Raw genomic sequence first — 72,089 nt, 5'->3', positions numbered from 1 at the left:
CCCACCTCCTCACTGGATTCCGTTGCGTTGGCCTCCTTTAGGGCCTATTTGGATTCGTTTATTAGCAGGCATTGTATGGTATTAAGGGTCCTGATTTGACTTGTATGCTGTTTGGTTTGGAATTGAAATGCTAAGAATACAATGTGCGCAAATACATACAAAATCTAAAATTTTCAAATGGTGGTAGAGCGTTGTCATTAGACTCTATTGCTAGGCGTACTCTCTCTTCAATGCACTGTAATATCGTGCGAGAGAATTCTGAGAAACGTAGAAGCTTTATCTCCAGGGGGAGAACGACGAGTATTCTACACCAGCAGCTCCTACGCTCATCACCATCATTGTGCATGCCGCCATCCAGTGACTGTTTCTTCCCTTCCGATGGTACTGTTACAGTAACAGCGGCCAGGATAACCTCCTTGAGGATGTTGCTGGTTGGAAATCGGTCATTCACACCACCTACCTCTAAGACAGAAGGGCGATCATACAGGTATGATCATCTCTCTTCCGGTGGGATCTGTGCTCGTTTGGAAGTGTAACTATTTGTCGATTTATGTTTCAATGTTGCATCACCCTCTTCGTTTGCAAAAGCCCCTTTTGTGCTGATGGCATTTTTATGGTCAGCCGTATACACCTCTATGTTGTCAACCCCCTATTCCCTATCCAGCCATGCCTATACCACTGAGGGGGAGAAATTGAGGAAAATATCAAGTCGTCAAATCCAACTAAGGATTTTGCAAAATCCGTCTTGGAGGGGTGGAGTATTGGAAAGGATGGATACATGCCACCCAGAATCAGATAGTGGATTCTGTCTGTAGCTTGCAGAAATTTTAAAATTTGGAATGCTTCTGTTTATAAATACCCACAGTCGTATAATCTTTGCAAAACATTCTGTATTTGGAAATATTTATGTTCTCCTAAGGCTCTCCATCTACCAGCTTGATCTCTCTTTAAGGTATTACACTTCTAAAACCCCTTTTCTATTAAAATGCACGCTTTCGTATATGTCTACCATTTTCAGCACTAAAGTCTTTGTAAACTGTTATGCGAGACCAGTGTAGGATTTCCTCTGATAACATTGTTATATGCCTAGTTATAATTTCAGCTGTAAGGTTATATGCGGTTGTACTGAGATTTTCAGTGGTAGCTTCATGCTATCAGAGCACGCATTTTTAATTGTCATCTCTTTAATCAAATGTTTTAATTGTCAAAACAAACCCTAACCCTTACAACTAATCATGCGCCAATACAGACATTAGAAGTCTTGCAACTCTCAGTGCAATATTTTCAAGTCTCTACAATCTCTAATTCAGAGAACAGGTATGTGAATACTGATTTTGATATTCCCATGTTTATCAGAATGTATGATGTTCATTGAGAGGTACTTAAATCAAAATAATTATGTGTATATCAGAAACTTTATAAGATACATGTAGACAGTAAATCAAGTGCTTCAAGTAATCGATGATGATCAACTGGTTGGATAAACAACTATAAACGCATAATCATGATTGTATAAATAAATGTAAATAGATATTCTGATTTGCTTAAATAACTGAAAACACATATTCATGTATGGTGACATAACTGTAAACAGATAGTGAATCCAAAGCTTAAATATTTGTAAACAAATATTCATGCATCAAAAAAATTATACAAGTGTTGTGATTCATGCTTGTAGACCCTGAACTTGGAAGTTCATGATTGGATGTGTAAGTGTAAGTAGATTCATTTCTATTGTAAACAGATTCATTTCTGTTTATATAACTATAAACAGATATTCATGATTCAATATGTCTATTGTATGTTTGATTCATGTTTCATTCAACTACATTCAGAGATGCATGCTTCGTTCAACTGTAAGAAGAGATTCATGCTTCATTCAACTGTAAAAAGAGATCATGCTTCATTCAATTGAAAAAAAAAATGTAAATAGATAATGATTTGGTTTGCATAAAAACAGATGCACCACATACTTTCCAGCTTCTCTGTTTTGACTGTTAAATATCATTTGCATATTTTTCTATAATTTTTATAGTTCATTGTAATTTCCATTTAGATAAGTTTTATCTACAATAATCTTATGGCTTCCGATAGTGGGGAAAATAGTGATGAAAAGTCCTCTGCTAGTGAATGAACTGAGAGTGAAGTAGCTGCAGCATTAACAGCCATTGCAACCTCTGCATGTATAATGGGCGCTGCTGAATATTATCGTCATTACTGTATTAAGGCAAAGCAGAAGGATTGTCACATTGATAGGGATAGATTTATCAATGGCATAATAAGAAAAAGCGATGTTGATTGTCTTGTGCAGCTGATAATGTGCAGGGACAATTTTTTCAAATTATGTTCATTGTTGAGAGATCGCAAACTCCTATCCAATACGAGGAGGTGTAGTATGAAAGAGCAGGTTGTAATGTTCTTATATACTATTGGACACAATGTACGTAATCGTGTGATTGGTCATCGATTTACAAGATCTGGTGAGACTGTGAGCAGATACTTTACTAGGGTGTTGGATGCTATTATCGGTCTATATCCAAAATATGTGTTCCCTGGATTACACACACCCAAAGAAATATCCAATAATCCTCTATGGAGTGCATATTTTCAGGTAATATTATACAAGTGTTAGATGTCGTAGGTGAGAATTATACGTGGTAAAAGGAAATAACTGATCATGTGGCACACCTTTGATTGTAGGGCTGTATCGGTGCCCTAGATGTCACCCATATCCCGGCTTATTTGTCAATAGAAACGAACTCAACTTTCAGAAATAGGAAAGGATTTCTGTCTCAAAATGTTCTTGCTGCATGTACTTTCGATATGAAATTTGTGTACGTGCTTGCTGGCTGGGTTGGTTCCGCATCTGATGCACGTGTCTTACAAAATGCATTAATCCATCGCCCAGAATGTTTTCTGATTCCTCATGGTAATCATATATAGGGGGTGTTTCTTTACATTTTAAGAGTTTATTTATGAAACATAATGATAAAATGTCTTGTAATGTGTAGGAAAATATTATATCGTTGATGCTGGATATGCACATTCGCCAGGGTTTATGGCCCCCTATCGAGGTGTGCGATATCATTTGAATGAGTTCCGGACTGGAAGAAAGCCTGTCAATCAAAATAAACTTTTCAATTATCGCTACGCCCAGTTACAAAATGTCATAGAGTGGTCTTTTGGGCTTTTAAAAGGCTGCTTTCCTATCCTACATACTCCTCCCCAGTTCAAGTTTAAAACTCAAGTTAAAATTGTCGTAGCTTGTTGTATCCTTCATAATTTCATTCATATTAGTGGTGATGACGAACTGGCTGAGGTAGTAGAGGATAGTGGAGACAATACAGAAGATGTTTCACCATCCCCTTTAGAGATAACTAGCATGGAGGAAGGACGAGCTTTATCTCAGGTGACGGATCGCGGTCGGGAAGAGTGGGCGAGGAAAAGTGTAACGACCTGAAAATCGGGGGTCGAGTAAAAGTCCAACTCCCGAGTTCCAACGCATCAACATATTTAATGATGATTAAATGTTGTCTATGTTAGTACATTAATCATGAGTGGGATTATACCAAAACAGTAATTCATACTCCAGATCAATTCATATAACGCAAGTGGAAGACTGAAAAATGTATATAAACGTGTATGAACCAAAAGATCATGATCGATCTCCAGAGTATGAATACATCACTGAGTCATCACATATATGTAATAGCTCAAACAGTTTAACTATAAAAATAAACCCTGTAGCCCCGTCGATCCGGATGGCCTAGGCGAAACCCCTGGAGAACTGCATATACGAGAACTCGTCCTGATCATCATAGTAATCAGGCTCCGCCTCCTGAGTCGCATCATCATCTGCAACTAAGACAGAGTCTGGTGGGTGTTCAGAACACCGTTCCAGAATATGGGAGTGAGTGATCAACTCAGTGGAACAATAAAGCAAAGGTTAATATGTTATCAATTCAGTTAAGCAGTAATGATAATGCAATACAAGCAAACATTCCTAAGTACTGTGATTAATGCAAGAATGATATGAATAATGATGCATGCCCTCGCCTACGCTCCATCAGCGACTTCATCTTACGATCGCACATGCAACACTACCACAGTGCTTGACCTGCTACGCCAAACGCACGCGTAATGTGGTGCATGAGCATGATTACCAAGTTCTTATTAGTCATTTTCATACAGCAGGATTGGGAAGCTAAGGTACCTCCCTTGTATCAATTCTCAAACAATAATCCATTCTAGGGTCGTCAATCCTAGTAAATCTCATACGATGATACGGTTCTAGGTCGCTGCAAAGGGCTCGTCAGGCCTAGTGTACTCTTATTACTACATAAGGGCTCGTCGCCTCTACGCAGTCTTAGTGTACGCTTGAGGTCACTACAAAGGGCTCGTCACCTTATCAGTGTAGGCCGACAACTCGAATATAGTGTCTCATACCACCGTATTCGGCTCACGAGTCTGGGTTGCTCACTGGTCACTACGGGGAGACTCGTCACCCTAGCGTAGGCCGACAGCTCGACCACGGTGTCCCATACCACCATGCCCGGCTCATGAGTCTTAGCGGATCGAGGTACCAAGGTTAACGGGGTTTTACTAGTGAGTTTGGTACCTTAAATTCAAGCAGTAGCGTCCATACATGATGAACATACAATAGGGCCAATCGGGTTACTTGACGAGCTCGACTGGTACGAGCGCACGTTGAGTTAATCGACATGAAGTGCGTAAGCACTCCGTGTGGCCTAACCACTACCGACAACCAAGGTACGACTCGTGTTCATTGAACACGTCCTATGTGGCGAGACTAATCATACAAGCAAATCAGAACAGTAATGGATCAACAATTCCAATCATACAAGCATGTGAGCATTGATGGATTTCAACTTAAACATGAATTCACACATAAGTAGTGTCTAAGTTAAGTAGTCAAAGAATGTAAGTTAAATGGAGAAAATCATACACATCGTTAAGGTAGTTGAGAATATCTTCTCAACGCCCATAAAAAGTACAATATATTACACACTTATTCATTTAGACATTTCTACAAACACTTAGACTCCACATCCCAACATACATGACGTATGTTGGTGATAACACATATTAGGACCAATCCTTTCGCCAAGGAGTTGTTACACATACAGCTAGCACAAACACATGACAACAAATCATGGCAAATACTTGTTCATATTTCATACGTATACGATACTTTCTACATATACATGGAATACACAAATCTCAATATAGTTCATATATATCAGAAACGCAATACAAACATCGCATTTTGCATGTGAAATTGCACCCACAACAGTACTAAACCATTAACCAACATTGAAAGCCTTGAAAACCATAACCTATATGTTTAAAGTCTGCACCTTTCGCCGGTAGACTTGTAATGAACTCAGTTTAAAGCTAAGTCTTTGTCTACAGTAGATTTGGCAACCTATAGGATAAATTAGGTTAGTTATTTGATAACCTACATTATCAGAAACCCTAGAACAGATTAAGGTTAGGTTTTCTTACCTAAGAACGGAATGGAATTCGCCGGAATATCGATCCAGTAGCGATGAATAAGCATGGGAAGAGGTAGGGTAGAATACCAAGAATCTTCTCCAAGTTCTCTCTCACTTTCTCTCTCTTTACTCTCTTCTCTCTCCTAGGATTTTTCTCAAATTCGTATGGAGTGAATAAGAGAGGGTTTAAGGTCCTTATATAGGCCCAGATTTGATGGAAATGGCCCCAGGGCCAAGGTATACTTAGGTTATAACCAAATATGGGTCGTTCCGGTCCAACGGAGCACTTCTGGTGGCCCCTTTTCCACGCGTGGTCAGACTTAAGCTCCCTGACCATGGATCTAGGTCAGGCTGAGGTTTCGTACCGATCAGACTTACAGATCAGCCGTGGCGGACCAGTTTCAGTTCAGCGGTCACGGTCACTCGATCAGGGCCACAAGTACATCGACATGTGTGGGACATTTCTCCTGATCTGAGGGCGTATTTGGATCAGATTCTGACGGTCTAAATCCTTATATTTGGCCCGCAAGCGACACGACTCAGATTACTTAAATTCGAATTTTTATTTCTAAATATTTTCACATTTCTCACCCTCTTCGCTTCGGGCTCAAGTTGTGCATTTCTAAACATAATTAGGAGTTGATTTTCGAGGGAGTTGTCAAGTCTAGTAATGCAGTCATAACTGTATAATTTCAGGGTAATCGAACTTTCGACGTGCGGTCCAGGTCCGATACGGAGTTTCGGTGTGCTCCTGAGAGCAACTGGGTTTTGAGATGGATTCTAGATTTCAGGGTAATGTAGCGTCAATGATTCTGCACATTTTTGGTCTTGCAGATCATATTTAAAGTGATTAGTGCTAATTTCATAAGCACTCTAGTTTAGCACTTGCTAATATTAACTTAATTTCTAAAGGATTTGGTTCTGGATGATTACTGCCTGAGGTGGTACTCGGATCTTAGTACGGATTTTTTCGAGACGTTACAAAAAGAGACGAGATATCTAAGAGAATGTGGAATGACAGTCTTCCACGCACCAGACAAAGTATTTAGTTTTCATTGATTATGTACTGATCTGCTATGATTATAGCAGCAATATTTTAACTCATTTTTACTTTTAATGTGGATGTTATGATTAGATAGACTATAAACTTTTTATGTTCCCTCATGAATCATTAAATGTGTGCATCTTCCGAATGCTCCTGTCATATTGCTATTAATTTGTTATGGTTGTAGGTCAAATGAATTTCCTGAGGAGCACCACGAAGGATCCGAGGAATAAAAACGTCGAGTCATCACCTTCAAATAGGGGTGGTCATCTAGCCATGAGTCCAAGATCACCAACACAACTTTTTTCAACTCCAAAAAAAATTGTCACGTCCTCAAGGAAAGGGCCCTCACCAAAGGGTATATCTACCCCAAGGCGTAGGACAACCTCTACGAGTAAAATAAGTAGAGTACAATGGTCCGACATTATGGACAATTCGTTGGTAGTTTCCTTTGTTGAACAAGTCAATCTCGGCCTTAAGAGTGATATCGGGTTTAAACCCGAGGCCTACAAGGCAACCATCAAAGAAATCCATGATAGTTGTGGCATTTTACTTGAAAATCGTCACATATCTAATCGCCTGCGGACCTCAAAGAGATTATATTGGGCTATAAAAGACCTGCTCAATGCATCTGGTTTTGGGTGGGATGAAGACAGAAAGATGGTTGTCGCTACCGATGATGTCTGGGATGGATATATCGCGGTAAGATTTATGAATTTTTTTCTTTCAATTCCACAAAGTTCTGAAATTTAATATATGATGTTTAATATATTGTCTTTGTGCGTACAATCACACCCCTATGCTGAACAAGTGCGTGGAAACCACATTGACAGATGGGATGACTTGGCGTTTATATTCGGCAATGAATGTGCACATGGTTCATATACAAGCAAGCACTCTTCACATATTTCAGGGAAGCGGCGCAATCATAACGAATTGAATTCTGTGACGAATCTGATGAGCATGCTTCTAATACTGTACGACTCTCATCCGATGATGAGGATGATCAGGGGACTACTCCCCGCACTCGCGATGTCGATTGATCCACAAAAAGGGCAATGGGTTATAATAAAAGCCCAATGGAGACAACGTCAAGATCTCGTCACAGTCGCACAGATGCAAGTGACAATAGCCATCATAGGAAGGTAAGTCGAGTGAACAAATAGAGGACAGGATGGGGAAAGTGGCAAAAGCTGTAAAGACCCTGACCATAACTATAACACAGGGCAAGAGCATGACGCGTGTGCAGCGGCTCTTGAGGATACTTGAGGACGTGGATGGTCTTAACAGTGAGGAACAGATTCGGGCTGCAAGGGTGCTGCGGTCCGATTTAGTAAGTGTTGGGTATTTTATGAAGATGGGACACGAAAGAAGAAAGGAATGGATACAAAAAGTTATCCTTCCTCGGAGTGGCCAGGAGTGAATTTGGGTCACTTATCATATATTTCTTGACAATGGTGTTTTGGACATTACTTTCTTTTTGCTAGATGGGTGTGGTTACTATTTTATCCGGTCCATACATAGAGCGGTCTTTTAGGATATAATTTTAATACTGTGGATGTTTAAATTGTTGTTGGATCAGTAATTCTGATGAGAAACTTGACCTTCCTATATTGATTGTGTTGTATATATGAGAATGTTGCAGGTTTTAATGTAGGTCAAATGGGTCATGTTGCAGGTTTTAATGCAGGTTGAATGGATCATGCAATTTGTGCATGATTTATGTTGATTAGTAGGAATTGTGGCAGTTAGGTGTGGCTACTGAACTATTCCAAAGTCTGCTTATAATGTTGCATGTTTAACATTCTTACTACTACATTTCTGGCATGAATCATCCTGCTAGTTAGGGAGTTTTGGTTCTCAGTTTTGTGCTGATAGGCAGATAATCTTCACATATTTGATAATGATACTGTTCTGCTACTCATGGAGTTTTGGTTCCCAGATTTATTATGGTAGGTAGATAATTTTCACATATTTGTACTTATACAGTTCTGTTACCTAGGGAGTTATGGTTTCCAGATTTGTTATGATAGGCAGATAATCTGCACATATTTGTACTGATACAGTTCTGCTACCCAGGGAGTTATGATTCCTAGATATGTTATTGTAGGCAGATAATCTGCACATATTTGTATTGATACAATTTTGCTACTCAGGGAGTTATGGTTCCTATATTTGTTATGATAGACAGATAACTTTCATATATTGCTATTGTTACAGTTATGCTAGTTTGGGAGTTTTGGTTTCCAGATTTGTTATGTGAGACAGATAACCTTGACAGGTTTTGAGTGATACAGTTCTACTGGATAGGAAAATCTGGTTCCCAGATTTGTAATATTGGTTCAGTTGTCTACCACTACTAATAGTTGGTTTGGATAATATTGGCAGGTTAATGTTGAATTACAGTTTCCGATTCACAGGATTTCCGATACACTCTTGTTTTGAATCTTTCGATAGGTATTATTGACATTATATCGCTGAATGAGAGCTATTTGAATTAGTTTCATACTAATATACTTCTGACCTCATTAATCTAACATACCATCCCTTTCATTTTGCCTGCTTCTTATTCATATTGTCAAGATATTTGGTAAACATCAATCTCCTTTTACACCGACAAACTGCACGTTTACCATTGCAGGAAAAATGAAGAAAAATTTTTACGTGGTGTTTGTCGGAAGGAAACTCGGGATATATGAGTCGTGGGAAGAATGCAAGGCACAAGTTCATAGATTTAGTGGGTGCAAATATAAGTCTTTAACATGTTGTGAAGATACCATGATTGCATGGAATCAATACAAGGTTGGTTGATATTCTTAAAAAAATCGTACGTTTTAAGATTTGATAGTTAAAGCAATTATTATTAAATCTTACTAGTATCGTATTAACAGAGAATATACTTTGTTTACTATTTCATTTAGGTCATCGCCATCGATAGAGCAGCCGAAGAAACACCTGGAGGTCGGCATGTCAGTGCATCAAGTCATCCCGCGATGATGGACAGTGGGACGTTTGTAGAAACGCCCATAGAGCGAACCATAACAGGTGACATTGGATCAGAAGAAGACAGGCATGAAAGGGTGACAACTGATGGTGTAGGAAATGAACCAGTCATCGATTGTCCGCTTGTTGGCTTGCTGCTTAGTCTGTTCATATTGTTTGCGGCTGGCAGAGAGTTTTTTTTTGTCGTTGTTTATGTGGCTGTCCAGAGAAGCCAATTTCAGTTTCAGTCTGAATCTTTTTTAGTTGTGGAAGACTGTTTTAGAGTAATTTGTTAAGGATCGTAATGACATTTTTTGTGTGTATATATATATTATATAGCATTTTTTTAGGAACATACTATAATTCCGATTTTTCCAGTGACTTTCATTCGAGTATGAAAAATCGGATCAGATGTGTGATGAGCGTTTTACTTATTACATTGAATATTTTGCTATGATTTTTATTTTAAAATTATGCATCAATTTTTTCCTTACTCTATGACACAAAGGTGGACCCCAGATTAGGTTCCTGTGCTAGTAACCCAGGTGGGCCTCACTATTATGTTACTTTGTAGATCAGATCCCTCCATCGGTTGCTTGATTTTGTCGGATTCAATATCGGCAGTTGGGCCTCACTAACGTGAACCCTATGGATGGTTGGACAGGAATACTCAATAACGAACATGTTGGACGGCTAGGATTAATGATATCAACTGACGGTGGGCACTAGCTCTTATGAAATGGATGTTGAATTTCAAAAAATCATTCCATACAGATGTTGTATGAAGGTACAATACACAGGCCTAATACGTTGTATCCAAACATTGCATAGTATAAGAAATTGTATGCTTGCCTGAACAATACCTCCTATCTAAACATTGAATAATGGCATGCTGATTAGGATGTATTCTAAAAATCTTTCAATGTATGCATGAACAATACTCGGATATAATACAATACATCCTAATATACGAATCCAAACAGGCCCTTAGTGATTCATCTGATTTCTCTGCTTTCTGGGCTTTAGGATTCCAACGATCCTTCTTCATATGCCCCAAAGTTCCATAGTTCCAGCGTGCACTTCATCTTCCATTTGCCCTTAGACTTGGACCTAGATCGCGAATTTTCCTTCTTCCGCTCAGAAACTCTTCCCCTAGCAACTAACACATATGTAGAGGAACCCCTGTCACCATCCTTCTTTCTCAGCTACTTCGAATGAAGGGTTGAGATAACGGTTTTGACGTCAATGGTCTCCCTACCGTGGCACATAATGTTTACGACACTCGTGTACAACTCTGGATGAGAATTAAATAGGATTAGGGCTCGGTCTTCTTCATCGATCTTCACCTTCACACTTATCAACTTGCAAAGTAGTTGATTAGATGTGCTAATGTGTTCATTAAGATCCGACCCTTCTGTCATCTTCAGATTATAGAATTACTTATTCAGATACAACTGATTTGAGAGAGATTTCGTCACGTACAGGCTTTTTAACTTCATCTAAAGTCTCATGGTGGTCTTCTGATCAACGACATTATAAAAGATGTCATCCACCAAACATAATTGGATCGATGTAATCACCCTCTGATCAAGTTCTTCCCACTCCTCATTGCTCATAGTCGCAGGACGCTTCATTATGCCAATGAGTCCCTATTGTAATCCTTGCTAAACTAGAATGCCTCTCGTCTTTACTTTTCATATTTCAACGTTATTTTTACCGGTGAACTTTTCTGTCTCATACTTCGCGTTCGATCATTTCATCGTCATGTTTCATATTCAAACTCGAATGTAATGTAAAGCTTTGATACCACTTGTTGGGAGTCGTGAAAGCAAACCCCAAATTCGAATCACACAGACGAAAGATAAACCGAAACAAAGCAATACAGAAAACTCACAATTTTATATGAAAATACCCTTGCGGGAAAAAACCATGACATAAAGCGACACACAATCCACTATGAAAAAGAAAGTACAAGAGATATATCAACTTATAAATATATAAACTCAAGTTTTCTCCATTCAACATCCTAAAAATGATTTTGCTTTCCTTGTTCTCTCACGTTCTTATCTAATCATGTATTACACCCATATATAATGTTACACCTGGAATAGAAAACAAATCCGCATAATTACGCAAAACTGTGCGCGCTGTTGATCAAAGCATCAATTGATCGGCATCGATCGAGCTCTCATGTTCGATCAATTGAACATGCTCAAAATTGCCCAGAGAGCCAATATAAAATTTCTGGATTATGTCGATCGCTCGAACCTCCAAGGTCAGTTGATCGAACCTGTACAAAACTGTCCAAATACCATCTATTTAATTCGGAGTTTATTTAATTGATCGAGCAATCTATTCGATTGATTAAAATCCTCTGTTTCTCCATAGAAGACACGCTGACAACAACATAAGGGAATCCAACATTTCTTACTTCTGAGAACAAATGTATTGTAAACGTGACACAAATTCATGTCAGTTCGGTCGTCCAAATCATTATCCACTGTTGTCCAATTGGAGGCTAATCAAATTGCCCCTTACAAAATACACGGATGCAAGTTCCAAATTCATTAGGTGATACCATTGGTTAACACTCAGTGTGATTTGTTTCCTCTGTTTTCTGGATATCTTTATTCGTAAGATGGACCCACAATTTTAACGGTCTAGAATGCCACACGTGTATTACTTAGAATAGAGTAGACTGTTCTAAGTTTGGTCATGCATCTACAATCTGTGGCAGACATGTGCATGATATGATCCGCGTACAAAATGGGCCAAGTGTCTACTCTGAATATAGGCTGTTGGAAACTTTCTAACCCTCTGTTTTTATAATAGGATATGGTTGAGATCTCAAAGGAGCCTAACTTAGCGTGTTCTAGTGTGGGCTTTTGTTGTATGAATTAAGTTCTTAACCATTCATATCCGAGTCAATACTATGCCGTGTTGTGCTTTAGTCACAGAAGTGGTGATCCGTAGAAAGGGAAACTTTGACTAAAGTGTAAGCCATTAGGGTGTGGAAAAGATTATGATTAATCAGATTGCAACTCTCATTCTTTAAAAAGGATTACTTAGACTAGAGGTGAGAGTGGATGCCGTCACAAGAATGAGCCGTTGATATTGAATGGTATTGAATTGTATTAGATGGGATTAACATCATTATTACACTATGATTGCATGTCTAAAAATACCATGGTATTGTATCCATCTAATCCCATGTTTGGGATAATAATTTTGCTATTGAAAATGCCCGATTAAGCAAAATCATGTTTGGTGGGCCATGAAATTGTAATCAATGGACAAAATTCACAACGGATGTCGGATGTCATTCACTGATACACATATATAACTAGTATGTCGTGTGTAAATGGTGTACATGCATGGACAACATGAATAAACACATGCATTAATGTGAGGCCACATGTGTAGTGAATTTCAAAATTTACAGAATTCCTGCATGAGATCAAATGCTATTCCGTGGAACTAAATGCAATTCCATTCCGCTTAATCCCAACCCTTCCCATCCTCCCCAAATGCTAGATGGAAGTGCATGTATCAAATGCAATTCTATCCCACTTAGGGGGTGTTTGGCACATGGTATTGGGAAGGATTAGGTGGGATGGGATTCAAAAAATATAATTATCATGTAAGGCAGGGATTGTTCCCTATTACCATGGGATAAGCCTAATTCCATGTTATGTTTATAATAAGGTGGAATTCACTCTTTAGTACATTGAATAGATATACCTACCATCATTTGAAACTATTGACAATAACATATATGTGTTATATCCAAACCTTCATTTGTTTTGTAACTTCATTTTATGGCATGGGCTTAAAAATAAGGTAGATCTAAAACTTATGTGGCCCCGAAGAAGTTTTCAACGGTAGGTGTTCAATTCCTGCCACTTTCTGTGGTAGGGTCCACTTGAACTTAAGATTAACCTGATTTTTTGGCCCATGCTCTAAAATGATCTTGAAAAATGAGTGGATGGTGTGGATATAGCCCACGCGTCATGGTGGGACCTACGCAGCTTGCTAACATTGAGTAGAATTGGCACGCGACCAAATGCAATTCTATCCGATCTAATTCCAAGCTTTTCCATTCTTCGCAGACATTGAGTGAAATTAGCACGGACCAAATGCAAGTCCATCCCACCTAATCCCGCGCTAAACGCCCCCATTAGATTCTTAATAGAACCATGGTCAGAGACAGCTCTCGTGCTCAAAAGACTACCCCTCTCCACCATCTCACTCACCTGGGTTTTACGTGACTGACGACCACAATCTCAGAATCCAAGACGTCGGTTTTTCTTCCCATTGCCGTTTAGAAAGTGCTTCTGGTCTTTCTATGATGTATGAGTTATATCCACACCGTCCATCCATTTTGCTAGTCCATCCATTTTGCTACGTATCTTAAAGGGTAAGCTAAAGGAAAAAAAAAGTACTTTATAGCTCAAGTGGACCGCACAACAGAAAGAGTGAGACAATGATGCACACATAGTTGAAACGTTCTCAGGCCAACCATGATGTTTATTTGCCATGAACCTGTTCATAAGGTCTCAGGGACCGGAATTAAGGTAAAACACAAATATCACCATGTCAGCTTCATCCAAAACTTCCGTGGTCCCGGAAGTTTCCAATGGTAGGCATTCAATGCCCAGTGCTTCCTGTGGTGTGGTCCAACTGAGCTTTAGATCTGAATAATTTTTGGGATTGTACACCAAAACGATATGGGAAAATGGATGGACGGTGTGGATATAACACATGCATCATGGTGGGGGCCACGGTGCTTTACCACGTCAACGACCTCGGTGCTGTATTCTACACTACGCAATCGGAGTCCCTTTTAACCTCCCTCTCTCCCTCTTTCAGTCCACTTCTCTTGCTTCCTCTTCTCTTTCCACGATCTTCTCATTCAATCTCCTAAACACTTGATATGGGTTTTGTTCTCTACCTATCCCTTTACAAAACCCATCTCTTCTTTCTCTCCTTCAATCTTCCTTTCTCTCTCTAGAACAGCTTCTCTCTCTCACTCTTCCACCCTCCGCTTCCACCTTTAATTAGCTCAATCTCAAAATTCAAGATATGGGTTTTCTTCCCCGTCTACTCCTTTTCAAAACCCATCTCTTTTCTCTTGCTATCTCTCATTCTTTCTCTCTCTAGAGCAATTCTTCTTTCTCTCCTAAGGCATGTATCTATCGGAGAAGCCGCGGCCCATTGATTTCTACAAGGAGGAAGGGGGAAGAGAGATGATGATGGAAGTGGTCAGCAATGGCGGCTTACCGCCTCAACAACAGCAACAGCAGATGATTCTCGCTGAAAGCAGTGGGGAAGATCACGAGGTGAAGGCACCGAAGAAGCGTGCAGAGACCTGGGTCCAAGAAGAGACTCGGAGCCTCATCAACTTGCGGAGAGAGGTGGACAATCTCTTCAACACTTCGAAGTCAAACAAGCATCTATGGGAGCAGATTTCGACAAAGATGAGGGAAAAGGGGTTCGACCGGTCGCCGACAATGTGCACGGATAAGTGGCGGAATCTGCTGAAGGAATTCAAGAAGGCAAAGCAACAAGATAGAGGAAGTGGATCAGCGAAGATGTCGTACTACAAGGAGCTTGAGGATTTGCTCCGTGAGAGGAGTAAGAACGCACCATACAAGAGCCCCACGCCATCGTCGAAGGTTGATTCATACATGCAATTCTCGGATAAAGGTGTGCATTTTTTTTCTTTGATAATTGAGTTATACTTTTTTGATTCTGGGACCGACATCTTTGGTAGTGTGATGATCTCTACTCTAAAGTCTTTTGAAAGTTCAATTGGGTCTTACAATAGTCCAGCTATCGGGGCAATATCAATTTCATGAATATTTCCAATCTGACAATTTATTTATTTATTTTATATCATAATTGACATGACTGAAGACACATCAAAAGAGGAGCAGAGACTGGGAATACAAATGAACGGTTTACAAATGACTTCCTTCTCTATGCTATCTGCTACATAATTTGCCTAAAGAGAAACATGATTCCAATACACACACAGAGAAAGAGATAGATAGATAGATAGATAGATATACATATCTATCTATAGACACACACTTGTGCGTGTGTGTGACATGAAAAAAAATTTAGAACTCTAGGAAGGTCACATCTGGAAGTCTCAATTGATTAGTCATGGAGTTTGGGGCAGAGTGGAAAGTCACAAGCACTATGTGCGGTTGATTGCTTTTCAGCCTGAAATTGTATTCAGCTGCATTTTCAAGACATCCAAGTGCAGCCTCCTCAATGATATTTGTGGTCATCTAAGGTCTGGAACTTCTCTTTGAAAACATGAGACAGCTTTATAAGAGTTCTCTTCCACTCTCAGTCTATCCGAAAGAACAGAGAACTGACCAACTGAAGGCTTTGATAGCTGGATCATCCCAAATATCCCAAGTACCTGTTTGATAGGTACAGCAGGATGTTTATCATCAATATCCTATTTAGGAGGGAGGGGGGGAGGGATTCACTACTATGTTGGGCAAGCTTAAACCCTAGATAGTCCTTACCCCGTTTCATTTTTTATAGGTTTAAACCATGGTTCGAAAACCTAATAAAAACTTGAGTAGAAGTCGGTCAGAGTTGATGACTTGGTGGAAAGCTTGGGAAAACTCAAAATTAAAAACTTGATAGTTAATGATGATTTCTAAAGAAATGGCCAACTCAAGCTTGCTAGCTCCGCCCTTGGAGGCAGTGCACTTCTGAGTTGGCTTCTCTAGGCACTTGAGTAGAAGACATGTCTCATTCAAAGTAAAGGTCCCATACTTCCTCGATAATATATGCCATCTGCTAATGGCAAGAAATTCCATGGGCCACTTGACTTATGTTGCTGGAATTGCCTTAGAAAATGATAAGTTAGAGAAAGTTTTTCACAATGTTACGTGCTTGAAGCAAAGCCATGGATTTTAGGAACATTGAATTGTTATACACATTGTTGTCATATGTGATCACATATGCCATTTTGGGAGGATGGACTGCATATGCCATAGTGGCATATGCAATTTTTGGACCTTTTGGCCTTATGAGTATGCAACCTCATAACCCATGATTATGCGATTATGTCATCCCCCCCCCCCCCCCAAATATCTCTTCTTTTTCCTTACTCTATTTCTCTCTTACGCTCATATTCTTACTCTAATACAAATATACAATCTCTTAACTCTTACTCTCTCTCTCTCTCTCTCTCTCTCTCTCTCTCTCTCTCCCACTCTCTTCTCTAACACTCATTCTCCCAACCTCTCTTAACTCGCGTACTCTCTCTCTCTCTCTCTAATACTCCAATACATTTTTTAAGATATGTATTCATTTGAGTACTTGTTATAGTCTAATAGTATAATAGATGTAATAAAAATAACAAAATTTTTTATGAAATTGGTAATCAAACAATAAAAAAACAATTCCCTACACTTGTAGTATTTTTACACATTTTTCATTAAATTTTTTTTTAAAATTTAAAATTTTTAATTTTTTAGTTCAGGGGGCTATGCGATCCCATATGTGCACAAACCCCTTAGGTCGCGTGAGATAGCGTATGCATTTAACAACATTGTTTATGCCCCACCGGCCCTAAGAATTCCATTAAAGTGAAGCCATTGTAGTCAATGAAGAATTCTGCTGGCACTTAGAGTCCAAGGTTCCCTGATGCGTACCCTTAAAAGTTGAAACTCATCCAGCTGATCGGAGGTGCTTTCAAAGTAGTGAGTTGGGCTTCTCCTAGTCACTGCGGAGAACATCCTTCCCAAGGTATTCCGTAACGGTAATGGTGGTCGTAATGGCCACCACCGTTACCTTTACGATACTGGGTGTAATGTCCATTACAGAGGCTATAACGGTTGTTACGCTCGTATTTTTATTGCAAAAAAAATCCAAAAAACTTGTATCGACCCTGTAATGGACCGTTATGAGGCTGTTTTGGCCTTTACGAGGGCCATAACGGGCCGTTATGGGGGTTGTAAGTAATGGCCTTTGCGGGTCATTTTCTCCATAACGGCTATTATGGCCTTTATGACCTTGTAACATGTAATGGTTGTCATCGTTACATTTACGTAATGGCCTTTACGGCACACTATGATCCTTCCGCTTTGAACATCAAAATGGAAACTTCTTGAATCACTTTCACTCAAGAAAAGATTTAAGATCTTCTTTGCAACCTACCCACCCACTTGAGACTTTCCTTTGAAAATAGTCGTTTCTTTCCAATCAAGAACTCCATCACTCAACAAAATAGCCATATTCCAAAGAATTTTCCCTCGAGGCCCCTAGGCGAGGATAATGAGCTCCCAATCATCACTCCTACCCTCGAGATGGCCCTCGAAATAGGCTAAATTTTTTTATCAGACATATAAAGTATTAAAAGTATAAAAGATAAGGATAACGATTTGGAAACTCTAGGAAAATCGAAAGAAAAATCTAAAAATATTGGAAAATTTGGATGGATTTGGAAAATCTTGAAACAACTCAACAACAATTTTTTATCATCTATTTGTTTTTCAAAGGCAACTAAGATTCTTTAAAACTAAAAAAAATGTACAAGGAGCTGAAGGGGTGATGAGAAATCAAGCCAACAACAACCTAAAGAACATTGACATCAACATTCTCCAATGGTTCCCAAAATTTCTTCCTTGCTACATCCCTTAAAGTTGTGGATCCAGGAAGCCCATAAACATGTCCTTTTGCTCTTAGACCCCATCGGCTTCCTGCCTTTTTTTTTTTTTTTTTTGGGTTAAACGTCCCATTGTTTCTTTCCTCCAAATAGACTAAAGCACTGCTAGGAGAGCTATGCGCCATAATATTTTCCTTCGTTTGCCTCGAGCCCCCAAAGCCAAGCTCGTGCTTCTCTCTCGATTGATCCATGTGTCACCCATCAATATCACATTTTAAAGAGCTTAATAATTTTCCTCCTCACCAAAGAGGCTAACTTACTGTTGGAGCACAAAATTAGTAAAGGAGCTATGGAAGTAAGAAGATTCAAGAAGAAAAGGAAGAGAAAAGAGTAAGTGATATAGCAGAATAAGACATGTTGCGCTTGACCGCGCAACATATGTTGATCTGTGATTCATTATGCGCGTAAAAGTGGTCTGTTGCGCATAGTGGGCCATGCAACATAAGATTTGAGATTTCACACGTGTGGATGCATATAAATACCCATCCACCCCCTCATTTAAGGCAGATGCAAGTTCGGAGCTCTTAGAGGATCTCCCAAATACTTTTGCAAGGCATTCTGAGAAGGAGAAGAAAGAGGAAGAAGAGGCCGAAGACCCATTGTGCTTGACTGCTGTTGCACAATAGGGTCCTATTGCGCCTGCCCTCGCAACAAGGCTCTGTTGCGTGTATTCAATGTAGACAACACATACATGCTATCGGATTTTTTAGATATTTTGCAATTCTCATTGGAATTTAGTCATTCCTTGAAAGGATCGTCATTTGAGATGAATAAAAGGAGAAACAAAAGATTCTTGGACTTGCGCAACACTTCTTTCATCGAAATGAGTGCATCGCAAGTCGGAATATTGTTGAAATCATCATCCGGACTGTCCCATATGATTTTACTTAATGTTTTGTACTTTATATTGGAATCAAGGGAAATATGAGGATGTAAATGAATTCTAGAATCAATAAAACACATTTGATGATGAATGTTCTTCTATATTCTTTGTTATTATTGAATGATAATCCCCAAAAAAAATAAAAATACATTCGTTTATTGTTGAAACACTTACGATGTACGAATAGATGGTTTACCGATTCCACATCTGTAAGGCATGGGGGCACCTAATCGTAATTATTATCCTTTTGTTCCACAAATGTTTGATGGTTAGAACTTTGTCCTTTTGCAACTAACCACTTGAAAACAACCCTTGGGAGGCCGGGAAATCGCCATAAGCAGGTCAAAGGGTCTGTGAAGTGCTCTCTCCCCTACTTAATTCGATAGTAGAATAATTTAACGAAGAAAAAAACCTATTTTTCCCCTTTTCATCTCTACCTATTGATGGCCATAGAAACCATGAGGAAATTATGAAGCTGTGGATGCAACCTAATGAACTCATCAACCTCCTCATCACTAAGGTTTATTTGGAACACCAGAGACCAAGATATCCCCCTGTCCAATATTCTGAAACATGGAACACCAATTCCCCTTTGTTAAGTGCTAAATTGTACATTCTAGCATAGTCTAAACAAAAAGGTCTGTCATCAATCCAAGAGTCCTCCCAAAACCTTATCTTAGCTCTGTTTCTTATAGAAAATGCTGCTCCTCTTTTAAAATCAATTGTATTATGCATGAATGCTTTCTAAATGCCCAAAGTCTTGTATATTGAAGAATTAGTTGCCAACCATCCTTCCCCTTCCCCCTAAATACCATCTTTGTGAGCTACAATTTGTCTCCATAGACTATTGGATTCTAATCCGAATCTCCAGAGCCACTTACCAAGCAGGGTGCAATTCATTACTTTGAGATCTTTGATACCCATACCCCCAAATTGCAATGGGTTGCAAACGTCGCCATCCCATTAGATGGAACTTTTTTTTTACTTCCATTCCTTTCCACAAGAAATCCCTTTGCAGTTTCTCAATGCTTTGAATAACATTCTTTGGACATTGAAATCTAGACATAAATTGCCATATTTGATTTGATTGCTTTTATAAGTGTCAATCGACCTCCTAGCAGTTGATGCTTTTTTAGGCCGATAGCTTTCTTTCTAATCTTTCAATCACAGAATCCCAAAGCATTTTCAGAGGTTTTCTAATGGATAGAGGAGGACGTAGGTACTTGGCCGAAAAGCCTCTTGCTTTGCACCCAAAGACTACTGTAAGATGTACTACTCCCTCCTCTTGGACACAAATACCTAGCATCTCACCCTTCATCATGACGACTTTTTGCCCTGATACAATCTCAAGCCATCTCACTATCATTCGCAGTTTGGTCACACTCCTATTTCTTCCACATCACAAAAGAGTGAGGTATTGTTTGCATATTGAAGATGGGAGGTTTTTAAGTTGTTCCTAATCACTAAACCGTGAATCAGTCCTTCCTATATTGACGCTAAGTGGTGATTTGACAAGACACGTTGCGATCTAACTTCTCCATTTAACCTCGAAGCCCATCCACCGCAACAAATATTGCAACGAAACCCAATCTATGTGGTCATTAGCTTTTTCCATGTTAAGTGTACACTCCACGCTTGGTTTCTCTCCATGCTTTGAATTAGCATCAGCATTGCCGATGAGCGCATCATCTATGATTTACTGAACAGAAAAGCCACCTGTGCCTTGGAAACACCACCCCCAAGAACTCTCTCTAGTCTCGACACTACAGCCTTACTAAGGATTTTGTACGCGCTGCTAATAAGACTGATTAACCTGAAGCCATTTAAGCATAATTGATCAATTCACTTATTTAGGGCAAGCAGAGCTAGAAGTACTCCATCTTGAATAATTAGGAAGAGAAGGGAAAGTGCATGAATCAAATCTTTTCCTTACTTTCGCATAAGACGGAGATCATGAACAAAAAATCTCTTTTTTCATTAGCTAGCCCTGAGACTTTAGGGCAATTAGATAATTGCAAGCGAACCTCACACATTGAGACTAGCTCTTGAGGAAGGAATCCAACTCTTGCTTTCTCTTGCTCTTAGCCCACTGCAGGTGCAGTGATCAAGGTGTTACAAACACAATTACGTAACGGGTGTTACGTAATGGTGAAGGCCATAACCATTACGCGTTATGGGGTTGTAACTACCGTTACAGGAAAAATTGCCTGTAACGGCCCCGTAATGGTCCCGAAACAGATTTTTATTTTTTTTTTCAAAAAGAAGAAGAAGCTGTAACAGTCGTTATGACCTGTATCGTAATGCTAACGGCGGTGGCCTTTATGGCTACCGTTATCGCTATTGAACACCTTGGCAGTGATAAAGTGTCTCTTGTCGGGCGAGGCGGTAAGGGACTGTTAGAGGTCTGTAAGGATAGTTAGGCTTAGGGAACATAGTGGATTAGTTTCCGTAGGTGGCAAGTAAATTAGATCAAAGAGAATTCCTTATATGCTAGGAGTGCTTTTCATTTCTAAGAGCTTTTAAGCAACTTGCCTTTACGCTTTACGATGCGCTTCCCTTCCATGCATTTCGAGTTTTGAGAAAATCAGCGGTAGAGTGGGAGGCGTGTATTGGCCATTTAATTTGCACATTAAGGGCAGTATTAGTGCAGGTGTGAACACTTATACAGGTGTGATACAAGGTTTTTATCGTCAAAAGAGCGATAGATCACTCTATTTTTAGGTCCACAACTGAGCTTTGAATTCTAATGTGAGAACATCAGTTCTCCATAAATGACAGTTATTTGCTCTTTATGCTCAAAAGAAGTCTGCCTTGTCAGTAGATGGGGCTTTCATCATTCAAGCTTTTTCGTTGCTAAAAGGCCAAAGAGAGTTTCCTTCTGACAAGTTCACTATAGTTGTGTCCGGTATTAGAGGTGGTGGATCAGGGAGAGTGAGTGTTGCAGGGGATGCGCTAGATTTGTGGAGGGGAAGAGTACCATGGAAGGTCAAGCGGATAAGAAAAGAGAGGGTTTCCTTGTTTGATTCTGCAGAGAAGGTGTTGCATGGACTTCTAGTTCTGTGGTCTAGGTTTTTTTTTTTTTTGACTTCAAAGAGAAACAATTCTCATTAAATGAGGGAAGGTACCCTTAAAAAAATGAGGGAAGGTTTTAGATCATTTCTGCTACTAACTAGTGTCTTGATTGATTGATTCCCATTTGGTTTGCTTGTCGAATTGTGTACTAACTTTTGTAGCTTTTGGTTAGCCTGTAATTGAGGGCAAGTTGCTCTAAAGGTAAACTTAGTTTAACTTTTAAGGCATAGGTGATTGCTTATATTAAATGTTTTGCTTCTTCTGTCTTTTCTGTTTTGTTCTCGAGTCAAAGTAATGGTGATGATTAATCAATTCACTCAATTAGGGTCCCATCCCCAACCCTTCCTTGCTTTTCAGGTGCTGTGATGAGATTTGTCTTTCGGCAGTTTAGCTCTAAAGCTGATGTGTTGGAATCAAGTTTAGTTCAAGGGGAAAGCGCTAGTGACAGTGAAAGTCGATGTTCAGGAAGGAAAAACCATACATGTCGGCTTCCTCTATTGAGCGGTACCGGTTCTCTTTCAGTTAGCGGTAGCAGGCGGAGTTAACTGCTAGGCACAAGTAACTTTTAGATCCAGCAGGAAAGTGACTTCTATTCTAGGATTTCTAGTTCAGGGAAGAAGGGCAAGTCAAATGAAAAAGCAAGTAGGTCAGAAAATGTATCTCGTGCTGATGATGAGAAGGAAGTAGGCAGATCAAGAGACTCCTTCCTAATAGGCAGAGGGGATTCAAACCTATCTCTTTCTGGGAACTAGGCTTGGGAACTAGAATCCGCTCTTTCTTGGGCTGGTGGCTTAGCTTAGATAAAATTCCTTCTGTTTCGGGCTATAGCTCGAATACGGTCTATCACACCTCAACCTCTCTGTCGAGCATGACCTACCATTTACCTCAATCTATCGGCTTTAGTAAACTTTGCTTAAGTCATTTGTTTACGGTGAGGCGCCAACACTTCCTCTCCATGCTTCATTTGATAAAGCGAGTGCTAAAGCTCAGCAAGCAACGGTTGAAAAGCTGTTTTGTGTTAGCATGCATACGTTTTTTAGCTTCAAAACGATTGTGACTATTAAGTCAAAGGCCAATGTGCGGTCATACGTTTTTCAGCTGGTTTCAATTGAAACCGCTTCCAACTACACTGATTATTCAACCCTCTCCATCACTGCAGAACCCTGCTTCTGTGCCCAAGAATAAGGGCAATTAAGGTGCCAAGCCTTCTGTGAGCACTCCCCTACTGCGAAATTTGAGATGAAGTCCTCCACATCTTTTTTTTTTTTTTTTTTTTATTTACAATGTCCTAGAATACTTGGAAGAAAGCCAAAGAGAATCCTTTGGGCCCTGTGCGTTGTCCTTTCCTTGGCTGGACACCGCACTGCTCTACTTCCTCAACGGCCATTAATCTAAATTGTCAAGGCTTGGTTGGTCCCATTTTTCCATTGTTGAGATGCATTTGTAGAATTCAACTATTTTGTCGCAAATCTCTACCTTGCCTTCCATTCTGTACCCATTGACTTCTAAGGCAATGGATTCTGTTTGTTCTTCTCCTTGAGAATACTGTGAAAGTATTTGGTGCCTCTTGTCACTATCATTTAGTTGAACTTCCCACAATCTGTATCCACATGATCTCCTTTTAATGAGCTTTTCTTGAATATTCCAGCCTCAAAACCTCACTTGTTCCATTCCTCTGTGGAGAGTTGCATAGTTCAGTGTGTGGATTTCCTGTAGGATGTCAATTTTGGCCTCTTCCACTGGCCTAAAGTGATCATGTTTAATGAATTCTTTCAACCTTTTTAAGTTAATCGATAATCTGAAACTGGCCCATTCATCGATTACTGTAACTGATCACCATTCTTGAATCGTATCAGCAAAGCCTTCCTCCTCTAGCCACATCTATTCAAACCGAAATGGTATGGGACCCTATGATTCAGATTGAGTCTCCAATACTATTGGGCAGTATAATCTGAGGCTAGTTTTGGGAATCCAATCTGTGTGTCCCTAGAAAGTGATCCTCCCAGTACCCCAAAATCAGAAATCTATCCAACTAAGACATTGCTGGACTATCATGGTTATTTGACCATTTATAACAGTATCCTCCTGGCGGCAAGTAAATCAACCCTTGGCTCCCCATTGAGTTTGAAAACCTTCTTATTCCAGCATCAATCCTGCACCCTCCTCTTTCATTAAACCCACACCCCCCCAAAAAAAAAAAAAATAAAAAAAATCAGAAATCTATCCAACTGAGACATTGGTGGACTATCCTGGTTATTTGACCATGTATAACGGCATCCACCTAGCAGCAAGTCAATCAGCCCCTGGCTCCCCATTGGGTTTGAAAACCTTCTTATTCCAGCATCAATCCTGCACCCTCCTCTTTCATTAAACAAACCCCCCCCTCTCTGCAGCTAGTTGACTCGATAAGGTTTTTGCCAAAGTTCAGCTCTTGATTTCTGAGAGCAGGGCCTGTAAACTACTGTTGAAACCCAAGAAAAGTTCCGAATGCCTTCCTTTAAACGGTACAGACTGAGAACCTTCCAACATGTATATCAGCTGTGATATGCTGCGATGGTTTCCACCCAACAACAGTACCACATGGGGCACCATGAGAATCAAGATCCACCCAGTCTGAAGCTCAAGCTCCCCAGATTGATTGAAGAAGCTGTGTTTATTGCCTGCATTTTAGTCTCATGGAGTGCCACTGCATGTATCTTGTGTACCCAACATGTTTCTTTTATATTTGTCCTTTTGATTGGGTAGCCCCAACCCTCTGATGTTCCATGATAAGACTCCACTGGGCATGTCCCGCTTGATCTCGGCCCTAGCTTAATGCTGAAAGCGCCTCACTGTCCAACATCGCTTATCCATTTGCTATCTCTTGACCCTTATCATAATTTACTGGCGATTTCAAATTATGAAATTCATGGTTGCCTTTGAGTTTCCTTCTATACACCTTTGCTTTATCATTTTTTTTAGTTTCTCTTCTCTCCGTCTTCAGCAAACTGGACAAGCTCATAGCATTCCTTCATGCTTCTTCCAAATCAACTGACCTTCCAACTCAACTAATTCCAGGAATGCCTTCTTGTCCTTTTGAGACTCTGGCGATTGGATTTGCTGAAACCCTTGATTCAAATTTGGAATTACCTTTATGACTCATCAAACTCCAACAACATACGGAATGGGGTCGGAGCCTCTGAAATGCCATGTCTGTCACTGTCAGTCTGTCATCATCCGAAGAAGCTATTTGCTGCTGGGATTGAAACTGTGCTTGTGCTGTGAACATGACAATTCCTGGGAAGATGTGCGAGTCTGAAGGGATATAAAAGATGAGGGGGAACAGGTCCTAGCAGCAGGGCCACCTCTATCCTTCTCACAATTAGAGGCTCGGATCTCTGCTTTACCAGACAAGGCATGGACCCCACACCCCTCTTTCTTTTGTTATATGAGAGAGCCTGCTCAGTAAACATGTTGTTGTCAAAATTACCCTTTCAGTCTTCTAACACTTCCCTATTGCCACCCATTCAAACCCAGAAAAGCTTTGAATGGAAGAGGCGTCCATTCCGGCCACCTTTGCGTATGACATATCGGCTCCATGGGCAAAAGATCTTCCTTCCAGCAACCTTTCTATTGAGATTGCTGGCTCCACCACAGGCCACCGATGCCAGCCACTTAGATATATGATTGAAAAGTCTTCCATCTTCAATCCCCATCTAAGGCCCACACATTCTGCAATCTCCTTGTTTGTGTGATGATCAGATCTTACTGTCAAAATGAGATTTCGGGATGGGCGCCTTTGAAGATAATCAAATTTTTTTTTGAAAGATGATACTTTATTAGGCTAAAAGAAGAAGAAGAAGAAGAAGAAGAAGAAGAAGAAGAAGGCAGGAAGGAACAACAAAAAAGGGAGAAAAGAAAGAGAAGCAAAACAAGAAAACAAAAAACCAGAAGCAAACCGATAAAAAACCTACAGAAACCTTAAGCTAGTAAGAATATAACAACAAACCAACCCCCCAGCTGGAACCCCCTCAAGGTGTCCAATCCCTGAAGAGCTGAACGTCTCTGTTGAAGACCCCTGCTATCACAATGCTTTTATTTCGGAAACATCGGTCATTTCTTTCTCCCCAAATCGATCACAAGACTGCTAACACGTTGAGTCTCCATCATTTCCTCCCAAGGTTTCTTCCATCTATTGAATGCCAAGGAAAAGATCTTCAATGATACAGGGCATGACCCAGTAAACAGATGCCATGCCATGGACCCCAACCTAGACTCCAGCCATGAAAGGACAATGTAAGAAAAGATGATCGACTGCAGGCAAATGTTGGGGAGAATCATTCCTTGCTTTACGAAGGTTGTCAATTGTTAACACTTTATTCTTACTCACCAGCCATCCAAAAGCTGAGATTTTGGGAGGAGCACTGTAATTCCAAACCTCACAAGAAGGGCTTCGGTGGAGCGGAGGACCAGAATGCACTAAATCCTTGTAAAAGGATTGCACCGTAAAAACCCCGATGCAGATAACTTCTAGTAAATAGTCTTTCTTGTTGTGGGAGAAGAGGTGACCCTGCAAAAGAGATAAGTGAAACTAAGGATCTATTTTTCTATCATGCAAATTTCTTCTAAAAGGGGGAAGCCATTCAGTTCTTTTCCTCACCACTTAAAGAAAAGCAAGAGGCCACCGGGATATCAATATCCGGGCTTAGAGAAGCTAGCTCCGGGAAAAAAGAGATCAGGGGCTGATCACCTAACCAGGGATCAACCCAAAATCTGATTCTCTTCCCTTCTTCCACCATGAATTTTGATCAATTGAAAACCGAGATGGTTGTTCCATTGATGCCTTTCCTTGTATGATCATGATAAAAGGAGGATTTTTAAATCCACCAGCCCATTGGGGTTATCCTGTATTTGGCAGCCACTAGAGATCTCCACAAGCTGCTTTCCTCGGTGGCAAACCACCAAACCCATTTCTTGAGGAACGCTACATTAACCAAATCAAGGTGTTTAATACCCCACCCCCCCACCCCCCCAAGAGTATGGAACACACCTCTTTCCAATTCAAAAGGGGGAATTTCTCACATCAGATCCACCCTGCCAAAGGAAATCCCTACGCAGTTTGTCTATCTTAGCCAACACTGATTTAGCACATTGAAATAGGGACATGCATACTAGTATACTGGGAGGTTAGACAATTGATTATAGTTAATTTGCCTCCAAGGGAAAGGAGTTTACCTTTCCAAGAAGAGAGTTTACTTTCCAAGATAATCATAAGCCATTGGGTATACTGTAACTATTTTCCTCCCTTCCTGCACTTAAGATTTCACTGTGATGCTCTATTGAGTTGGTGGAGTTGGCAGATCTCCTTTCACAGTACCATCCTATTAAGGACAGGTTTCATTGTTCATATGTTAAGAGCTGGTAAGGTTTTGTGTGCATCATCTTTCTTTGATGAACCCTCTTCTGCATCTATGTTTGATCGATTACCTTCACAGTGGCTCTCACCCATCTTCCTGAGTCTGCTTTTATTTCTACATCACCCCCGAGCTTTTTTCCTTCTCCTTTGGAGTTCTGACAGACTTCCCCCTTTGTATTTGTTGTAGGACTTCAGGCCTGTATTTTGCAATATTTGCTTTCATTTACTGCCCAGCACGCATCTTCCGTCAAGGCTGTCAAGTGTCAACTGCATTTGCTGCCTCTTCCTATCTAACGAAGGAAAATCCTCTAACATCTCTGGTCTTGTGATTGTGATAAGTCGGAATGGTGATGTCGACCGCATTCCTGTATTTGCCAAGGTCGTAGTAAAGGTCGTCTCCACTCCAATCTGTCGGGTAGCAATCCACAAACACTGTTACCATCACTTGATTGGGAACATATTTGCCTTTCTTCCTTAGGATCTCCTTCCAGTTCCTCATTGTTCCACTGAAAGGGAAACAGGGAATTAGGTGATCCTCAAGGAGCTTCTGAAGCCTGGCAATGTCAAGAGAGGAAGAATCCATTCCCTTTTCCAGTCTTTGCAAGGAAATCTCCTGCTCGATTGTGACTTGATGGGAACTCGATGTCAATGAGTTTTTGCCGAGTTGACTCAAAATCCAATCGAGTGTGATTCATTGTGTTTTTTAACTGTGTTAGACGACGACAATGGTTCGCAACCATATTCTATGCACTGCCAACGCATGATCACTCATGTGTGTGCACATCAGAGCTACATGCTTCTGATGCACATCTACCAAAAGCCAGGTGTGCTTTTGCATTTCAGGATACCATTATCCCTTTATAATTTTTCTTGGGTGAGAGTACAGTTATTGTTCACCACCATATTTGATGTGCTGCAGGAGCTTGGCCCTTCATGGGCATGTACATTGCAACCATTACACGCAGTGCGTATGTACCAAATCTTAACCGTTCAAATCATGAATTCATACTGTAGATGGAGCATATCCCTATTGTCAAATCTATTGGATGTTCTTAACCTCTTATTTCGTTGATATTAGAAGTACTCCCCTTACTAATAGTAAAATTGCCAAAAGAAAAAAGAAAAAAAAAGAAAAGAAAAAGAAAAAACTGTCCAACATGATATCAGATCTTTCACATCAATGGGGCTGCAGCGAAAAAAAGAGAGAAAGAAAAGACATTTTTATGATCGTGAAGAACTCCAAATCCTATCAAGGCTGGATTGCCTGAGTAACTCCCCCGATATCGAGTTTAGTCACCCCCTCGGATGGTCTACTGTAATTGATCCCCAGATAATGAAGTCTGCTTCCACCTCTGTGCAATCCTTGATTTGCACATTCTGAAACTCTTTTCTAATTGTGTCATGGTAACTTGAATATTTTCCGTTAACATAGAATGATGTAGCTTCTTTCATTTTTTAACTTCCCAAGGAGTGGCATATGATGCATCGCCACATGATTTGACCTGTCTTCCCAAAGAGTGGCAAACGATGCATCCTCAATCACAGGAATATTTTCTATGAAACATGCCAAAATCCTTTTCTAAGCACTGTAGAAGGATGGAAACTGTATAATCTTTAAAGCCTTATCCTCCTTTCATTCTTAACTGTCTCCTTGAAAGGACCACTTAGCCAACCCTCAAACAACTCTTGGATCTTAGCCAGGCATGAGAAGTTTACTACCATAATGTTTGGGTAAAAATGCTAAATATGTGGAGTGGGCTTTCATTGAGAACTTTTCAAGGTGTCTTAGTAGAGAGTCAATGAAAAAAAAAAGTGTTTTTGCTGTGTTAGACGGTGGAGGATGACTGGTCTTTGTTGGAGGAAAAGAAAAAAAGAGAGTAAAAAATAAAATAAAAATGGAAGGATGGAGGATGCAATGATGGAGTTGGAGATGCAGGTGGTGCCAATGGAAGAGGGAATGAGATAGAGATGGATATTGCAAGGAGATGCTTGCTGCAATGATGAAATATGACATGAAAGTGGAACCCCTTTATTCTTGATTTTTTTTTTTAAAAAAAAAATGAAAAAAAGGGAAAAAAAAATCAAATAAACATACCTGTGGACAAGAATACAGGAAGACGATATGTGTCTGTTGGAGATAAGGTATTCAATAATGGTAATGGTGGCTGTAATGGCCAACCTTGTGGCCATTACAATACCGTCCATGGCCGTAATGGCCATTATGGCTCTGTACCGGACTGTTACTGACCCATAGTGGTGCATTACAGAGCAGTTTGTTTCCTCCCACTCACTCCCTTCCATATTTCATCTCCTTGCAATTTCCGCCTCCTCCCTTCCATCTTGTATCGGCACCTCCATCTCCAACTCCGTCACCGCATCCTCCTCCAAGTCATGGGATTTAAAAATGGTAATGTAACGACCGTAACATTATGGTAACATTGTGACTTGTTATGCGATGCGATACAAGGCTGTAACACCCATTCTGGAAAAAAAAATGGCTTGTAACAGGCCTGTAACAGCCCGTCAGATTGAGGTGCCATTACAAGATGGGATAGAGGGTGGCAATTGCAAGATGGGATACGGATGGGGGCGAGTGAGAGGAAACAAAGCAGGTAGGCCCTCAATTTATTGTTATTAGTGAGGCTTTGTGAATGGTCACCTTGTTTTGCCACTTGAGAAAGACAATCAAATTATTGTCCATTTTTTTGGAAGACATTGATTACTGTGTTCTTTGTGGATAAGTATGGACAAGGAAAATGAATTCCATGCTTTTTTCTTTGTGCAAATGTTGGAAAACTAGGATTCTGCCAAAACTTTTTCAATTCAAAGGTATTGCATAAAAACCCACACACGTTTTTATTTTTATTTTTTATTATTTTTAGAATGGCATGCCCTTAGTTACATCTTTATTAAGGAATTAGGAAGTCGTCATTGGGAGTGAGCCTGCTACTAGAAAAATGACTGCTGGGTGGAGACCATCTCCTTCAGGTGTTAGAAAACTCGTTTTTGATGATTTTCACTCAGAAATCCGTGGACTTATAGTATTGGTGGTGCTGTTGGAGATGATAATGCTGCATTTTGGAACTCTTTCTTCAGCCTTGGGGGGGGGGGGGGGGACTCAAATACCACTGAGGTTAATTTTCTTAAGGCGTAGAATTCTTTCCGATTCATTCTCTAGAAGGATTATAATTGCCGGGGACACCGAGAATGTGGTTAGATGGGCTGCTAAGAAATTCTGAGTTGTGGAAGCTTTCTTACGTCTTTCATGAAATCTATGAATGTTCCCCTTGTTTAAACATGTAGGAAGAGAGGCTAACAAAGTTGTGAAATCGATGAGACCATTCAGCTAGCAAATTCCTTCGGTTGCAAAGCAATTTCTTTTCGTCTCCCTCTCTATATTGGGAAACTGCCGATTCATCTGTGGGATAGGGTGATAAAAAGAAATGAGTGGAAATTAGCTAAGTGGAGGAGCCGCTATCTTTCTTTCGGTGGTCTTCTCACTTTGATTAAAGCAACTTTTTCGAATATGTTGCTTTATTTTATGTCATTGTTTAGATGTCTGCAGGTCGTTCTAGTCAGATTGGAAAAACTTAGAAGGGATTTTCTATGGAGGGGTTCAGAAGACTGTTTTAAGTTTCATCTTTTGAAATGGGAGGTGTGTAGGCTGTTTTCTGAAGGTGATGTAGTTTTGTGAGTTTTAAGGCACATATGAAAATGGCTTTGGCAGTTTGCTTTAGAACAAGATATTTTTTGGCGGGATATTTTTGCTTCCAAGTACGGTACTGCTCCAAGGGGTTGAGAGACCAAACAATCCTCTCTTTACAAGGCTTCCCATATTTGGAAATCGATTATGTCTCTAAGAGATTCCTTTTGGAAAGGTGTGAAGTTTTCTGTGGGGGGTGGCACAAGAGTTCATTTCTAGGTAGATTGCTGGTGTAATGAACATCCCTTGTAATGTGACGTTCCCTCTCTGGCTAGCTTAACGACTTCATCGGATTTGACGATGGCGAAATGCTTCTCTCTTTGCGGCTCATTTATCATCTGGGCTCCTCGTAGGAGGAATTTGTCGGATATCAAGGATGATGAGTGCATTGCTCTGCTTAGCTGTTCGCAGTTCTTTCGCCCGAGAGGTGGTTCGGATTTCTTGGTGTGGCAGATCCAGGGCTCTGGTTGGTTCTTGATCAAGTCCTTAAAAAAAATGATTTTTCTCGAGGTTGAAGAGGCTCAAGCGCGGCAGGCTTTCCACTTTTGGTTTTATGGTGCACCGCCCAAAGTTGCGGCATTCACATGGCTTGTGGGGAGGAATAGGTCCTCACAATCAACAATCTTCAAAAGAGATCATTGTTGATCCCAAACACGTGTTGTATGTGCAATCAAGATGCTGAATATGTGGATCATTTATTCAGCTTTTGCCCTTTTGTCAGTGAAGTGTGGTGTCACCTTCTAGCGGTGCATGGAGTCAATTGGGTGATGCCTAAGTTGGCTCGGGATCTCCTTTGGGCTTGGCATGGAGGCGGTGGGGGGAAGCAATCTCGGTCGAGATGGCAGTTGATGTTGCTGGTGATTTGGTGGTCTATATGGGGAGAGAAATCATTGCCGTTTTCGTAATCATTCGTGGTCTCTTCAAGCGGTGGTGGTGGAGATTTCTCATATTTTGTCTGATTGAACTAAGTTGTAAAGGCGTTTTGTGTTTTGTCTACTCACGGGCGCTTATGTTGTTTCTCTTCCCGCCTAGTGATTGCTAGCAGTTTCTTTAATATAATTCTTTCACTCTTCAAAAAAAAAAAAAAAACTGAAGTCGTGAAGCTTTCTTAAATTGTAAATAAAATCTTTGAACATTCCTCTTGATCAAATATATCGTTTAAACAAGTGGAAAGATAGACTAAAGAAGTTATTGATTCTCTTTCAAAAGAGGGGGTTTTAGAAACAATTCTCGTGTATTGGGAACTCTGATCACCACTTCGTATTTTTTATTTGCCCTTTGGGCTTTTGCATATGTTAGTTTTGTAATAATATTAAAAAGGCATCATGGTTGACCTCTTCTGCACTTTCAGATTTCATCATTGTTTCAGCCTTTCTACCATGTAGTAGTTTTTCTTTGGCCTCTGGGCTTCTGCATATGTTAGTCTTGTAATAATATTAAAAAGAAACTGTGGTTGACCTCTTCTTCACATTCAGATTTCATTGTTGCTTCAACCTTTCTACTAATGCGCTATGGTGATGTTGGCCTGAGACATTAATTTCTTTGGTACTAGTGAATTTCAATGGACACATGCGCGATGCATCCAATAGGGTTCATCATGGGTAAATATTGATAGTCTTTTGTTTCTTACTTTCAAAAACAAGTCCAACCAGGAAGAAGTCTCTTAAATTCCTTGGCAAAGTGGTTGCAATACAAGGTAGTTTGAAAGCACTTGTTGGCTCACTTGCTTGTTTCAAGAAATCTGGATACCGGTCTCTTAAACTTGCATCCTTATCCATCTCTCCCATAGAAGTTTATGTGCTCTCCTTCATTTTAAAGTTTGTGAAAAAAGAAAAGAAAAGAGAAGCCTCCTGTCAAAAGCAGGCTGTAACGCCCCGAAAATCAACACCCGAGTACATAGACTTCGATCCCGAGTTCCCGGGTGTTAACCAAATGAAAACGCACGTGTGACCTCAGTCAGATTCACATTTATTTCACATGAGCAATCAGAGTAGCATAATTCAATTTAGTGGATCCAAAGCGATGTAGAGAACAAAAATTAGAAATATATGGTTAATAGTCAGAAAATACAATTCCAATAGTTGTGATCGCCCAAAATGGGAATTATACAAGCCACAATGAACATACCATAAAATCAACATACAAAGCTCAACGAGTCAGAACTCCAACATATACAAGTACAAGATTAAATAAGTGCATGGTATTCCAGTTCTGCCCGTGCTCCTAAGGCAATATGGCGAAAGTGCAAGCCGATCCAAGCCTACCCGTCGGAGGCCCCGATAGAACTCGCATTAACAACAATGCCTGATTGGTGTTTTAAAACATCGTCCTAGGTGGGAGTGAGTAGCTAACTCAGTGGTTCCATTAGTTCTAAGTTAAACATGTTATCAACTCAATTAACACATAATGATAAAACAAGAAATCAAATAATTCCTAAATATTCTTGTTAAATGCGCATATGAAGATAGGATATGATGCATGCTCTTTTCAAACAACACTTCCTCCCAAGCGACTTCAACGCCTATTTCGCATATGCTAACACTCCCTTATCACAGGACTCCAACGCCAAATCGCCACATCCTATCTAATTCAATGCGATTGATGCGGATTTTAGCCGAGTAATTATTAGGTTCCATTCATCCAGCATACTGGCAAAGATAGGATACCAACGTCATATCACTAGTCCTTATTCGAATCATGTGGCTCGTTGCGGCACCTAGCGACTCCTCACCAGTGTCCCTTAATTCAAATTTAGGTGTCACCCTTTTATCTCACAAATCAACGATTCCAAAGTTACGACATGATACCTAGATGTACGAGGATCAACTCGGTATGGGTCTTCACCCAAACACCGAGTATGATCATTCAGTTCTGAGGTGCAGGCTTATCACATAAAACAAAATTACCACAAAAGAAAAGGGCTCGTCACCCAATTCTATTCACGCTCGGGTTGTTCAAACGGTACTCTGGCACGGAACCATCGGTCGGGTAATTTGACTGGGGCCGTTCGAATAACAATATCTCACCTCCATCAGTGCTCACCAGTCACCAAGGGGAGGCTCGTCACCCCAGCATAAGTCGACAACTCGGACACGGTCCCATACCACTATGGCTCATGACTCTTAGTGGGATCGTATCGCACTAACAGTTATGAATGGACTCATCCGCTAAGAATGAGATATCTTAGATTCAATTTAGTTGTGCCGTACATTGTGAACATACAAGATCAGTCAACTAGTGGACTAATTTGATTGACTTGGAAGAATCCCGACGCAACTGACATTGGGTGCAAGCATCCTGTGTAGTCCAGCTACTGTCGGTCGTCCGTGTTCAACCTAGGTCGATTGAATGAGCCTAGGGTGGCCGACCTAACTCGGGCTGCCCCTTGGTTTGAGTGATTTACCGACTGACCTATATCCTAAGTAATTCTAAACATCGCTAAGGACTAACAATTCATCAAGCAATCACAACAAGATTTTATATGAAATCTAAATTTAGCAACACAACCACCCAAGCATTTCATCGAACATATGAGCATCAATAACATATCACCATCACTCAGGCATTTCATCGACCATGTGAGCATTAATAAAATCACACATTCACTTAGGCATTCTATCAAACTTGTGAGCATCAATAGAATAATACATTCAATTACTTAGGCATTTTATCAAACATGTGAGCATTTATAAACAAGTAATCACACATGTTGCAATTAAATTGAAATGTGAACATGTTAGCATGCACCAACCGATCTATAAACAACAAAGTCATTAACTGAGACTCTCAAGGGTCGATAAATGATAACCTAGAGATAATGGTCCCAACTCCAAGCGCTCCTAGGATTAGGTTTATATGAAAAATCCTCCAAAGCCTAAATAATCATACAAAGTATTGTAAATACTAGAAAACTTAACCCAAAATACTAGATTAGATAGTAGAATCTATTTCTTACCTCCAATCGCCGCTGAGAAAGTTTTGATGATGGCTCTTGTTACAGTGAGGCGGCTAGAGAGTGGATGAGAGGGTAGAGGTGCACCATCACTCACACCCTAAGCTCGCTCTCTCTCTTCTCCTTTCTCCTCTCTCCCCTTTTCTCTTGTTAAAATTCGTATGGGAGGAGAGGGTGCCCAAACAAGGGCCTTGTATAGTGCCAGAATTGGTGAAAATGGCCTTAAGGGCTAGGTTTTTACTATAATAGCCTTAGGGGAGTATGTTTCTACCCGTTGGGGGCCACTGAGGGGCGTAGGAGTCGATAAACGCCGTTGGATAGTTGGCCCTAGTGATGATCTATGCATAGATACAATCGGCCTGCCATTTGGACACATCGATCGACGGGTATGATTAGAAGTTTGTTCGACAGTCACCGATGGTCGATCGGGGCCGCGGCTATACGGATATGTGTAAGATATTAACTTAGATTGTTGTCCTAAATTTAGTCGTAATCTAACTGTCTGAAAGTCACAACTTGAGCAAAGACCGAACCCAGATAAGTGACTTAAGTTCTTGGTCAATTTCAAGAATATTCGCACAACTCATGCATCGACTTTGTAAGTCCAAGTTGAATGATTCGAGACGCGATCTCGGCTCGATGTCCCGCGATGGACGTCAAGCCCACTAAAACGAGCATATTTCTATAGCCCCGGGTTTAATGGCCCACTAACGAGCGGTCTAGAGCTTGTTCAGATAATCGGGGCATTTCTGGAATGAATTGGGTTGCGAGATTTTTTGTGCGCAATGATTAGGGTTTGGATTAGCTAAGTTCATAGTGTGGCCTATTTGCAACTAGCGGAAATAATGATTCGATTATAATCACCATAAACCGTCGATTCTTAGGCTAAAAGGATGCTGGGTCAGTTTGGTTTGTTAATTAAGATCTGACCCTTAGTTTTCTCGGCTTTAAGTAGATTTTTATTTAGTTGTAGTTGTCTTGATTAGTCAGTGATAGGTCGACTAGATTTGGGCTCTATGTGAACAAATCACGAGGCTGAGCCCAATGTTTAAGTGATCGGGTAGATTCGTTGGCTTCTTTCGGTTAATGAATTGGAGGGCGGTTCTTTACTGGTATCACCCACCTATAGGCTCACCTCGAGTGTTAAGAGTAAGTCAGTGACAACGTAGGTTAGTTATATCGAAAATTTTCAAGGATTTTTGGAAATTCAAAATAACGAAAATCCAGGACGTTACACAGGCTAAGTTTTATTCATCAAAAAAACATATTTTGGATGAATGTAGGTAGGCAATCACCAGAAGGTAGGTAGGCAAAGTTTGGAGCAGAGTCCTCTATTCATTAGATCATTCTTGTTGCTTATCTTACTTTCATGTTGGAATGTCTAGCCTTTTGAAACTGTCCACTCTAACCTAGATTTTCAATAGTGATACTCTTAAGTAGCATTAGCTTGCAAGATCTATTTTGGCTATTATGATCACATGAGTGCCAAGGCCACTTCCCTCATAGATCTGCAGACCCGCAGACTAACTGTAATGAGTATTTTCTTTTTTACTCGTTTTTAATGGAGGTGTTAAATTTTCCAGATTCTCCATTTGAAGTGTAGCCAATTCATCACTCCAAAATCCTATCCTTGGTAATCTAGTCCACAACCTTGACTTTAGGATTATGAGTTATGACTGACTGAAAGACATCAAAGAACGGAATAGAGAAGGGCAACACGACTATTGTTTAGCATTTTGGTGTCCGTTCAAGAGGATCATTCTTCAAACCCAACATTGTCAAGCTTCCATAAGAGAGAATTGCTGTTTGCAGATTGGCCCTAGAGAAAATGTCTATGTAAATGTTGGGTATTGTGCGCTGGAAAGCCGAATCATGGGATAGTTGTGTGATGCTGGAAAGCCAAATCATGAGATAGTTATGTGATGAACATATTAATGATATTGATTTTTAACGAGGATATTTAATCATCATGTATATTGATATTCATTTGTATGGGTTGTACTTAACAGTGTGTTATGGTGATAGATAATGAAGTTACTCATAGATCTTGTATTGAGATGTATGTATGTGGGTGATTCAATAACAAGGGAGAGATATAGCTCAAGGGGCTCATTTGTGAAAAGGTATGTTCACGACCATCATGTGCTTAGCTAGCATGTGTGAATGCTTGTCATGGGACTGTGACCGCAATAGCAATGTTGCTTTGTCTTAGGCAATTTGAGTTGTAGACTTACATCAGCACATGATATGCACAAAATGATTATTGGCATATTGAATGGTGGATTATGTGAGTAATGCTCCTAGGTCTCAAATAGGGAGTGTCCAATCACATGCACCACATCCCAATGCCCTTAGACCTAAGCTTCAATCATGAAGGTTTCCTTATCCATTGTGCGTCATCTCCTCTTGAGGTATGATCTAATACCTAGAAATCTGTTGTTTCCGTTGAGCTCAATGATGTTCTTATTCATCCATCTCCTTGTTTGTTTGATTGCATCCGTTTCTTCACATGTGGACATATGATCAAAGGGTGTCAAAACCCTGTAGTAAACTGGGGTTTCTAGAATACTTGTTGAGAAGGCTGAGATTTGGGGTCGGTTGAAAAAGCTAACTGAAGGAATGTGTCTCATTTAAAGAAAATTTTTTTAAAAAAATGTGTATCATTAGTGGAATTTTGTATGCTCATGAATAAGTCACTGAAGGTTTCTTTAGTGGGCCTGGAGGCTCAAGATAAGGGATCGTTATCTCCATTCCATTCTCTAATAGTTGCAAAAGCTTTGAGTAATTTTAGAAAGGGCAAACGTGGAAGGTTTGTTTGAGGCTTCATGGCGGACTCAAAACCGATTTTCGGTGTCCTCATGCATGGTTTGTGGATGAAAATGCTTATTTTGTGCAAGGTGAACAGGAAGCAAGGTTTGAACTGAGATGTATATTAAGGTGTTCTGAACATGTGCCAGGACAAAGTAAATTTATTCGAGAGTGGAATGCTAGGAGGTCAAGCTTGGGAAAGAAAGAAGAGCATCTCCGAGATTGGCTTTGCCAGTTGGCATATGGGCAATTTGGGGGAAAAGAAATGACAGGTGCTTCCGGAATCTTTGTGCACCAAAGGGTGTTTGTCTCCAACAAAGCAAAGCTTTTTGTAGTTGAATGGGCCTCTTCTTTTAAGGATTTGGAGGATTGTAAATTTTCCTTTCTTTTGGGGTTGGAATCCTACTGGGTTGTTATTCTTTGCACCAGCTTGGCGCTAGCTAATAAAATTCCATTATCGTTCCAAAGATTAAAAAAGAAAAGAAAAAGAAAAAAGAAAAAACACTAGTGGTGAGGTGGAAGAAAGGTGGAGTTGTCAAAAAATGTAGATTATGAGGTCAGTTTGCTTCCGTCTATGCATTTTGATCCTCTTTATCCATGGGAAGCCATCTAAAAGCTTATGGGCTTTGGTGTTTGATGGTGAAGAGGAAGGGCCATATTTCTCCTATCACCATGGCTATTTTGGCAATGCTTGTGCGTACTGTCTTTCTTCCGGTGCACCATGATTATCATTAATGGACTAGAACAGTTGAAAATGGATTTTCCATGGAGTGGAATGTAGGAATGGAAAGTGGTATGCAAACTAATTAAGAAGGAGAAGTGGGATTAAGTCGTTGAAAATGATGAATGAAGCTTTGTTGAGTACGTTGTTGTGGAGGTTTGGAGAGGAGGATGGCATGCTTTGGAAAAAGGTGATTTCGGGAAAACAAGACATGGGAAGACGATTGGTGTAGACCTCATGCTCCTCAAGGTGTAGGGAATCAATGATTTAGAAATCCATTAACAAGTTAGAAAATCTATATGTGCAAGGCATCACTTTTGAGATTGGTGATGGAATGCTAGTTTGATTTTGGAAGGATCACTGGTGTGGAGATAGAGCGCTAGTAGGTCATTTGAAGCATTATGTAGACTAATCATGAGAAAAGAACTTAAGAGTGAGTGAAGTGTATGGTGAGGTGGGTCTGAAATCGTATGCCCTTCCGACATTTTGAAGGAACCTTATGGTAGAAGAGGAAGAGGAGCTGTTCTGTATATTGTGGCTATTGGAGAGAGTCTTGTTAATCATGGGGGGCAAGTTAGAACGATTTGGAAGGAGAATGCTCTCTACAAGGAAGAGATAAAGGGATTAGGGTGGATGGCCCCTACTGCACGGTTGATTGGATGTGATGAGGTGTTGAAGAGCAATCATCTTCATAGCTGGAAAAAAATCACTGTAAATGATTTTTGTATGTGTCTGAGGGATGCAGAAAGCATGGCCATCATTTCTTTCACTACCCATTCGCATCCAATATTAGGTGGTGGTGCATCTGCCGGCTCTAATGTGCATGGGCCATGGATCAGCTGCCATGATTGGAGTCATGGAGTGCAGGTCCCAGGGGATGCAAGGTCAGGTTGCACGTTAATTTGTGTTTTGTAGCAACTATGTTCACCATATGGAAGTAGAGACAATGGAATTGTCGATAATAAGTATGCGAACATTGATTGGGTGGTCAATAGGGTGAGAAGCCACGTTACTTCTTGGGTGATGTCCCTAAAGGAGTTTTTGGTCTATAGTAGTGATGATATCAACAGGGATGGGAAAGGTTTTCTTATGTAAAGTGGTTGGGTGGGTTGCCATGCCCCTTGAGGGTTGTTCTCTTGACCATTCAGGTTTGTGGCTTTAATAAATCTTTCTATTGTTAAAAGAATATTATAGTAAACAAATTATAAGTTGTCTATCATACCATTTGATGACATTGAGCTGAATGAGAAAACTTTGCTTGATACTTGTCGAATATTTCCTAACATAAAGCTCTGCAATATGCATGGTATCGTCAAGTATTCAGTTTGTAGGGTCCATGATCTAGTGATCCACACCATTGACCTGATGGGCCCACGATGGAATGGACCATGCACAAAATTGTATTTGATGGACAATCTCAATCCTTCTACTGCTGGCCGGCAAACAGTTGGTTAAGAAAAGAAGCACAGCAGCATTCCAAAAAAATTACCTGAAAAAAAAGAAAAGAATCACACTCAACTGAATGAAAGGCCAAAATTTGGATGGTGAGGATCTTCTATCTGGGAGATTTTGGGGCTTTGTTCTGTGGCTGCACATTTACGAATTGAAAACCTGAGGACACTATGCATATACTCAGGTCAAGGATCTCACAACTATTGTTAATTCTTCTTTCTTGTTCTGTGCTTGGTTCTGCATTTGTAATGCTGCTTGTTATATTGGTGTTACTCTCACTGCACTATCTAAGGTGCATCATATTGATTATTTATTTCTGGATTGCTCAACTGCTTACCGCTTTCAACTTTGAACTTTTTTCGTGAAGCTTGATATGCATTGGAAGCTACTTAAGCAGCATAAATAAAATCACTTTCTTGTTTATTTTGAAACCTCATCACTATTTGACATTTTTTTTGGTTACTCAGGTCTTGAGGATGCCGGCATTCCATTTGGATCTGTAGAAGGTACTGGACTATGGTTCGGCTTTCACAATGTTTCTAATATTCTCTTCTTCTTTATTAATTAACTTTGCTTTTCTATCCATGATCAATTCTGCACAAGTTAATAGATTTGTTATCAGATTTATAATTTATTTTGTAAGCTTATAGCTTATTCCTACAAAGGCTAAGCTTGTTAGCAGTGTTATTATGTGCTACTGCATATGCTAATATGCGATCGCAAATCCGCATATTGCTGGAGAAATCGCATATGCGACAGTGGCATATGTGATCACATATATGATGTATGCGATCACATACAGCCTATGTGATCACATATTGGCCAGCAGTCAGAAATCTGACCGTTGACACTTTATTTTTACTTTTTTGCCAAAAAAAAAAAACTCCTTTTGCCTATAAAAAGGCTTCCAAAGCTCCTCCATTTGCAATATTCTCATCCCAAACTCTCTTACTGTCTTCTTCTCTTACATTTCTTAATTCCAAGTGGTCCTAATCTCTCTCTCTCTCTCTCTCTCTCTCACACACACACACACACACACACACACACACACACACATTTCCATGTCCAAGTGGTTAATCTCTCTCTCTCTCTCTCTCTCTCTCTCACACACACACACACACACACACACACACATTCTGTCTCTCTTGGAAGTTAGAAGATCAAGATTCAAGTTCAACATTCAAGCACCCTAATATTCATTGTTTAATAGATTTTATTTCACTCAAATGTATTTTAAATATGTAAAATTAGTTCTCTATTAACTTAGGAAAGTTTCCCCTACTTTTTTTATATATTTTTTGACATTTTTTTTTCTTCCTATTTTTCGCTTAAATTTATTTTTTTGAAAAAACAATAAAAAACAAATATGTGACTGCATATGCGATTGTGTGATCGCATATGCGCACGAGCATATGCGATCGCACACGATCGCATATGCGAGTTGACAATAGAGTTGTACACGAACAGAGTTAGCTTGGTAACTTGCTCGACTCGGCTCGAAAAAGCTCGACTCGACTCGGATAGAAACTCTGTTCGAACCGAGTCGAGCCATTTTTTGGGAGCTCGGAACATTTCGAGTCGAGTCTGAGCTGGACCTAGCTCGACTCGGTATTGAGCTCGACTTGACTTGACTAGGCTCGTACTCGACTCGGATCGAGTTATAAGTGCATATATAAGGGTTTAAAAAAAAAACCCTCATTCACCCGACCCTAACCCATTTCGCCCAACCCAGCAACCCTAACCCAGCGAGCATCCAACGCCCAAATCGCCCGAACCTAACCCATTTCTCCCTCCCTTTCGCCCAAATCAGCCGTCTGTTCGCCCAATACTCTCGCCGTTCTCCTTAGCCCGGCGAAATTCCTCCTTCCAGCGTCTGTCTAGACGACCTCCTCTCCCAAAGTGAGTCCTCTACTCCCCTCTCTCCATTTTTTCCGGCGAGTAGCGTCCATCTGAGTAGCGGAACCCATCCGACCAGCGACCACTGGCCGGGTGGCTCTGGTACAGTCGGACGAACCCATCCGACCAGCGACCACTGGCTCGAAGACTCGAAATCGGCTCGAACTGGATTGAGCTGCTGGCCGAGCCAAACACGAGCTGCTGTTCCAAGCTCAAAGGCCGAGCCGAGCCGAGCACGAGCTGAGACTCAAGCTGTCCGAGTCGAGCACGAGCTGGGCAAAGCTTGGCTCGACTCGTGTACACCTCTAGTCGACAACATTGGTTATTAGTACTAGTTGCAGAAACCCATTGAGATTTGGCGCGTGCGGATGTTGATGCATGTGTGTACACACACCAACTCACACATGGCAAGCAAGTCTAGTGCTGTGCACAATATTTCAATAACGCAATTAAGATCTAACGCAATTGAGAGCTAAGCAGATTATCTTTTGAGAACAAGTCAAAGGCAGTCTAAACTAATGCTACTAATTTGAAGATGACTGATGCACTCATCTTCATGTCCAATCAATATCCTTTAGCTCCTGACTGATTGAATAGAAAGATTCATTCAGTCTAGCACATCAGCGTGTGTGGCTCTTACCAGTTGGCAAACTGATCAAACCTACATTGGATCAACAGTATGTTTTGGTCAAATCACATTTTCTAGTTCATGCATGAAACTAGGACTTCATGTTTGGAGTATCAAAATGAATTTTTAGTATGTTAAAGGAATGTTAAAATGTGGAGCCCTTTGTCAAAGCACCCGTACTGGAGCTTTTGATGCATGCTTTTAGATTACCTTCTAGTTTGCAAAATGGCAAGTTGAGGAAATACTAAAGAAAGGGAAGAAGATAGGGAGGAATGAGGAGAGGATTCAATAATCTCTCTTCACCAAGGATCACTTATAATCAAGGTTTGTTACAAGAGGTAAATATAAAACAAAATCTTAAAGATATTAAAAGATAGAAAAGAGATATCCTAATCTCCTCAGTATGGTATCCTGAAGACCACATAACAATATGTACTCAACTAGATTCAAAAATGCTTTGTGGGCTTGCATGTTGTTGATGTGCGTGCTTGAATAAGCTGCTTAAGGTCGAAAACTTTAGGAAATGAGAATTGTGATTCTAAGCAGATGTGTGTTTTGCAGAGCGGTGGAGGAGAATGGTCAGCACTTATTCTTGCTCTGTGGGGTTGCCAGGTATCTATGGTCCAACACCTACGTAGGTTTGTTGGGTGGTGTGGATTATACTAGCTTGGTAGGGACCTCTTTTTAGGTTGGCATCTCCAAGGTGGCCAAGTAGGTTGTATTCTCTTGGATTTGACGGCAAAGGTGATGGTTTGGACCCCTCGTCTGGAGAGAAATGCCAGAATCTTCAGAGATAAAGAGGTGTTTGAAATAAATGCTTGCTGAGAGTGTTCAAGATGGCTTGTGAATGGCCGAGGAGAAATGAAGTGTTGTTAGGGATCTTCGGAAGCTCGCCGGTAACTAGTTGGGATGTGTCCATTTTGGCAGGCTGGAATTCATTGAAGGTGCCTGCTAGTTGGCAGCTTCCTCCCCCCAACTTGTTAAGCTGAATTTTGATGGGTGCTACTTTAGGGAATTAAGCTTCTTGTTAGCTATGGGTGTGCTTCTTCAGGGAATTTAGCTTCTTGTTAGCTGTGGATTAAGAAAAGCCATAGTTGAAGGTGACTCCAAAGTAGCTCATAGGTGGTTAGCATCAGGTCTTTGCCCTTAGGAGATGGCAAACCTAATAGAGGAAGCTCAAGACTTGTGTGAGTCACTAGAAATGGTGGATGCTCTGGTGGGCAAAGGCAAGCCCAGGGTGATCCCTGGAATCTTCTCATTAAAAGGTGCAGGAGAGATTTGTGGAAAGCTTGGTACCCGTTGTTGGGTGGCTGCATCATCCCTATTAAATCAGTTTTGGTGAATTTACCAATCTATGGTTTCTCACTTTTTAAATGGCCGGATAAGGTGGTGAACCAATTGGAGTGTGTTTAGAAGAAATTCTTGTGCAACAATAGGGAGTAAGCGCATAAGTTCCATCTAGTGGCACGGATGTCTCCACCTCGGTAATTGCAGGAGGTTTGGGGATAAGGCCCCTCAAATTGGTTAATGAGGAGTTGATGGCTAAATGGTAGAGGACTTTGAGAGTAGGGGAGATGTCGGTACTGAGTAGAGTCTTGGAAGCAAATATGGTGAGTACAACAATGGGTGGGACATTAAGGCGATGGTTAGTAGGAATGCTTCAATAATTTCGAAAGGGATTTTATCAACCAGCTAACAATTCTCAAGATCCATCAGATATAGAGTGTGTAGAGGCGATCGTGTTGGATTTTGGGAAGACACATGGTGTACTGAGAGGCCATTGGTGGTGGAGTTCCCAATCCGGTTTGCAATATTGAGTCATAGAAGCGTGAAGGTTGTGAATGTGGTTCGCTGGTTGGAGGGTGTTGTGGGACATTAAGGCGACAATCAGTAGGAATGCTCTAATAATTTTGAAAGGGATTTCATCAGCCTACCAACAATTCTCAAGATCCACCAGATATGGAGTGGGAAGAGGAGATCGGGTTGGATTCTAGGAAGACGCATGGTGTATTGAGAGGCCATTGGTAGTGGAGTTCCCAATCATGTCAGCAATATTGAGTCGTAGAGGCGTGAAGGTTGTGAATGCGGTTTGCTGGTTACGGGGTGTTGTCGTGTGGGGTCCTACATTCAGACGCAACCTCAAAGATGATGAAATTTTGGAAATCTTGCCTTGGTTGGCTAGGTTGGATGTCGTGTATCTTAAAACAGATGGAGATGATAGGAGGGTGTGGAATTTGGAACGAGTGGAAAATTCTCCACGCGATTGTACTTCATGGATCTAGTGTTCGAAGTATCGGTATTGCTACGAGTTTCATTGGCTGGGGATACATAAGCAATATCGATATTGTTGATAATATCGTTGATACTCAGAAATGCATGGAAACATTAGAAACATATGGAAAACAATGGAATTTTTTAATGAAACTTCAGGAGATGCTTAAATACACATAACTGCATATTTAGGAATAAAAAATTGCAAAAAGAATGCATACATAATAAGTTTCCATTTAACGGGGGCCTAAGAGCATGTGTTGTCGTAAGAAATTAGTTAAATAGTAACCAGAATAAAATTATATAATACAAATGCAAGTGCGTACAATAACTAAGACATGCAAAAGTAAATAACTCAAAAAACATATCTATCTGGCCATTCATCCATCTATCCTACCATCCAACCATTCCATAATATACATCCATCCATCCGTCAATCCATCCATGCATCCATTCATCCATGATCGATCCATCCATCCATCCATACATATACACTTACAAACATGGATTTCATCATGAAACCATGCGCCCATAATAAAGTTGTAATGGAAATTTTTTTAATAAATAAATTTTGGCGATATCGATACATTGGCGATATTATTGAAATATTGCCGAAACACTGGCGATACAAGTGACGCTTGGAATTTACATAGCTGAAAATATTGGCAATACATTGTCAATACAAGTGACACCTGGAATTTATGTAGTCAAAAATATCGGCGATATCGATACATCGGTGATATTTAGCGATATATCACTGATACTTGTAATTTCTGATACTAGTGTTATTTGTATTGCCGAGTTGGAGATACAAATAAATTTCTTTAACACTGAGAAACACATTTTTTCTTAAGAAAAAAAAGGCCGCAACCAATATATATAAGGATTACACTATACATATGGCACTTAAGAGCCTTTACAGCTTCGCCGAAGTTTTCGGGAACCTTTCAACAACTTTGAAAGCAAGAGCCCTTCCTATTACATGCAGTTTCACCCTATGAAACACATGTACTCTACCCAATCGATTCCCCAAACTTCGGTTATTCCTTTCCAGCCATATAAACTAGAGCCTTGTAAGTAAAAAACCAATCGCCATACTCTTAACCCCGACTTACTTAAAAAGCCTCCATGCCACATCATGTAGATATGGATAATATCAAGGATACTTTGAACAATGCATGGGTCATTCCTAAGCTTCCTAAGCTTTCATAGGTTGCGAGGATTTGGGAAGGCAATGCACCTTGCTTGCTGCTGACTCGGGTGTTGGAATAAGCTATAAATGGTGGACAAAAAAAGAGGGATGGTCATTTCAAATAGGTGCGTGATGTGTTGTGTTGTGGAGGAGTGTCTCCCATTTATTTTTGTTTTATGAGGTGGCAAGGTGCGTGTGGTCTAGCATCCTTGACCAATTTAGGGTGGCATGGGAATGTTGGGATCGATGGAAGACTTTTTTTGGTTGGCTTTTTCAAGGAGGTCAAGTGGGTTGCATTATGTGGGGTCTTATGGCCAAAGCTATTGTGTGGAGCTTATGGCTAGAGAGAAGTAATATGATATTCAACAACAAGAGTTGTTCAGAGAAGGTGTTAGTGGAGAAGTTTTTCTTACTGGCATGTGAATGGTTGAAAAGCAATAAAGCCTTATGTAGGATCATAGGTAGTATCTAGTTGCTAGTTAATTGGAAGATGGCTTTGAGAAGTGGATGGCACCCAATTGAGGTTCAACCTAGGTGGAACTCCCTCCACCCGACTATATTAAATTGAATTTTGATGGGTGCTCGATAGGTAACTGGGCTCAGTGGGATTGGGGCCATCATTAGGGTTAGTATGTCTAGGTACCCATTGGGTCTCTCTATTTAGGTATCTAGTTAGGTACTCATTAAGTCTCTATCTAAGCATTGAGTTGGATACCCATTAGGTCTCTCAATTTAAGTACCCATCTTGCTCTCCATTAGGTCTCTGGATCTAGGTATCGAGTTGGGTACTCATTAACTCTCTTAATCTAGGTATCGAGTTAGAACATTAGATCTCTCGATCTAGTTATCAAGTTGCATACCCATTAGGTCTCTTAATATGTCATTGAGTTTGGTATTTAGTACGTCCTTTGATCTAGATATCAAGCCGGGTGCCCATTAGTCTCTTGATCTAGGTATCCCTTAGGGTACCCGTTAGGTCCCTCGATCTAGGTATTGAGTTGGGTACCCATTATGATACTCAATCTAGGTATCGAGTTGGGTATCATTAGGTCTCTCGATTTAGGTATCGGGGTGGTTACTTATTAGGTCTCTTGATCTATGTATTGAGTTGGGTACCCATTAGTTCTCTCAATCTACATATCCCCTTGAGGTACTCATTAAGTCTCCCAATCTAAGTATCTAGTTGGGTACCATTAGCTCTCTCGATATAGGTACCCTTAAGGTCTCTCGATCTAGGTATTGAGTTGGTTACTAATTAAGTCTCTCGATCTATGTATCAAATTGGTTACTAATTAAGTCTATTGATTTAGCTACCCTTTAGGCCTCTTGATCTAGGTATCGAGTTGGGTATTCATTAGGTCTTTTGATCTAGGTATCCATTAGGCCTCTCGATCTATGTATCAAGTTGGGTACCTATTAAGTATCTCGATCTACGTATCAAGTTGGGTGCCCATTAGGTCTCTCGATTAAGTATCGAGTTGGGTACCCATTACATGTCTTGATTTAGGTATCGAGTTGGGTACCTATTAGGTCTCTCGATCTAAAGATTGAGTTGGGTAACCATTATGTTTCTGGATATTGGTACCCATTAGGTCTCTTGTTCTAGGTATTGAGTTGGGTACCCATTAGGTCTTTAGATCTAGGCACCCTTTAGGTCTATCAATCTAGGTATCGAGTTGAGAATCCACTAGCTCTGTCGATCTAGGTACCGACGAGGTCTTTCAATGTAGGTATCGAGTTAGGTATCTATTAGGTATGTCAATCTAGGTACCCATTAGGTCTCTGGATCATGGTATCAGGTTGGGTACCCGATAGATCTCTCGATCTAGGTATCGCGTTGGGTACTCATTAAGTCTCTCGATCTAGGTATCCCCTTTGGGTACCTATTAAGTCTTTCAATTTTGGTATCAATTTGGATATCTATTAAGTCTTTGATTTAGGTATTGAGTTTGGTATGCATTAGGTCTCTCTACATAGGTGTTGAGTTGGGTGCCCGTTAAGTTTTTCGATCTAGATGTCGAGTTGGGTACCTATTAGGTATTCCCCTAGTTACCCATTAAGTCCCTCAATGTAGGTATCGAGTTGGGCACCCAATTATGTGACTCAATTTATTTATTGAGTTGAATGCCCATTAGGTCTTTCGATATAAGTACCCATTAGGTCTCTCGATCTAGGTATCCCCTTTGGGTACCCATTAGCTCTTTCGGTTTAGGTATCGAGTTGGGTACCTATTAAGTCTCTAGTTTAGGTATTGAGTTCAGTACGCATTAGGCCTCTCTAAATAGTTGTTGAGTTTGGTGCTCATTAGGCTTTTCGATCTAGATATCGAGTTGCGTACCTATTAGGTATTCCCCTAGTTACCCATTAAGTCCCTCAGTGTAGGTATTGAGTTAGGTACCTATTATGTCAGTCAATCTATGTATCAAGTTGAGTACCCATTAGGTCTCTCGATATAGGTATCGAACTCAATATGTAGATCGAGAGACGTAATGGGTACCTAGATAGAGAGATCGAAAAGGTACCCAACTCGATTCCTATATTGAGGGATCTGATGGGTAATCAACTTGATACCTAGGTCGAGAGACTTAACGGGTACCTAAATCAAAAGACCTAATAGATACTCAACTCGATACTTAGATTGAGAGACCTAAAGGTTACCGAGATTGAGAGACCTAATGGGTACCGAACTTGATACCTAGATCAATAAATTTAATGACTACCTAAGTCGACCTAATGGGTACTTAACTTGATATCTTGATCGAGCAACCTAATGGGTATCCAACTTGATAACCAAAGCAAGAGACCTAATCGGTACCTAGATCGAGGAAGTAATGAGTACCCAACTCCATATCTATATCGAGAGACCTAATGGATGCCTAGATCGAGATACCTAATGGGTACCCAACTCGATACGTATGGTACCTATATCGAGTGACCTAATGGGTACCGAACTCGAAACCTGGATCGATAGACCTAATGGGCACCCAACTTGATAGCTAGATCACGAGACCTAATGGTTACCCGACTCAATACGTAAATTGAGAAACCTAATGGGTACCTCATGGGGATAACTAGATTGAGAGACCTATTGGGTACCCAAACCAATACCAAAATCGAGAGACCTAATGGGTACCCAACTCGATACGTAAATGGAGAGATTTAAAGAGTGCTTAAATCTAGAGTCCTAATGGGTACGCAACTCAATATTTAGATTGAGAGACCTAATGGGTACCTAACTTGATACCTAGATTGGGAGACCTAATGGGTACTTAACTTGATACCTAGATCGAGAGACCTAATGGGTACCTAACTTGATACCTAGATCAAGAGACCTAATGGGTACTTAGATCAAGGAACCTAATGGGCACCCAATTCGATATCCAGATCAAATCACCTAATAGATATCCAACTCAATACCTAGATCGACTTTGACTAGAATGCATGAACCTGGCTTGGCTCTTGAATCAATACATCCATAGCCACTAAGATGCCATCTCAGATTTGTCTGTCCTTGGTGGTAATTCCTTGGGCTTGATGAATAGCATGGCTCAACACCTCCCTTAATTTGGTGGATAGAATTTTATCCAGATTTTGCTACACCCTCAATTAGATTATTAGCCTAAGGTCTTTAAATCTTAGATCTCATTCAAAGTATCCTATCATCTAAGAAAATTTATTCAAATTGAATGTGGAATATGCAGTTTGAAGCAGGAGTGTTAGGAGAAATGGAAGAATCCTATAGTGAGATCCTGATAACCTTGGACTAAACCTGTAGTTGAAATCTAGCAACACGAGTCTACACCATGGATCGTGGGGACGTCTTGGATGCCTCCACATCCACTTGTGTAGCTTGGTGTCACAAGGGACTTTGATTGCCTATTTCTTTAAGATTCTTGTTACTCACCGTCACCGTCATAGTGAATTAGGGGATGTGTCAGATGTGTCCCCATTTGTCATTAGAGAGGTGAAGCCTATAAACCCTGATCGAGATTATTTTCTTTTTTCTTTTTCTTTTTCTTTTTTTTTTTTTTTTTTCCGTTAGGATTGCCGTCACAGTGCATGGGGTTAGCACTTGGATTCCAATAGGCTCAGTGTTTTAGGAAGGTTTAGAGGGGATTCGGTTTTTTGGGGTTTGAAGAATCTTTCTCCTTATATGTGGAAGTTTTTTCCTGAAAAATGGAGCATAGCTGAATTCAGACTACATTTTGAGAAGTTTGGGAAGGAACAGGAAGTAATGATACTGGTAAATCACAAATGTGGAGTTGGTTGTGGATTTTCCTTCATGTGCTTTGATGAAATGTAGGAGGCAAAGGTGTCAATCTCCAGCCTTAATGGCCGTTCATCACCGGTAAATCCCTTGAAGTGATGATTGCAAAATATGGTCCGGAGGTTATTGCTTGACCACCTGCCTTGGAACCTGCCCCAAATCATGACAAGAATATGCTTGGTGTGATTGTCTCCAACATTCAACGCAGGTCTGGAAAAAAATCAATTTTGAAGCAAGGGGTATGACAGTAGGAATTATTCCAATCTTCAAGTTAGGCTTGGAAAATCTGAATTCCTAAGTAGGTTTCTTTTGCTGATGTTCTGTAAAGGAGCCTTCGATCGGATAATCTCCCCTCATATCCCTTTCCCCTGGTGGTGGAACTAGAAACTATAGATGGCAGAATTGTTCGTTTGGAGGAACTATTAGTTCAATTTAGAGGATTTGACTGCCAATTTGTTTTAGGTCTTACTGACCTTTCTAAGATTACTGTCGCTGGCTTTAGACCAAAGGACCAATTCTTGCCTAGGCCTGAGCACTATACTATTTATGTGGGTTAAATAATGCTCGCAGAACAGAGTACATTCATTTTCAATCCAAAAGATGAAGCTAAATCAACAATGAAATCAAGTATGAAAGGCCCCCTCGCTCTGTTGGAATCTCCGATCCCCTGGAGTGAGGACTTGGGACCAGCTTTCAAGACATTTGGGCCGAGGATACTTTTCATCGGGGGATTGGTGCTTTTTTTAAGCAAGTCCTGAAAATTGATTATCACTCACTTTGTGGCAATGTCATAAACTCCATTTGAAGATTAGACTTTTTGGATCAAGGAAAATTAAAAAATGTCTCTTTAGTCTTCAGTAGCTTTTATCATATCGTTACTATTGAAGAACAGTCATTTTTTTTCCCTTCTCTAACTGATGTTTGAGAAATTATCATCCCGGCAAAGAGCCCTAATGACAGTACATGCATTGGAGGCAATGGCTGCCAGTGGTCTGCTTCACTTGATGAGGTGTTGCTCGAGGAGTGGAGGGCCAGGGTGTCTCTGGTGGAGAGGACAAGCAAACCAATGGAGATACAAGGAAATCCAGTCGATGCTACCTCTCTTACTGACAGGAACACGCCCTATTTTCTCTCTTCCCCAGAAGGCAATTGATGATAGCTGTTTACTTTGAAATTTAGATTCTATGGCGATATCATATCCGTTGTCGTCAATCTCTCTGAGATGTTTGAGTAGGAAAATTTGAACTCCTGCACCTGCCATTTACAATCACATGGCTATGGCTCAACGAAGCATGATAATTTTACATTCTTGGCACATGATGTTTCGTCAAGGGGTTCTATTTTAAGTTTTTCCAATTCTGAGGAAGACAGCCAATATCTGAACAAAAAAGAGGAATGGGAGCATATCCAGAATTTGGAATAAGGATGGATTGAAGAAGAAATTGAGGATGATTGCTTATCGAACTTACTTGATCTTTGATGTTTTAGAGAAACGGTAGAGGACACAGCGTTAAGAAGTCAGTAGTCCCACAACTGAGATTGATGCAGATGAATGCCTGGATATGCAAGCGGATCATCATCAGAGGTTAGACAACGGTAAAGAAGCGTTGGAAGACGTGAGAATCTCATTCTGTCCGGACAGTAGAGACTGAGAGGTTGGAAAATCCCCGCTGCAGGGGCCTTCCAATAAGAGAAGAAGACACTAGAGTTGGGTAAGGAGTTGTGTATGTCTTTTGAAGAATCAGAAGAATCCTTGATGTAATTGTTGTAATCCTTGGATAATAGAGATGAAAACAAGCTGAAGCAGGTAAGACCAGGATTTGAGGACAAAGGGAAATCCGGAATTTGTCGTCATCAGTGAATTGAGAAAAATATTCATAAAAGAAAATGCACACAAGACCAGGAGAATGGGGAATTCAAACAATATTTCCCTATGAAGATCATGTCCTGGAATGTACAGTGTCTTGGGGCTGTCCAAAAGAGATTTTGCTATAAAAGAAATGGTGAGAAAGTTTAGGTAGACATTTTTCACGAGTCCAAAATGGAAGCATATCTCAGTAGCAATAATCTGAGAAGTATGGGAGCCAAAGCCATGCACCTGGTCTCATCTTCCCTCTTTCGGAAGATTAGGAGGCTGTTTATCAATTTGGAACACTGAAGTAGTTAGATGAGTGGGAAAAGTTTACATCTCAAATAAATTTATGACAAAGGAAGACTGCTTCTGCTGGGAAGTTTACAATATCTTTCATCATCAGACTCATCGTATTTGATCTTTCCCACCTTTTGTACCTGGCTACCTTGGTAGGTGAGCTCAAATTAGTGGGTTTCACAAGTTGACTCTCCCACAATGCTAAGCCTAGGTCCCTACATCTTAGGATGATCTCAGCTGTCTCCTTCCACTTCTGATGGTGGGAACTAGTTAACGCAAGAATGCTGTTAATATGGGAGGAAATCGTAATAGCTGTCATATCTGCAATGCACAGGTGTAATGCTCACATTAAAAGAATATCTCATTCAATAGGCATGAAATTAAAACTGTATCATGTGGAAATCATGCAATCTTTTATCTAATCGACGGGGCATTCAACTAGATCACTCATGATGACCAGGGCCTAATCATCAAATCCAATGAGAAACCCATCACGTCATTGCAATCCCCCCTTTGGTCGAGATTGTAACGTGCTAGTGGTTCTCTTAAACATGGAGTTCGTCAATGTCATATCAAGAGACCCAAAGAATTCAACGCCTTTTTGGCAAGATGATCCTTTAAAGCCCATGTCATCACCATCATCCATTCCACATCATCTGCATCCTACCAAATAGTGAACTCCGTTAGGTCCATCATTGCCCACATGGTGACATACCACACCTTAGAAATCCTTAACGCATGGCGATAATACTGGATACCATGTCTCGGGAATCCAGAAAATTGATAAGCTTCCTCAACTATGGCCACTTTGGCTCAGATAAGCTCGACTCAGAAGCTTTGTTCAGGCCGAGCCGAGCTATTTTTTTTTAGCTCAAAATTTTTTTGAGCCAAGCTTTAGCTGGGCTAAGCTCGATTTAATTCGGCTCGAACTCAGCTCGGTTCGGTTCGACTCGAGTAACTTAAAAATTATTATTTTTAGATTATATATATAAACCTGGAGCCCGAGTCTCAACTGATTTCATTTGCCCTAGCCCCTTTTCTACTAACCTGAGCCCCTTCGTTTGACCCTAACTGTCCGGCTGACCCGAATGCACTGAGCTCCTGCACACTGCATAGGGTACCCATCTCTCCCTTTGCCTATCTCATTTTGGGCATTTAACCGCTATCCTTGTCCGTCCGGCCGTTGTCATAGCAGCCTGACTGGTGGCATGATAGCTTAGGTCACTGTCCTACACGACTGTCCGGCCGGCTACTAATGACCAATCAGCCTGGCCGTTGTTATTGTTTAAATACTTAAATTGTTAAATTTTTTATTTTTAGAAACGTTAGAATTTTTTTAATTAAATTGCTTATTGTTATTTGTTAGAATTGTTAGAGTTGTTTATTAGAATTGTTAGAATTGTTTATTAGATTGTTAGAATTGTAGTATAGGATCAGTGTTCGAAATATCGATACTATCGGCCGATATATCGGCCGATATTATCGTTATCGCACCACTGCGAGACAAACTCCTCCGATAACACCCGGAAGATACCAAAAATCCAAAACTTCAGATATCGCACGATATTATCGTCGATATCGCGCGATATATCGTCGAAAGATACCAAGTAAAAAAAAAAAAACACCAAATATCGTCCGGGACTGTGTCATTATCCCAAAAAAAATTTGGAAAATTAAAAAAATATATAGAGAAACTTTCAACAGGTGGATTTCGATACCTGTACAAGAGATTTTTATGATCGGAAGCTTCCCTTTGGTGGGCCATTCGAATCAAAGCGTCGTTCGTAGGTTAGTGCAAACAAAATCTCCGATTTGGAAGAGAAATCCATCAAAATCTGGAGAAATCCAAGTATTTAGGCAAAATTTCGCGAAATCCTTGCTGAAATCCGGAGAAATCCTCGCCAAAATCTGAAGATCTGTGAGATTTTAGAGAGATTTTAGGTTCCGGAAGGCCGGAACCCTCTCTGCTTCGAAAAAAAAGGCGTCCGATCCCTTTTTTTTTTGGAAATCAAGGTGGCAGGTGTACCGCACACCACCGAGTTGACTGGTGTGTTGACGTCACCAGGTTTCGTGGGTCCCATCATAAGGTATGTGTTATATCCAAACCGTTCTTCCATTTGGCAAGCTCGTCGTAAGGCTTGAGCCGAAAAATAAGACAGATCCAAAGATCAAGTGGACCACACTGCAAATAGGAGTGGGAGATTAAACGTTTACCATTGAAACCCTTTTGGGGTCACGGGAGTTTTGGATCAATATGATATTTGTTTTTCCTCTTCATCCAGGTCTGTGTGACCTAATGAACAGATTGGATGGAAAATAAACATTATAGTGGGCCCTACGAAGATTTTAACGGTGAGAATCAGCCCCACTGCTATTTGTGGCGTGGTCCAGTTGAGCTTTGAATATGGCTCATTTTTGGGCTCATGATCTAAAATGATCTCTCCAAATTCATGAACGGTGTAGATATAATAAATACATTATGGTGGGGCCATGTAACTTTGAACCGTTGGTACCACTCGAGTTGCAGGAGCGTCACCGCCTTCTTCGTAGTGTGGTAGGAAGCGGGCGTAGTGAGTAGTGTACTACATAAACTCTGTGGGGCCCACCATAATTCATGTATTTTATCCACTCCATCCATCCATTTTACCATATAATTTTATGATTTTTAGCCCAAAAAATGAGCATATCCAAAGCTCAAGTGGACCACACCACAGAAAATAGTGCGAATTAAACATCTACCATTTAAAAAAAATCCTTAGGAGCCAAAGAAGTTTTGGATCAAGCTGATATTTATTCTTTTCCTTTATCCATATCTTTGTGATCTTATGAAGAGGTTGGATGAAAAATAAACATCACTATAGGCCCTAAGGGAGGTTTCAACTGTGCAAATCATTATTGGTATTGTTTCTTGCGGTATGGTCCACTTGACCTTTGGATATGTTTCAAATTTGTGCTCAACCCCTAAAATGAGCCGGAAAAACACATGGACTGCATGGATAAACCATGTACATTTACGGTGGACCCAATAAGTTTACTCAGTACTATAGGAGTGGATTAGGTGAGACCCCGCCTCACCCAAGACCACACAACCGTACCGTGGGGCCAACTTGACGTGTGTATTTTGTGTCCACTCCATCCATCTGTTTTTTCAGATCATTTTACAACATGATCCTAATAATTAAGAAGATCCAATTATCAGGTGGACTATACTCAAGGAAACAGTATTAGTTGAACATGGTACCATTAAAAACTTCCTAAGGTGCACCTTAATTTTTCCTATATTTTATTAGGCATCCAATCCGCTGATAGCTTCACATAAGTTTGAATGAAGAGAAAAAACAATTATCAGCATGATCCAAAACTTTTGTGGCCCACTAATGGTCAATCACCATTGTTACCTATGGTATGGTCTACCCAATTATTGGATCTGCTTCAATTTTTGGATAATGTCCTAAAATGATATGGAAAAATAGATGGATGGGGTGGATACTGAATATAGTTCTCTGAGTTCAATAAGACAACGCATAGCTTAGACCCTATACAAAGGAAACCTATTATGTGCACTTCTTTTTTAAGATATTATGATTTAAAAGTGTGTATTAAGGTCTTTTGTAATAATCCCTGAAGTTTCATTGAAAAATTCAACCATTTTCCCAATGTTTCCCCATGTTTCTCAAAAAGTGCGATAAATTATGCGATACAAACGATATATCCCATGCGATAACCGATACGTATCTGTATCCCAAGGGTGCGATACATTGTGCGATACCGATATTTCGAACACTGTATAGGATAATCAGTTGCCCATTTGAGGATTTCTATGTTGTCAGGTATAAATATAGTGTGTTTTACAGGCATAAAAAATCCTCAAATTGTCCCATTTTTAGATAGTTCAAGGTTGGACAAATCGGTATGATTTCATTTATTCTACTTTAAATGCATACGTTTGTTTTAGTTCGTCTCTCTATTTCTCTCTGGGTATATTTCTTGCATTTATTTCCATTGTCAAATATCCACACTTTGTGTGGACACACTGGACGTGGGAATCAAATGCATGATTAATATTTCCGGAGAGATGCAAGGAGATGTTGGAATTTTGGCGTGGCATTTAAATTAGAAAATGAAAGCATTCCAATCTATCCAACCTTGAATGGGTGTCTGATTTAGGCTTTTAGGCAAGTCTAGAAAATTTTAAGGGTATGTAAGTTGACACCACTTTGTTTTGATAAATGCCTAAAAATTAGTTTCTTACATTTTTATACTTTTAAATGACCGGTGAGGAAGTCCCAACTACCCCCGATGTTGGTGCGTTAGCCACATCTCCTATTATTGTGGAGGGAGAAGTCTCTTCAACTTCGGCCAGCGGAAAGTAAAGATCAGCGATGTGGGATGACTTTGAAGAAGTCATGGTTAATGGTGTATTGAAGGTAAGATGTATTCATTGCAAACGTTTATACACTAAGAATCCTAGGTGGACAACTACTCATTTAAACAGGCATAGACAGAGTTGTTCAAAGAGACCAAGAATTTCAATTCCAGGCCAATAATTGCTTTCATTTACCAAGGCTAAAGGGGACGACTCTCAAGGTATACTTTCCATTCATAAGTTTTATAATGAGAAGCTAAAAGAGTGGTATGCAAGATTAGTGATCGTTGAGGAGAAACCTTTTAGAATGGTAGAGAGCAAAGTGTTTATGGGATTTTGTAAATTCTTTAACTCTCAAGTTGAGAAGGCTTCCCTCGTCATTGTGAAGAGAGTGTATGAAGATGTATGTAAACAAAAAGATGAAACTGAAAGCAGTTTTGGCATTAGTCTCAAGAATAAGTTTGATTTCTGATTTGTGGACGACGTCCAGTCAAAGAAAGGGATACATTTTATTAACCGCACACTACGTTGATGAAGATTGGAAACTCTGCAAGAGAATTTTGAACTTTCGCCACATTCTGGTCTAGTTATTTCATATTGCATCTACAGTTGTCTATAAAAGTGGGGCATTGAAAAGAAAATCCCTTCAATAATTTTAAATATTGCATCTGCAAATGACAGTATAATTTCATTCTTATGTAACCGGTTCAAGGCAATCGGAAATTTCTTTTTTGATGGGAAAATATTCCAGGTTAGTTGTTGTGCTAACATACTAAACTTGATTGTATAACAAGGGCTGAAAACAATTGACAACACTATAGAGAATATAAGAGTGTAAAATATATAATGGGGTCGCCTTCAAGATTGTGTATATAGAGTGATATAATCTAACGTTTGAATGTGACATCTCACAAAACGTTGAAGTTAGATATATGTACACGTTGGAATTTGACTTTTGAAATATTGGATTCAACCATGGAATTGGAGCTTGCATTTCTAAATATGCAGTGCGTGACAAAACATATTCTTGGTTGTCTAATGAAGATGATTGGAGCAAAGTAAAAAAAAGTTGACAAGTTTCTCAAAGTTTTTTTATGACTGCACGAATATATATATATATATATATATATATATATATATATATATATATATATATATATTCCTTAAAATAAGTATCCCATTGTAAATCTGTTTCGTCTATCTCTTTACAAGATTAAGGAAGCCTTAAAAGAAGGGCCAGTGAAGGTCTAAATTTTATACGATTGATGACAATTGGTATGCAAATGAAGTTTAATAAGTACCAGGACGAATACTATTTGTCATTGGCTTATCATTTGTTCTTGATCCTTGTTGTAAGATGGGCTTGGTTAGGTTCTATTTTATGAAGATTTATTCTGTTGAAAGGGCGGTAATCGAAACCTCCAAGGTTCGTGACGCAATCGAAAGATTGTACACTTTGTATTTTCTACCTACAACAGGTGCTAAAGAAGTTAGAGTTGTAGATGTTTTTGCAAGCAATGACAATGCGCTTAGTGAATACATGTCTTTCTTAGCATATGAAGAAACAGAAGATCAGACAAATGAATCAAAGCTAGACTCGTATCTCAAAGAGTCAATCGTAAAGCGCTCGGACTCAGACTTTGATGTTTTGGGATGGTGGAAGATAAGAGTAGTGAATCAAAATACCTTACACTATCGGTGATGGCACAAGACATTGTCATTTTCAATTTCAACAGTTGCATCAGAATTCGCTTTTAACATGGGGAGTAGGGTTGTGAGCAAGCATTGATGCTCACTTTCACCAAAAACAGTCGAAGCATTAATTTGTACACAAGATTGGTTGCATTCGATTTGAAGAGATAATAGTTTTTATATTGAGGATGAGGATGAGGAGGAGATCAAGTCTCAAGACGAGACTGCACCTGCAACAACAACTACATGAAGGAGGTTATAAATTATTTCTATTCTATTGAAAGTGGTGTACTGCGTAATTGAATTGAATGTATTAGACTTGTGAAGAAATGCAATGACTTTTATTCAATTATTTATATTATGCCTATATCAAAACATATTTCATTATTGCTTATTTGCTTTTGTTTAGCTTTTACATTTAGTTGTTCGTTTTTAATTTCTGTTTGATTCGTAATTGTGTCAAAATACTAATTTTTTCAAAAGATTGAGTATAAATATGTCGTCATCATCTGACCCATCAACTGACATTTGGGACTACAATTCTCTAATCAAATAACCAAGGTCCGGAAAAATGAAGATTATGTGTGTTTTGTGTGGGGAAAAGTTTCTTGACAAAACTAATTGACTTAGGTTACACCTATCTTGTCGGGGTGGTGATGCAAAATCGTGTCCTAAAGCCTCAAATGAGATCCAACTTCTTTTTCAGGCCATTCTAGATTCAAATAAGAAACCTTTCACCCCATCCAAAGCTTCCACAGGAGTTGTAATTAGCGAAAGTTCTGTTACACGAAGAGTAGAGAGAACTAGTAGAGAAGATGAAGTCAAGGAAGCTAGATTATTAGTATTGGAAGAAGAGTGATTACAATTTGCCTTGAAACGTAATATAGAAGAGGCTTCTAGACATCAACGTCGTCCTCCATGACAGCATAATGTCGAAGCAAGATCGAGCACGAGTAAAAAGAAGAAGAGTAACAAACGATCTAAGTTTCTCTCCAGTCTCTGTGCATTTTACAAGGTGTTGGGTACTATGTATAAATCTGCTCACAAAGAAAGCTTGAAAGATTTAGTTCAAACTATACAAGAGCATGATGGAAAATTCTATCCACCTTCTGATTCAGGAGAGGTGAACGAGTTTATATGTGAAAAATTAGATAGGAACTCGAGCTTTGCAAACGAATCTCCTGTGGTAAAAAAAATACAAAAATGCATATAAGGATGGATTGATGGATCCGGTTCATATGCAGGAGGTAACTATTATGGATGTGACTATGGTTATATGCCGGGAAGGCACTCCTCCTATGGAGCATATTAAGTTGATGTTGTGAACTTGTGAACACTGCAAGTTTGTAAATTGTAATATTTTCTATTTGATTCCATTTGTAAGTTTGAATTTTATGCATTAGATTTTATGTACATTACATATTGGGTATTTGGGTTCTACAATTTTCGACTTCACTACACTTTAAATAAGTCTAAATAATAACTCAACTCGATAGCTCGAACTCGGCTTGATAGCTTGAACTCGAACTCAGCTCAAGCTTCTAACCAAACCAAGCGAGTTGGCCAACACGGCTCGAGGACCGAACCGAGCCGAATTCAAGCCAAGGTAAGCTGCTGGCCAAACCGAGCCGAGCTGTGCCAAGCTCGACTCGGTTTGGCTCGTGTCCAGCTCTACCCACATACTTTAAACAATTGTTGTCAATCAAAATGACTCCCATCAATCCCCTTCTTTTGAAGGGATTGACAATATGATTCCACCAATTGGTCATGAAGGCTCGATGACGAGCAACTCAACCCCATATCAACAGCAGCAGAACAACATGGGCCAAAGAGTTCAAATTAAATGGATCGAAGCTTGATATCAAACACATTATTCATGGATAGTCAGGGAATCTACACGATTGATCAAGTACAGTTGGCCTTCAACTGATTGAGACAAGATCCCAACACCAATAATCTCCACTTTTTTTTTTAATTTTTGGTTTTTATTTTTTATTTTTATTTTTTAAATTTTATTTTAAGAGTAAAGAAAAAAACGAAGAAAAGAAATACATGTTCAGCATGCATAGAAGGCAACCATACTGTTTGGAGGTCATCAACCTTGATTTAAAAAAAAAAAAAAAAAAAAAAAAACTGCTTGAAATACATCACACAGCCTATCACATGACTGCTCTGATGCCATAAATGAAAACTCTTGAACCCAAATCATAGCATGTTATCAAGCTCAAGAAAAATAATATCAAATAATACTTTGAAATCTAGAAAAAAAAAATGGATATAATCACATCGTAAGTAGTTCATTATGCGACATCTAATTGTAGTTAATTTTGGGATTTTGTAACATTCCTATCTATATGGAGCCATCTATAGCATCTGCAATGATTAGATACCAGGAAGTCAATATTAATATTATCATCTACAATTCTATTTGATTCATTTATCATCTTCACCATCATTGCCACCATCATCATCATCATTGTTTATTTACAATTCCTTCTGAATCTCCTTTCCATTTGAGAAAACTGGCTTTAAAATCAAAGTATTTTGGGGTAATTTGATTGGACTTTGGGGAGAAGTACTATGAACTGAGGTGGTGAGAAGTGCTATGAAGCTCGTTCGCCAAAGAGGATAGAGCCATAGATAGGAATGGGTGACAAAAACATAATTCGTAAAGCCAACGCAAATAACTTGGAGAAATCTCTAATGATGATAATAGTGACAATTTGTTCTAGGGTACTCCTAAATCAACATTTGTTGAATTGAATATATCTTGAACTTACATTTGGAACAGCATGGAAAGTGAAACCCTAATGGACACTCTATCTCTTTCCTCTTGTTCTCAAAATGATATTTTGCTCATTTCAAGTACCACCTGGTAGAAATAAGATAGGGGCTTTTGCAGATTCCCACATCAATAAGTGGTTATTTGCAAATGCCCACATAAAAATATATGGTTTGCAAATAACCACATTATTAATTCACCGTTATTGCAAATACCCACATTTCCCTAGTTTTTCATAATTTCCATTGGCAAGGTTAAAAAAATGATGAAAATGCTCATGTGGAACATGCCACATTCTTCTCCATGGGAAGAACATCAACCCTTTAATTCTCCTCCATATGGAACATGCCACAAAATAATTTTGTTATTATTATTTTTTAGCTACAGTGTGAGGTTTTAAGGAAGGGGTAGTTTCATCTGTTTTTTCAAAATATGCCAAAAAAGTAATCAACCATAAAAATAAAAAAATAAAAACAAAATTGGATATTTCCAATTACCACAAATCAACAATGTGGTCATTTGCAAATGTATTATTTGTATGTGGGTGTTTACAAATGCCCTATTATTTAGGGCCTGTTTGTTTTTTCAAAGAGATGGTAAATACACGGTAAACGGTAATTCCCCCTATTTCACGTGTTTGAAAATTCATAGGAATTCGTGTCTTTGAAATTGGTTCAAAAGAGGTAACTTTAATTTTTGAACCGCATGATAATGCATATGATATATCCATTCTGTCCATCTGTTTTACTACAATATTTTGAAGCACGAGACAAAAAATGAATTAGATCCAATACTCAAGTGGCCCACACCAAAAGAAACAGTGGACCCCACAAAGTTTTTAACGGTCAGTATTCAATTTCCTTTTTCGTATGACATGGTCCACTTGAGTTTTGGATATGCCTCATTTTTTTATTCATGCTATAAATTCAACTGAAATAATGGATGAATGGTGTGGATAAGCAAAATGCATCACAGTGGGACCCACGGATATTTTGCAATATTCTTGGTTTTTGTGTCAAAAAGTAAGCAGTCAAATCAGGTATGATATAAATGCACAGGGAAATAATTATTAATTTTTTACACGGTATTTACCATTTCACCCGGAAATCAAACATGCCCTTAGGTAGTTATTTGCAAAAACCCCAATAAAATATAAATTTTGGCAGAAAATATTCCGACAAAACTATCTGCCAACATTCTTACAGATGTATCGTAAGCATCCTATTCCTAAGGTTCATGAAATTATGACATTCCTTTCTTTGAGCCAGTGGTGTGGCTAATTGGGAAATCATATCATTCATGTGTGATTTTTGAGATATGTGGAGGGTAGGATTTCATATCCTACTTTCTTCATACTTGCCAGTAGGATTTCAGATCCTACTTTCCTCATACTTGACAGTAGGATTTCAGTTCCTACTTTCCTCATACTTGCCAATGTTTCAGCATGTGCGGGACTGCTGTTCATCTGGTCCGCCTACTTTCATGGCCAAAACAATAGGCTGGTCAGATCATCAGGTTAGCTGGACGTATATGAGCAAATCAAAGTGAATGAACTGATGAACATTCAACATGTGTCATACCCACTTCACCACCTAATGACCAGACTAGCTCTATTTGTGGTCCATTGCATGTAGATTGTGGGGCCACCTGACGGCCATGCCGTATCTTGTATACATGTCCCATTGGCATGTGTGGGGAGAGTGATTTAAAATCCTACTCACTGTGAGCCATAGCAGGGTTCATGACTTCCATAGAGAAGGGGAATAAAATGGAATCATGAATTGCCTTTTTGTAACTCTATTCAATTTGTAAGAATATATATCATAAACTGTGGCATTCTGAAATCACTAAAGTTTGGCTCCCTGTAATCTTAAAAGTTTCGTGAATATGTTTTCAGGAAAAAGATTCTCAGCAAGGTGTTCCATATCCATTATGATACAAACCGTAAAGGCCGATATGTATAGGTTATGGCCATGACTGCTACGCGATACTCGGGTGAAACAGGGCAATTGGTTTTTTGGGACTGTATCGGCCGTTACAAGGGCCGTAACGGCAGTTACGGGGCATAACGGCCGGTAATGGTTGAAAAAACAACTTTTTTCTATGTAAATTCATTTTTAACTCTTGTTCTTTTTCTTTCTTTTTTTTTTTTCTCATTTCAGAAACTTTCTTATATCATTCTATAGTAGATTTCGACCACTGGTATTATGGATTTTACGATTAAAATAGTAGATTGAAGCGATTTAGGTGAATAGAAGCTCTGAGGGCCATTTTATTTTTTTTTTTCAAAAAATCGAAAAAAAAGTGGTATATATGTATTTTTTTCAATTTCTAATTCTAATGCTTGATTGTAATGTGTAAACATTAGAGACACATAACTATGCTCATAAATTCACAGGACAACCCAATACAAAACTCTCACTAAAGAGTGGACTGTTACACTACCATAAACATGTTTTAAAAAAATGAATACAGATTTCGAATATTTAAATTATTTTAGATTTTCTAGATATTTTTCCAAAAATTTTAGGGATTTTTTTTTAGCCGTTATGTGGTTCATAATGGTCGTTATGCCCTCGTATCGGCCGTTGCGACCGATACCCGTATCGGTAACGGGGGTGACCATTATGGCCACCGTTATCGATACGGAATACCTTGATTCTCAGTGAAATAGATTTTGTTTATGATTTGTATTTCGATCCTAGGAACAAGCTATTAGGAACCTTTTATTCTTCTAAGACTGTTGAGAATCCATTTTCCAAAATTTTGCAACCCATCTTAAAGATGGGAATCATAAAATGGTCAAAGTTTGAGAATTGGATTCCTATGGGAATCCATTTCCTACCGTTTCCAACGACCCAACCACAAATTCAGCCCATCATTAATGGTAACCACTTCCCAGGGGCCGGATTGAGCAAAACAACTGCCAATGCATCTCCTAGATTGGTCTATTTTCAGTCATAGAACTTGGAAACATATACATAAACATTCACACTGCATTTTAAAATATTATTCTACATTCATTGACGGGCATTTGGGAGAGAGTTTTGTTCTTCTCGATTGTTAATAACACACCTCTATTCTTGACTGCCAAACAAGGTTTCTATTATACAGCTAAACACAGTTCCATTGGTTGGTATGATGCTCATGCATTAGACTTGGGAACTTTGATTGTCTTTTCTATATCATTGTGTTCTGAGCTTGTGACATTACTGTTGCTATGAATTGGATGTTCGTCAGTTGTTGTATACTTCCTTAAATTTCATTCTAGTTTTTGACAAAAGCTGTTGTGCTTTTTCTGCAGCTAGTGGTAGGTCAACACTTAATCTGGAGCGGCGTTTGGATCATGACGGACATCCTCTTGCTATCACAGCAGCTGATGCAGTTGCTGCCAATGGAGTTCCCCCATGGAACTGGAGAGACACCCCTGCAAACGGTAAGTCATGCAATTGCCATGGATGCATTATGCATTTTATGACAAGTTCAATTTTAAAATTAATTGGGAAAGGTGGTTTTGCAATTTATGCCTCCTTTGAAGAATTTTCCCATTATGTTTGTGTCCCATCTGTCACAGTATCTTTAGTATCAACTTTCATGAATGGTATCTTTGTATAATTTAGATTGGTAAAGCTTGATGACTGATATATCTATACACACAAGTACATCATTGGGGAACATAAGTTCCCATGTGGAATCGTGTAGACTTGTACAAGATGCATACTGCTCCAGGAATTCATATACCTAGGCTGGTTAATGGCCGGAAATCAGGCTACTTGGATAATCTAACTACTATATTTGTGGAGAAAAATGACAACCATCCTTTTGCATCCTGTTATGATTGAGCACATGGTGGAAGTGCTTCAAGCATATGCCCTAACTATTAATGCATTATATTAGGAGGAAACTTTCAACACGACGAACGAATTTTAACATATGGTTCAAACTTTTATACTAATGCACTAACAACATGTTTTGGAGTTAAAAAAGACGCATGCGCATGCACACAATAAAATGGTTGTCTGTCTTTCCTCCTAATATTTTTATTGAACAGTTTTTTTTTTTTTTTAACCTTTCCTTTTCTTTCTTTTCTTTTCAGGTGGGGATAATCACTCATATGGTGGAAGGGTTATTTTAGTAAAGTGGGGGGAGTACACCAGAAGGATTGGTATTGATGGCACTGCGGATGCTATCAAGGAGGCAATAAAATCTGCTTTTGGATTGAGAACAAAAAGGGCTTTTTGGCTGGAGGATGAAGATGAGGTGGTTCGCAGCCTTGACAGGGACATGCCACTTGGGACATATACTCTTCATCTTGATGAAGGTAAACCTCGTATATTATTATTCTAGCTGCTGCTTTTAAGTGTTCATCTAGAAGATGCTACTTTTGAAATTCACTTCAGATTTGACAGTCTATACTGTGTTTAGTTATAGAATAGTGATCTTTGAAGGAAGAGAAATGTCTGCATACAGGCAGTGTATGGACTTTTACATACAGCCATGTCATTCTCACTGATGACCCACATAATACATCCGAGTTGTGAAGGTGGTGGACGACACCATGAAGATCACCTGGGATGCAATTCAGGCTTATCCACTCATCAGGTGGGTTACACTGTCAAAATTAATCGACACTTGATAGTTGACTCAACGTACAGGTCTGGCCTACCTATGGGTTGATCAGTCTGATATTTGTTCCAGATGATATTTATGGTTCTCCCACCTTTTGCATGGCTTGGATGTCATATGCATGTGACAGAAAGGCTGGAAAGATGGCTGTATATGGAAGTTTAAGTTGACATACAGTGCCTCTATGTTTCCTATACAATTCTTAATCCACTATTTGTTTGGCCCAATAACTTTACACACGGAGCCCACCTTTCCGTGTTCTAGGTCATTCATAGGTGTGCCCTACAATTCACTACCATCGCATCGTCCATTTAAGTCAGATGGCTGGGATCATGTGATAGGTGAGATATCATAGTTCCAAAACTCGGTAACTGAACTTAAACTCAGCTGAGTCAACTTGACTCGGTGAGATTTTGAGCTGTGTTTCTGGAAACTCACTGGTGAGCATGACTTGGACAGGTATCAGCAAGACTTATCGAGTCGCCTCGAAAACTTGGTCAACCTGATATGACTTGTCTGACTTGACTAGGTCACTCGCCCAGTCCACTATTTTTTGTTAAACAAATGATGAGAATGATAGGAATGAAACAGGGTAGCTCCTCTCGGAGGCTAAGGACCTGCTACCAGCGCACCATTCCATTCCGGAAAGAATGAAATGCATAGGGGACCGTCCTCTTTTTTTTTTTGTGGCAGAATACTCAGATTTACAGATTGCAAAGCAGCTGTATTGTTTTGATTATTATTTTTATTCTCTTGCTATTTTTTTTTTTTTCACCATGCTAAATACTTTAAATTAATTATTAAAACATCGAGTTGAGTCAAAGCGCAGACTCGGTCAAGTCTTCAAGTCCCGACTAGAGATCGAGTCAGGTCGATTTTTTTTTTTTTCGAGTTTTTGCAGTATTGGATATATTAGAGCATGGCCCAGCAAATCAATAGCTGGTAGGCAGGCCCCACCTGAACCACTGCTGGGTTGAGCAAATAGGCGCCCTTCTCTTCCAATTGAGCATCATATGATTCCCTCTTAAATTTAACTCATTCAATTATCGCAGGACTGATGATAAAAATATGCCTCTATGATGAATCCGTCCGCACCGAAGAGAAGACACTGTACACTGAAGATGATTTCCGCGACTTCCTCACTCGCCGTGGTTGGACCGGTCTAAGAGAGTTGAGCGGCTTTAGAAGCATCGACACTCTGGATGATCTTCGTCCTGGGGCCATGTATCAAGGTGTAAGGTTGATGGGTGACTAGACATCTCACAGTAGACAAAGGGTGATTAAAGCATCAAATGATTTCATATCATTTTTGGGATCCCAAAGGTAAGCTCATGCCATTTGCACATGGCATTGTACAGTCTTTTCTTACTAAGCATAGCTTGTTAGTAATATTTCACCAAATGATTTTTTTCTGGTGAAATGTGCTTTCTCGCTAGTGTTTTATAGTTAAAAATGTCACATTCCCAAATTGTGTATAATGTGCAGTGACGTATCACTTGGATTAAAGGGACAGACTCATGTCATGTAATTGAAGATGTTGATCCGAGACCTTTTTCATGGTTTGTAAATAACTTACATTTACATCATTCTATGCTCTTTATAGGTGGAGTCGGTAGTTCTATCCAGTATGGCAATGTTGTAGCAATCGAATGGATGAATTAGCTATTTATCAATTTGGTGTCGAGTGATTATCACACCCCATTTCTTAATATCTTGGTTCAGATCTTAAACCATTAAAATTGGGGGACCCACTGTAGATAGATCGTCATCCAAAGTTTAGATTCGATTAAGCGACCCCAAGCTTGCTGTGGCCAGGCTCTCCAGTAGCGCATATCACAACAATCATCTTGAGTGTGGATTATGTTGCTGTGAGTTTCGTGGTCTTGATTAGCCTTGGGTTACATGAATTGGGGCCCAAATTTCCTTGGGGCTTGTTTGGAACGTGGGATTAGGTGGTATGGAATTGCATTTGGTCCAATGTAAATTCCATCTGGCATTTGGACATGATTGGAATGGTTGAATTAATCCAGTTATCATATCATCAGTCCCAGCAGGAGATGCAATGGTATTTATAGTTGATTTTGAAATCAACTACATCTAGCCCCCTACATTGATGCCTATGTTTTATCTACTCTGGTCCATCCACATGTGCCCTATACCTGTGACAATTGAGTTACATATGCATACAGGTGACTGCCATCAATTGTGAAATTTGATCCGATTCCACAGAACGCAGGTTTCACTTAATAGTGCTTTTCCTCTGGTTTCACTTAATAATGTTTTTTTTTCCCCCAGAAGGAAGAATTTGATCCCAAAGATTGGACGGTCAAAATACCATTGTATTTCCAGACATAATCATTGTGCAATAATGGTGTAAATCCCAAACACACTAGGTTGAATTCTCATACATTCCCTGAGCGTATGTGTGTGGATCCCTGCCCATTTCACATGGAAATCCCACATGCTATTCCATTAAATGGGCCCTACCATTTAGATCTTGCCTAAAGTCAGGCCATTTCACTCTTCGGGTAGGCCACATGGGGAAAAAAACACGAGGATTGGTTAGCCCTGGTTTCAAGTTTGAAGATAGAATGGTGTGGTCCAGTTGTTGGAAACCTCAGATCTCACACATGCCTTTTTTTTTTTATATAGAGTAACTGAGGAATGACTAAAACATGGAGCATTATGATCATGAAGATCGGCCCTAAATGCATATGAAAAGGAGTTCCAACTCCGATAAGAAGTCGGTAGTAACTGTTCTGTGCTGAGTTTACGGGGGGAGCGTCTTATGTATCCAGATAGGAAACAGTGGATCTAATCTTAAAATGCTTCCATAATGATTTTCCTTTCCTCCAATGCACATGTGGCGCGGCGTTTCTCTTCAAGCATAAATCTACACATTTGTAAGAATTCCATTTTCTGGTTCATGTTTTGTTATGCAATTACATGTCATGATAGCTGCATATCACCTAATGGAGAAATTATAAATAATCCTGCTTTGCATTTCATCAGATGGTCAGATTTGCAAAATATCATCCATCTTGACAAAATCAAGTAAATCACGTTCGTTCAGTACGAGTTGCTCAATCAAAATGTCTGTGTTTATAACAAATGACATTCTACATTGTGGATTGACTTGACTATGCACTAGCTTTGGCTTATCTTTAGACCTGAAGTTATATGAGGATTTCATGATCTTGGAGAAGTGGGCCTTGAGATATATTTTTTTTTTTGTTACATTCAACCCATTGTATGGATGTGATTGGGCACACACATCGAGGTACATGAAGCTTTGTACACACCCATAAAGGATCCACTAGTTTCCTGAAACCAAGTTGTAATTAGATCTTGATGATCAGGCCATCCATATAGTTGTTTTAAGCCGTCCGGTGCTCTCAAATCCTTTATAAAGATTTTACTTGATTGGTTTTAATTGTTCAATCCTTTTGATTTAATCTTATATGTGTTTTATCAAACTTGATGGATATTTGATGATTAGAACGTATTGTAGTCCCATTTGTGTTATCATGAGATTTTGACTTAGGATGGACATTCCAGATAGTGGAAGGATCTAGGCCAATTTGAGTGTGTGGCACAGGCAGAATTACAAGCTTTTGATGATGTGGGGCATATCAAAACCCATGGGAATGGGAAGTACCATACATGTTGCTCCCCTTTTTTGAAAGATGATATATGTTGCTCCTCTACCACCCTAATTTCCTTCTTAACTAGATCCTATCCTTGAGGGGTCGTTTTGATGCTTGTAAGTTCTGCTGTATGTGGGAAGTGACTTGCAGTAAGTCACAAGTGATGTCTGAGGGAGAAATTTTACCTGTAAGTCACTTACAGAAATGACTTAAGAGGAAAAAACTGCCAAGAAACTTCATGGGGCTAAGGTGAGAAGTCACTTCATTGCAGGTGAAAGTCACAATTTAAAAGCTTACAAGCATGCAAATCATCCCTAAGTGGAGAGGAAAGAGCCCTGGGCGTCATCACTCTCTTTGCCTTTGGATGTCTAGAGAGAAAATAGAGGAAAAAGAAAAATAAATAAATAAATAAAATTACAATAACAAGAAGAAGAAAAGGAAGAGAAGTGGAGGAGAAATCTTCTCTCCATCTGTCCTTTCTGTGTGGTCGTGGACTACTCTAGTTAGAGCTTTTAATTACACCCTTACAATATGATCAGAAGGTTTATTCTCCCATCTCTCTTTCACTAGAGATATTTCAGGGAGAGGACTTCATAGGAGGAACGGCACCCGACCTATGCTTTTGTTAGAGTTTATCATGAATGGATAATCTTCATCGTTCATTTTTCTTTTGAAAATTTTAATTAATCTAGATGAGTCATTTCAATATTAAAATCTCATGTTTTTCAAAAAAAAATAAAAAATGCTTCCTTCTTTCATAAAATCTCATGTTTAGCCATCCATTTGCTGGCCACTAGATCAAGTAGTATCGTCTACTGAATGCAGCTGGTGCAGTGGCCACAATAGGGCTATCAGGTTCTCATCCCTATAGACCAGTTGTACTATGGAGATTGCTTGGATATTCACAGGCCAGGGGGCAATTAGGTCATCCAGTCTCCTTCCTTTTTCATCCTCCGGTATGACACTCAAATGTGTAAATTTTCCAATCTGTTCCCCTCATTAAATCATTGAGGATACGTTTGGATGCACAAGTGAGTTACATCATAAAGATTCAATTTAGTTAAGAGGAAGAGGAAGACTTTAATAATGAACAAGTAGCACTCACATTATTAAAGGTAATTAATTGAATTTCGGAGCCTAGACCATCGATGTGGATATACTAAGGAAACTACGATTTTGATCGCTTCCATTTCACATTAGTAATGGTTAACAATTTGATTTGATATTGTATCCAAACACACACTTAGGGACTGTTTGGTAGCAGTAAAAGTTACTCCTAAACTAGCATTGTCCATGGTTTGCCTACTTGTTGATTTTACCAAATGCAATAAAAACAAGGACTGTTCGTTCATGTCTTTCTTACCGTGCATCACAATTCGAGGTGTCCTTTATACGTCATTAATAACAATGACACCATATGTCAGTGATTATGCTCCGAAAGACGGAATCCATTGTGTGCAAATGGAAAACTTGATGATTATATATGATTATTTTCCATTGTCATTGTATAAGAAATGGATTCCATTTTCATAGGCCACATTGAGAATTTCAGTGGTCATGTTCAGAAAGACAGAATCCAGTGTGTGGAAATGGAAAACTTGATGATTATATAATGAATATTTCCATTGTCAGTGTAAAAAATGGATTCGATTTTCATGGGTCATGTTTGTTTTGCAACTGTAAATCTTAATCTCCCTGCAATAACGGCTATATGCCATTCTCGAGAAATGTTATCTAGATAACAATGCAAGTGTTATCTTGGAATCCATAGTTTTGGCATTCCATCTGTCCAAACAGGTCTAAAATGCAAACGTGTAACCTTTCATTTATTAGCTCTGCAAGCATGAAGTTTAATGAAAAAGTTGAATGGTTGCACCATATAACTGTTCTCAGATGATCATCCCATAAGTTTGGTTGAGCTGTTAGTTCAAATTAATCAAATAAACATGTTTGGAATGCTCCCGATGGAACAGATTCAGAACATTTTCAAAACTATCCTCACTACAGAATTTACTAGTTGGTTGGTTCATTTCTAAAAATCAGTCCAATGTTCTTTTTTTCTTGGTTGATCAACCAATCACAAAGTGTTATTAGCAAGCAACTCTTCAAAAATGCTCAACAGATTGTAATGTTGGATCGAAAGAAATGGCATCCTTGTTTAGTTGGTCGACTTGAGGACACTTGATTAATTTAGTGGATCTATCATAGGTGTGTGTGGGCCATGCCCCAAATATCATAATATACCGGTTGGATTGGAAATGGATAATTCAAATCAATGCTTGCATTTTCAGTCTATATACACAGCAGACCCAGTTAGGATCATCTCATCTCATGGGGCTAATTTTTGGA

The 72,089-nt window shown here is 39.6% G+C and overlaps 2 protein-coding genes across 2 annotated transcripts in view; one reads left to right on the top strand and one right to left on the bottom strand.

Moving 5' to 3' along the window:
* Positions 1-14,408: 14,408 nt before the first annotated feature.
* On the top strand, positions 14,409-67,718 carry LOC131246249 (trihelix transcription factor GT-1-like). The gene is made up of 5 exons (XM_058246177.1): positions 14,409-15,249; positions 40,692-40,730; positions 64,772-64,903; positions 65,564-65,788; positions 67,146-67,718. Exons 1-5 carry the CDS (start codon positions 14,730-14,732, stop codon positions 67,346-67,348), a joined length of 1,119 nt encoding a protein of 372 aa, XP_058102160.1. The 5' UTR covers positions 14,409-14,729; the 3' UTR covers positions 67,349-67,718.
* A 4,269-nt stretch (positions 67,719-71,987) lies between these two features.
* Positions 71,988-72,089, bottom strand: part of LOC131247379 (mitotic spindle checkpoint protein MAD2-like) — a 2,148-nt gene continuing 2,046 nt past the window's right edge. Inside the window, exon 7 of the mRNA XM_058247699.1 lies at positions 71,988-72,089. This exon is cut by the window's right edge and continues 434 nt beyond it. The gene's annotated coding sequence lies outside the window, so the exon portion shown is untranslated.

Source organism: Magnolia sinica, chromosome 5, assembly GCF_029962835.1.
Source record: "Magnolia sinica isolate HGM2019 chromosome 5, MsV1, whole genome shotgun sequence".
In the NCBI taxonomy this organism is placed as follows: Eukaryota; Viridiplantae; Streptophyta; class Magnoliopsida; order Magnoliales; family Magnoliaceae; genus Magnolia; species Magnolia sinica.
The sequence above is the reverse complement of the archived record's forward strand: the minus strand, read 5'-3'. Positions and strand labels throughout refer to the sequence as shown.

Bases quoted from the DNA above. Each gene is read 5' to 3' on its own strand.
- LOC131246249 (XM_058246177.1), top strand. From the start codon at position 14,730: ATGTATCTATCGGAGAAGCCGCGGCCCATTGATTTCTACAAGGAGGAA. The intron at 40,731-64,771 runs GTACTGGACTAT...CTTTTTCTGCAG, and splicing joins TCCATTTGGATCTGTAGAAG to CTAGTGGTAGGTCAACACTT. The intron at 65,789-67,145 runs GTAAACCTCGTA...CAATTATCGCAG, and splicing joins TACTCTTCATCTTGATGAAG to GACTGATGATAAAAATATGC.